Below are 72,089 nucleotides of genomic sequence, written 5' to 3'. Positions count from 1 at the left end.
TTGGCCTTCCTCTCCACTTTTTTTTTTTTAAATCTATTTGGATCCCAGTGACAAAGTTCATGGCATCATGTTAGTAAAATACAGTACTTTCAGGTTAGCTATTCTGTTTTGGTCCTAGACACTACTTTGGTTACACTAATATAGCACAATAAAGAGAAGCTGGTGCTAATATTAATCCAGAACTGATGTTATTTGTAAATGGATAATCTGAATATCTCAAACAGTTGCATTTCCTAAGCTCCTCAATCTATCATAGTTTTTATACAAACAAAATATAAATAGGGGTAAAATTTATTGCCAAAAATCCCAAGAATGTAATATTTTTTTAAAGAACCCAAAACTTTTTCTAGAAGAAGTGGAATGTTTTTTTCCAAAAAAAAAAAAAAAAAGAAATGTTTATGATATGAAAGGATGTACTCCATATACACATAATCATACAAAAAGACATACGCTAATATATTTATAATAAACATAGACTCTATAGATAGATCTATACTCTTATTTTTAAAAGTTATTTTGTATTATCTCTCTAAAAAGCATACATGGCCTAAAAACTCAAGTTGGTGATCTAAGGTTGTGATGGTGGTCTTCTTCATCCAAAAGGTGCTATTGCTTGCTTTCTCTGTAAAGTACCTTGCTATGTTTCATTGATCTGGGATGAGCCTTGACTACATGTCAGTCACATGGGCTTTTTCTCTGTTAATGCTATTTCTTAGTCTTTTCTAGATTTTGTAAAAAACCACCACAGATTGGGTGGTTTATAAACAACAGAAATTTATTTTTACAATTCTGGAGGCTGGACGTCCAAGATCAAGGCACCACCATCTTTGTGTTCTGGTGAGAATCTATTCTCCAGTTTGTAGCATGTGCCTTCTTGCTGTATCCTCACATAGTGGAAGGGGTGAGGGAGGTTTCTGGGGTCTGTTTCAAAAAGGCACTCATTCCATTCATGTGGGCTACACCTTCATGACCAAAGCATTTCCCAAAGACCCCACCCTCCTAATACCATCACACTGGGCATTAGGGTTTCAATAACTTTGCAGGGACACAGACCTTCAGAATGTAGCACCTGATAACAGATTTCTTCATGAAAATGTGGAGATGGGAGAGAGAAAGGCTGTCAGAGGCCTTGGTTTAAAAACCTCTCTCACTGATGCCTCGGATTCCTTCACATTCTATTTCTATATCCTTATTAGCATAGATAGTAGAGCATTGTAGGTAAGAATACAGCACTGGACCCAGCTGGCCTAGATCTGAGAGAAGTCCTTGGGCCAACTTGGCCAAGTGATCCAACTTTCAGTGCTTCAGTGTTTTTATCTGCAACATGTAAATAATATTAATAGTTAATAATAATTTATAATATATATCATATATTAATATGTAATATATATAATTTTATTATTCCTGCCTCAATAGTGGTTGAGAATCATATGAATACATATTTTTATATATGTATATAAATTATATATATGTGTGTGATACATATTATATACGCTTACAGTAAAATATATATGTACATGTGTACATTTGTATATATACTCTTTAAGATATATACATATATCTTAAAGAGTGTCTTGCACATATACATGTAAGTACTAAGTAAGTGTCTGCTATTATTATTAGTTCACTATCCCTCACTGTCAATGAGCTCATGATACAAATAGAGATAGGGAACATATTGCATAGTGATGTATAGATTCTGAAATAAAATTGCCTTGGGCAATTTATTTAACCTTTACAAGACTTTTGTACCTCACCTGTGAAACTGAGAAAATACTATTTTCAAGGCCATGACAAAGATTAAGTGATCTAATACTTATAAATTATCTGACATAATACTTGGCATATACCAAGAGCTCAATAACTATGTTTATTTTATCATTATTAATGTTATTATTAAACCAATTTCAGTAAGTATTTGACCTGTTATTAGTAGTACTAGTCTTTTTTTTTTTAATGTTTATTTTTGAGAGAGAGACAGAGACAGAGAGCGAGTGGGGGAGGGTCAGGGAGAGAGGGAGAAACAGAATCTGAAGCAGGCTCCTGGCTCTGAGCTGTCTGCACAGAGCTGGGATGTGGGGCTCAAACCCATAAACCACAAGATCATGACCTGAGCCAAAGTCAGATGCTTAACCCACTGAGCCACCCAGGCACCCCAGTGTTAGTCTTAGTTGTAGTATTAAATCAAACACACATGGAACTTTTTCTGATACAGGGTATATGTGCCTATATTGCATATTGTGTGTGGCTTAAAGCTGCCATTGCAGTTTGAAGCATGGCCACTAAACACCCTGATAATAAGAATTTAGACATTTCCCTACAAAATTCCTCTTTAATTATTTTCTGCAATGTTTTTGTTTTTCTTTGGAAATCCTAGGCTTCTGCCTTGCACTGTGCCTCTTCTGGACTTGGGCACACGTTATTAGTACAATCAAGTTTCTGTGTAGTAACAGAAGATAGCAGTTCTCTAGAAGAGGACTTCAAATTAATTTCCAAGCAGCAAGGCTGCTACTGCACAGTCCATCATTGTCAGACACTCCATTCATCCTACGTGACCAGGAATAGCAACGGATGTTTCAAGCAGGAACACTGCCTGCCAAGTCCCATATCTTTAAAAATGGACTCTAAACAGACACCTCATAATGAGCCTGGCCTCATCTCTGATCTCATGAAATAATCTATTAGTCGGCCATCAGGTTGTTCATTAACTTGTTCCTTCCTCACACCTTTGTTGGATTTAATAAGAAATTTGCTTTCTTTAATTCCCTGTTAAAAATAAATCAGTTACATTTCTCGGAGTTGTTCTTTTAAAGGACTCTGATCTCATCTCTGTCAACTTTTGTCCGGTCCAGTGATCCAGTAGTGGAGTGATGCTAAACCTTCCTAACATACAGTAGGATACGTGACCCGTGCCTATACTTTGATTTCACACAGGAGGAATATGTTGCATGTGGCTCATTTTTCCAAACAGTAACACTTCAAAGACCATTTGGTCTGTAGCTTTTTATTGTTTTTTAATTGAAAAACACTGTATGAACTTGCCCAGAAAGAATGTGTGGTACTCATCTTCCACACTCAGTGTGGTCTGATTCTTGCTATTTTATCATATAGTCTATCATTCCCCCTCACCATTTTGAATATATATATCATCTAAAAACTAGTTCACTAGAGCAGAACAGGGTGGGAGACTATTAAATTCACATTTCACTTAAAATTGAGCCCCACCTTCACTTTGCTCATTAACCTTCCAAAGCCTCAATTTTCACATCAGTAAAAAATAATATTACCTACCCCACAGAGTTGCTGTTATGATATAGTAAACAATCCCTGTTAAGTACGTTGCAGAGTTCCACACATACCGGAGGGGCCCAGGACACATTTTCTATCAGGTTTGTTATTATTATCTTAGAAATGTGAAGTGAGATCCCTACACAAAGGATTGTGATGGTTCTTCAGAGAATGAGAGCCAGAAAAGTAAACACAACATTGTTTCCCCAGGAAGTATGTTTAACATAGGGTTATAAGTTAATAAACACACACAGGCTTTTGAACTTGCTCCACAGACCCAGGATAGACTTTTAGGCCTGGGGTTGTGCTGACCATAGTAGGAATAATAAATATTGGGTATCCTTAGTGGGGAATCACAGTTGAAATTAATATACATCGATGCATTGACAAGAGTCAGGAGCATAAGAGAAGAGATTTATGGATGGCATGTGCTGATTGCTAGAAGGAAAAGAATGACCCCTGACTAACTGTGTTTAACTCAGAATATTCTACATAGTAAATGATCAACGGTCTGAGAAATAAACAATCTTAGCCTTTTCTTCAAAATGTCTAAATAATAGAGAGTATAGAATGCAAATATCTACATGGCCATATAAACAAATACCAAACACTAGATTAAGACATATCTGATGTGTATCATCAGATACGCAGTTATATTTAGCTGAATTGTAATGTATACCAGATGGCAAGCAGGCACCTCTAGGTTGATTTCAGGCAATAGACATGTTTTCCTAGGCCTGCATAGTGTTGGATGAGATTGTAGCCTAAACACTTTGGCTTATTTTTGAACACTGGAGAAAATAGGATATTTTATATAAAAGTCAGTTACTTATATAAGTGACATTAAAAATATATAAGAAAAATAAAGGGATAGTGCAAGGGAGAGCCCCATGGTAATGGACCAATTCTTCATCTTGCATGTGGTGGTGTTTATACAAATCTACACATATGATAAAATGGTATAAAATTTAAAAATTGTATAACAATTGTATACCCACACTCAAGTAAGAGGTTGTAAAACTGGTGAAAGCTGAATAAGCTCTGTGGATTATCCCGATGTTTTCCTGGTTTTGATAGTGTGCTAAAGTAATGCAAGTAGTATAATATAGTGTAATAGTGTATATACTATGTATACATAATATACCATGTATATGATACTATGTATAGCAATACAATAGTACTACAGTAATAATACTATAGTGCTGCAAGTAGTATAGTATAGTGTACTTGGTATATCTACTATGTACCTACAGTATAGCATGTATATGATACTATGTACAGTAACATAATAGTACTATAGTAATAGTAGTATAGTAATGCAAGTAGTACAGCATAGTGCACTATGTATATATACTATGTATATGTAATATACTATGTATAGCAATGCAATGGCACTAAATAGTGCTGTAGCAATGCAAGTAGCGTAGTATATAACAAGATATGTATATATAGTATGCTGTGTATATGATACTATGTATAGTAATGCAATAGTACTATAGCAATAGTACTGTAGCCATATAAATACTTTAGTATAGTATACAATACTATGTATAGTAATGCAAGAAGTTACTATTAGGGGAGGCTGGGTAAAGGGAGCACAAGACTTCCCTGTACATTTTTGCACCTTCCCTGGAGTGTATAATAATTTCTGAAATTCTAAATTTTATGGACATACATAAACATACATAAAGAGTATTTGACAAAAATCCCACAATGAGAAATTTTTACAAATACCCTGTCAGAGGAGGAGATTTTGTTTTTGTTTGTTTGCACCTGTTTCTGTAAGTGATAAATTAAGCAGATAAATATGAGGAAAGAGACTATTTGAACAACCTAATTAGTAAGCTTGGTTTAAAAGACACATATAAACAATGGAATATTACTCAGCAATCAAAAGGAAAGAAATCTTGCCATTTTTCAACTACGTGGATAGAACTAGAGGGTATTATGCTAAATGAAGTGTTTCAGTCAGAGAAAGACAAATATCATATGACTTCACTCATATGAGGACTTTAAGACACAGAACAGATGAACACAAGGGAAAGGAAGCAACAATAACATAAAAACAGAGAGGGGGACAAAACATAAGAGACTCTTAAATATGGAGAACAAAGAGAGGGTTACTGGAGGGGTTGTGGGAGGGGATGGGATCAATGAGTAAGGGGCATTAAGGAATCTACTCCTGAAATCATTGTTGCACCATATGCTAACTAACTTGAATGTAAATTAAGAAAATTAAATAAATAAATAAACAAACAAACAAACAAACAAATAACACATATAAAATCTATATCCGGTAATTGAAGGGTACACCATAAATATGCACATGGAACATTTGAGAAAACTTACTATGTATTAGACTATAAAGTCTCAACAAATGTCAAATAATTGATTGCTAAACAATTGGCAAGAGAATACACACACAATACCACTCCAGGTACATAGATTTGAAAATATGAACAACTATATATTAAAGATACATAATTATGTAATAAATACAGAAATGCAAGAAACTGGTAACGACCAAAATTGATATAATGAATGTTTCTGGGGGTCAGTGGATGAGGAGGGATAGGTGGATAAGAAGGGAAGCTTCGATACTCAGGAGGCTCCAAAAGCATGTGTAATGTTCTATTTCTAAAACCAAAAAATGGATATACAAGTATTTACCTTAGTATTGCTTACTCCCTCTAGTATATCCACATTATTTCACAATTAATTTTAAAGCAACGGCACACACAAGGCTTTAACTCTGATTCACCACAAAACCACTGTTCCCCACTTTGACAGTGAGTTGAATGAGAAAACATAGATTGTTGCTTTTCCCTAACATAATACTAAGGAGAGAATAAAATATTTATTTTTAAAAGCTAGTTTATATTTTAATAGCAACCCCAAGCACTCCCTTTACCTGATAGCACCCTGTAGGTATTTGAATTTATGGACGCTAACGCTTGTACAGAGGAGACATTACACAGACATTATTATTACTGTTCTTGCTAACACCAGACGGTATCCTGCATCTCGGCTTAGAAATTTGTCTCATGATTAAAAAAGGCCAATATAAATATGGAAGAATGAATAAAGAGATCTATAAAACAAAAGATCAGACATGCAGTTTATAATGGTTCTAAACTGCTTTGAATTCCTTTGTAAGGAGAGTAGAAATGAGGTTGCACAAAAATGTATAATTATTTTTGCTTTTAATTAACATCGCTTTACTCATAATTGTTATACTTCAAATCTATCCTCTCTGGCCTGGCAAATCAGAGTCAGTGTTGAATAAATTAAGAAAATACTAAAAGAAACCAGGTTTAAAGCAAGGAAAACCTTTGGTGAACTGATATTATCGTGCTTATTATAGAATGTGTTCCTTACAAAGGGGCTTCATCTCTTGTGTGACACCAGAGAATAAGTTTTGATCACTAAATGGCTTTTCAACCTGGGAAGTATGCACATTGAGCAGCTACTGGAATGAATGTTTGGGAGAAAGTTACTATCAAATTAAAGATGAAGAGGATGTGATCTACGTACTTATGGATTCAACTCTTGAGCACGGTGAGATATATACAAAAATGTGTGCACATTTTAACAGTGCCACAACTTATGTTTATTGTTGACAAAAAGATGAGTGGATTTTAAGCAGGAAATTGGAAAGTTTGTTATCCATGCATCATGGGAATGCTAGCCCTTACCGACTGCACCCTTGGCAAATGTATATTATTAAGGCTGTGTGTTGGCTGTATACTGTTGAATGAGGCTAAGGGTATACATTTATGCCACTTTTCACTTCAAATTTCAGGAAAAGACAGTGAAGTTGCATAAAAGGAAACAAATTCATAAATGCTTTTTATAATGAGAAGGGTTTCATCATTGGATTAGAGACTTTGGAATATGTATGGAAATTTAGACTATACAGAATAGTAGAGGAATCTAGTAGCAATCCAGAAACATGGATAGGAGGAGACTGTAGCAGAGAGAAAACATACTCCAACTGAACCTTAGGGAGTCCTTAAACATATAGAACAGGAGTAGGCTATAGACCAGAGAAAGGAATTTATGTCAAGAGTAAATGACCACATCTTCCCACAGTGCATATTTAGAGAGATTAGCACCAAGACCTGCTTTCTAAAGAAAATGAACAATGTACTTATGGGAGACAAGACCTTAAAGTAAACATCTTATTTTGGCATAAGACAGGTGATTTGATGGTCACAGGATGCCTGCATGCTCTGTACTCATTCAGGACAAACAGAAGTGTGTCACTTGACATGTCCCCATCCATGAAATAGAACTCCTAGTCATGTCTTCTATATAGGGGAACAGAGACCTACATAGTGCTATAGGAAATTGGGGTCAATAGCTAATATTAACACACATTTTTTTAATTCATGGATATGAATTGAGGAAAAAATATGATCAGAAATTTTCAGGAAGCCAAGAGCAAAAATAGAGAAGCACCATGATGAACAAATAGGAAAAAAATAATGCCAAAAGAAAAAGAATTCAAGGATCAGAAAAATGCCTTTTAAAATCTATAGTGAAATCCTTAAATTCCAGAAGCTTCTGCATTCAAAAAAAATCAAGATTTCACTAAAAACAAAAACTTATCAGAGAATAAGAAAGTATTTCTGGAGAGAAAAATCATTTAGAAACAATTAGAAAATAAAACAAAAGTTATAAATCAAAAGACAGAACAAAAAGTCAAAAAAGGATGAAATTCTGAGAACGACATCAGAGATATGGAGGCTCAAATTCCATCATCCAACTAATAAGTGTTTTAGAAAGAGTTAACAGGAAAAAAGGAGACAAGACACTAGTCAAAGAACTAACTGAGATTATATCACAGTATTTCAGACCAAAAAATATCAGATTAAGAAGACCCACAGACTTCCCGGAATGGTAGATGGATAAAGTTCTCCCATTAAGATACATTTCATGAAATTTCAGAATAGCAAAGATGAAAAGATGGTCTTAACAGTAATTATGGAAACATTCCAGTTCATAGACAAATAAATGAACAGAAATCAGATTTGCATTAGAAAACTGGAAGCTGTAAGAGAAAATTGTACTTTCTTGCCAACTATTCATAATGTGTGAAGACAAAATAGAGTTGTTTCTTTCTTTCAGATTTGTAAGGTACACTGAAAAAAAAAAAAGAAATGAGATAAAAACCAAGGGGAAAAAACTGCACAGTATTTTAAAATTGCATTTAATTCAGAATTCCAGAATGAGAGCTATTCTGCATAATTGTGTAGAGACCAACTAACCCTAACTGAAAACAAGAAGTCAGAGCCTTCATTTTAACAATGTTATGATGAAGAACTTGTATGATTGTAGAGTCAGGCTAAAGGTATATGCTTCTTTTATAGGTGAGCAAAAGGAAATTCACATCTCCAGGAAGACCAAAAAGAAAAAAAAAAAAAAAAAAAAAAAGGAAAAGAAAAAAGAAAGTTAAGAATCATAATATAAATTTAAGACAAACTTAACTAATTCACAATTTCAACTTCAAATAATTGGTGTTATTTGAGAAAAAGATAAGCAATTTAACTCTGATATTGTTCTTCAAGGGAATGGAGAGAAAAGTTATTTTAATTTAGTATAGTTCCATGCTATTTTATTTTTTTGTACTGTGTATATAATTTAACTAGTAGAGGTAATATAATAATAACTACAATGAAGTTATGCACTGGTATTTTATGAGCCAAGAGTCAGGACAGGTAGCCCAGACTAGAAATATTCAACTAAGTCTTCTGAGAGGAGATACATAAATGGTAAATAAAATGAGTTTAGAAGTAAGTAATTCAGCAACAAATTGGAAAGATGGTGGGAAAGAAGGAAGAGAGGGTAGGAAGAAGAAATTCCAACAAGAATAGTGTGAACAAACAGGGGACTGCATCAATATTTATCTGTTTACTTATGTTAGATCTTTCTGTATAGTAGCCACTGGAAATAAAAGTTAGTTAAGAAATAACCACTTCATAAACAATTTAAAATCAAATGGTGGAGACAGATCAGCAAGATTGAGTTGTAATAAAGTGCCACAATTTAGTATTTTGGGTGGTGGGATTTGCAATTGAAAATGGGAGAGTACGTGGTGGGTTGTGTGAAAACATGAGGAAACCTGTTAATATTTGGACAGTCATTGAGGGGCAGAAGAGAAAGATCAACAAAAATACATTAAGTGATTGTCTAGTTTAAGGGCTTTTCTAGCACTGAATTGTCACCCTATCAGAAGATAATACTCTTCTCTCCAGAGACACTTAGCATCCATTTTGAAGGAGTTGAAAATATGTATTATCCAACTACATTGTGTGACAGAAATGCAGAAATTTGAGTGGGATTGAAGGGACTGATGAAGAAGTAAATCAAGTAATTAATAAGGCATCCAGAACCAAGATGTAAGTGATGATGGCGAAGTATGATACAAAGACAGAAAAATGAAGGGACTGAGGTCCTAAATGTTTCTTAAGGATTAAAGGATCAGTAAACAGGATACAGCAGAGAGTGCTAAGGGTGGGAAGGGTCTTTAGAATAATAACCATGTCCTTTCCTATTTGCATATAATGTGCCTTCCAGCAATCCTTGACAATGAAGTGAACACTCTGACATTCCAAATCCCCTCTTAAAATTACTGAACAGATTACTGTAGTGTGATATCATAGAAAAACATGGCAGGGGGAATACCATTTACCATGACTAGGATTTGGTAGAAAGCACAGACATGGAGGCCCACGAGATCTCCATGGAAATCTGAAAAACACACTTGACCTTTCTGAGACTCATTTTCCTCTCTCTCTAAAAATTTTGAATTATCTGTAGTATTATCTATTCCTAGAATCATTGTACAGAGGCTACTTGGAAGAATATAAAATGAGCTTTTAACAAATCATTCCATATGTCAATATAAAACACTACCTAACAGGTATTAGGGTTACTTTTTATTACTTTCCTCTTTTGCCTCATTGTTGCAATTACCACTGAAATAGAATTAATCCCAAAGACAGAATTTGCTTAGTCAGACAAATGATCTACAAATGACCTAGTTTGTATGATGTCTATAATCAATAGACTTCAATCATACAAAGACATTAATTTTGTTAGTTTTCCTTTGTTTTCCTTTATTTTGTTTATTTTACTTTATTTGATGAGTGGGATAAAATTCTGGTGGAGTGCTAGATTTCAGATAACACAAAACAGATCAAACTCTTAATGGTCTATAACAGATGGACTCAGTCATCATGCAAATGTCTGTTTTTCCTCTAATATTTTCCTGAAAACAAAATGGACTCATATCCTTTATAGAAATAAATGGGGGGGGTGTACCCTGTGCACATTCTATTTTCCTAAAGGTGCAAGAGAATTATTTAAATGCAAAATTTGAGCTTTGAATTTTCATTCTGATAAATGCTGAACATTCTACTTCCAGGGTCTTTGTTAAATCTCTTCATTCTGTATGACTGAAGGCTTCCTCCATCTTTCTCTCCCTCCTTCTTTTGCTCTCCTTCTTTCCCTCTCCTCTCTTTAATTTTCTCAACACTGTTGGAAAAAGCCACCTGTTTGTGTATTTGTTTATTTTAGCTTTACTTCAAGAACCTAGAGATAAGATACTACCTTTATGATTGGTTGTTAAACACTGACTTCTGGCCTTATCTTAATATTAGTTTTTCTTGGTTATGATGTTCATATATTGCTGTTGGATATTCTGGAAAAATGAATGAAAATGTTCTAGTCTATGTACATCTTACTTGGACCCAGAGAGAATTGTCACATATTTCTCTACACAATATTGCATTCAATATAACATATTATGATATACTGGTATTTGGCTATGAGCACTTTGTGATAGTTTCAAAGAACAGAAAAAGACTGTGGAATAAAGCAATATACATTTTTTCTGGACTGTATGAAAAATCCATGTATAATCTACTACTCAACAAAAATAATCTGTTTCTTATGCTGCTAAGGATTTATTTGCATCACTTCACTAATTAGCGATTTACATCGTATCAAGTGGCCTTAACTCCTCTAATAGATTCCAAATGGGCCATTAGGTTATTTAATTCTAGTTAGTTTTATACTTTTTCATGAGAAGAAAATGCAATAAAAAGATTTCCTAAAGGAAAAGACTTGTTTGGAATTCAGTGTTTAAACAATAAAAATGAAAGAAAAAGTGATAGACATTGGTAACTGTGACATATGTATAAATTGTTTTCCCCGAGGAGTAACATCCTTAAGAGTTCAGTTCTTGTCACTCTTTGTTGTCTTTCATAATTCGTTCACACAGAGCAAGGATGAAGCTGATTGGCCTGCTTAGGATACCACTTGTTAAAAATTGGGATCTGAATAAGTGCTTCTTGAGGCAGTGATTAGGGAAAGAAAAAGAGAGAAAATTGCTGTACTCCCAAGGTCTGACTTTGTGCAGTTTGTTCCTTTTGCTTTTTAAAATATACCCTTCTCTACTTCATCTCCCAATTTCCATGTCAAAATTCCCAGGCCACACCCAAATCTCTCACAACCCGTTATCTGTAGGAATGACTTTCTTCTCTGTAGTAGGCTTGAGTATTGGGAACCAAAACTGTCTATCCCTATATAATGCTTAAAAGCTGAAATTGAAACTACCTCTCCATCCACCCAACTTACTCTCTCCATTAGGGGTTGGCAAACATTTTCTGAGAAGGGCCAGATAGTATATATTGTAGGATTTTCAGGCCACATCTCATCTTTGTTACATTTTTCTTCTTTCAATCTTTTAAAAATGTGAAGCATTTTTTCAGCTTTGTTTATAGGGCTGGATACCTAGAAACAGTATGAAGATCCCTGGTCTACATTAACATAACTTGACTATGCTATTGTCTTCAGTAGCATGATTTCGCTATTCCAGGAATGGACCTTCCAAAAGAACCAAGAATTCTTCAGTGGAAATCAATAGCTTACACCCTAAGATTCTATGAATGCTTTGTCTCTAAATTCCTTACTTTGCTTTTTGTACCAATCCTAAATGGTTATGTTATGATCCTTACCCAATTCTAATCAAGCTCCCATCCCCTGACCCCCCGCTCCCGGTGAAAGTCCTCCTTTAAACAGAACTTTCAATTCTCAGTAAATTCCAGCCTTGTCTTCCCCTCTTAAAGACAGGACTAAAACTCCATGGAGGAAGTATTCTCACCTGCACTAAACTCAGCTTTGTATCATCAATAGGTTGTTTTGGTAGATGCTGTTTTGGCAGATATTTGGGGATCCAGCATTCAACATTCAGTAGAATGGTTTTGATTCTATTATAGTGTCTTTCATACGTTTGCTTTTTATTATGGTTATATGCGTATATGCCTGTCTCCCTAGTTGACTTTAATATCCAGGCTATTACAAATCATATCGTGAGTATATTCTATTATGGATTTTGCACATAGTAGGTGACAAGTATCCTTTGCCATACAGCAACATAATCAATGACCTTAACTGAACCACAGTTATTCAATTCAGTCCTGTCTGTCTCTCACGTTGGGTTTGCTGTGTGAAAGCATCTTTCACTTCCATTCATGTACGACACAAAATGAAAAAGAAAGTTGTTCCAAGAGCCGTAATTAAGCCTTCTTAAAATGTCCCCAGGAATAATCAATGCTGTTGCTCCACAGGATATATTCTGTGAAAGTAGCAGTATTTTGTGTCTGGATTTCTTTGTATCTTCAACTATTCCCATGACTGCGGATCAGGGCATCCCCACAGTGCAGATCCAATCAAGGAAACACTGTGTTTCTTCAATTTGACAAGATGCAGAGCAAGAAAAGAAACAAAGAATAAGTCTCACTAAAAAGGAACAAGGTCTTCCTGATGTGTTCTGATGCAGTCAAGGGCAAGCAGGACAGCCCTGTTCCATTACCTAGGATTTAGTAATTAATACCTAACTGCCCAGGTGTGCACTTCCACGGCACCAGAGATTGCTGGACAAACAATAGGTATTTTGTCAGTGAAATGGAAAAAATAGTCTCTTTTTTTTAAGTAGAAAACCTTGTCAGAAAGCACCACGTGAACTGTTGATCTCTTGGGGAACACTGAATGGGTGTGCTGTTATATGTCTGTCAATATTTTCTTACTTTTTTTCTTAGGTTGTAAGCCAGTAACTATGCTATGTAAGTTAAAGACTATGAAGATAAAACTAAATGCACATGATCAGAGAAATGGCTGGAAGTTGAAGAGGACCAAAAATATGCTGATTTATATTAAGTCAATATGCATACTACTTAGTGTATGGTAGTTAATAAGGCATGAATAGTATATCATTCACATGAGTAAATGCAATTACTCTGCTTATCCAAAGCACCATTTCTGGACTACCTAAAGGAAAGTTGTTACAGGGAAGTAAAGGAGAATATGTTTCAGAAGCCCTTCTAGCTTTAAAAGGAATAACTCTCTTCTGCTATCAGACCATATATTTAGGAAAGATCATGGCTCTGTGTTATATCTCACTAGAATATAATTCCCAGGTTACCCTACAGCTCTTCAGGCACACAGTTGTTGGCTTCTCTTATGTGATTCTTGTGAAGAGAAAAAACAAAGAAAACACATACACAGCTGCCTCAGAGCAAATGCCATTTGATTCCATGGAAGGTATAGGTGACAGATTACACTTCTGATAAATAGGCATATCTTCTGAAATTTCTCCAGGCTCAGAGTCAGGAGATTTGCCATTTTGTTGCTAGATTCTTTCCCCTGACCTTTGCTTTGCTTGACCTGGCACATCTAGATGGGGTGGCAGGACCAGGGTAGGTGGGAAGTGGGGAGGGTGGAGGAGGGATGAGGCAGAACCAAGATGCATCAGACTCAAGCTATCATCAAGATGGAATCTTTTATGCTCTGCCCTGCCACCATCACGTAGGGCTTTGCTCTGTTGATCCTCTTAAGGGCTCTCCCAATGAAACAAATCAGGTTATTGAAATAAATGTTGGATTCCTACAGTGATTGTCTTTTGGCTAATGATACCTAACAGGACTTAAAAAGGGAGGGTGTCCCCTCTGTTGAAGCTATTTTTGTTTATCAGTTTTGCTAGATTATACACCTTTTGTTCTACAACATCGCCTGACTCATTCAGTCCCACCCAACTCTTATTTTAAAGAAATTAATTATACAGATAGTGGTCTTATGCTATTCACTTGATAATTTCATAAAATATGTAAGTTTGTTCTGAAACCATATTCATAGACATCCTCCTTATTTTGAAGTATGAAATTCTGATGCACACCTAATTTATTTCTCTACATAATTTTTGTAAAAGTTTTGTTTAGAAAGTAAGATAAGGAGACTCTTTTGCCTGACAAAAATGATGTAAAGCAGTTTATGCATCTGAAGAATGACCTGTACTGGGTAGATCAATGCATATTTGACTAAATTTTAAAGTAATATGGAGAAAAAACCAAAGTCTCCATCAACAGATGAGTGAATAGACAGATCATGGTATTCTAGTATAATGGAGTATTTTCTCAGCAATAAAACATGAACTACTGATAATGCAATGGCATGGATGAATCTTAGTAATTTTGCTGAAAAAAAGAAGCCAGACCCCTTCATCACCAAAGAAGAATACACACTGCAAGATTATATTTTATAACATTCTAGAAAAAAAAAATCTGTAACTACAGAAAAAGCGGATCAGTGATTGGCTGGTAGCAGGGAGTAGAGTGGACAGAAAGGAGGCATTAAAAAGGGGCCACAAGCAAAATTTGGGCAGTAATGGGTAAGTTAATGTGTATAGATTGCTGTGATGGTTTCATAGACATTATATAGAAAGATCAAACCTTATCAGACTGTTAAATATGTGCTGAGTCATTAATTGTATTTCAATTGTATCTTAAGTCTGTAAAAACATATCTGAAATAATGTCAAATCCTTAATAGGATTAAATAAAGCAGGTGAGATAGAATGTCTGTTTGAAAGTTGTATAGTTTTTGAACTTTTGACCTATAGGAGGTAAGAAGAATCCTTACACAATTCCTTACACATGCCTGTGGGAATCTTCACACGATGCCTGTGGGTAAGAAGTAGGAAAGCCAGCATGTTCCTTATCAGTAACAGTACAATACCTCAAACAAACATGGGCCGTTGTAGGTAACAAGCAATTTAGGTTCAAGAGACATCTAATGGCCCAAAATATGATGTTTACAAAAAGAATAAACACAGATAAATTCTTTTCGATAAATAAAGCATACTTCTTGTTTTACGTTATTCTAGAACATAAACACAGAAGAAAACAGGGGGAAGCTAAAAAACAATAGGAGATACAGAAAAAGAAATGAAAAAGTGAATATAGTCCATTCATCTCAATGATAATATAAGGTAGATACACAAAGATAAATAAAAATGCAGCAAATAGAATTTCATGAAATATTTCCATCTTTTCAACGCTGAGAACACTTTCCTAACAAGATGTACAGGGCCCTCTTTCATTAAAAAGTCACATCAGCAACTGAGTAAAATTAGAGAAAGGTTAGATCTGGCTCTTGCGCTCTGTCTCTCCCCAGGTCTGTAACTCTGAGTTCGAAAGAAGAATGAAAAAAAATTAAATGTTGTTACCTAGGAGTCTGTGCAGACTCCATTCAGACTGTCATTTAATGGGATGGCATTTAAAAATCCTCCGTGATTTATCAATAAAAATGAGTTGAGAAAGGGCAATGAACTAAAAAGCAAGGGTAGGAAATTACTAACAGCAATTTGTAGCATTAGCAAAGGAAGTATTTTCAGGCTGAAGTTTTCTCCATTCCTGATGAAATACACCAGTGAGGCCTCTGTGTTAGGCCAACTGTGTTGTGAGAATAGCCAATTGAACATTACTTCTAGGCAATTTAAAAACAAAATACCCCCACCATCAGATGCATAACTAATGAGAAAATTTTTAGGAATAGCTCAACAATTTGTGACCATCTCATTTTTTTTTTCCCTACCATTGACATTTAAGAAGAAATCAGGAGAATCTGACTTATTTTCACTACTGTCCTCTGCAATCCTTTTCAGGAATCAACCAATGGCTTAATGTACATCTAGTCTTTATAGTCTCCATTGACTAATGAGTTATAAACTGTTCTGCTTATTTTTCTTCTTCAGCGAATTGTGAAGAGATCCTTCAGGTTTGTGCTTTAGCAGAACATTTTTGCTAATGAAGCCACATAAATAGACTTAAAAGATTTACAATTTTTTCTGTTATTCAGGAGTTGTTTTCCATTATGTTCACTTCAACTTCCAATAGCTTATATATTATTTAGTTTAAAAAAAATGCTTATTTATTTTTGAGAGAGAGAGAGAGAGAGAGAGAGAAAGAGAGAGAGAGAGAGAGAGAGAGAGTGAGTGGGGAAGGAGCAGAAAGAGGAGGAGAGAGAATCCCAAGCAGGCTCCATGCTCACTGCAGAACCCAATGCAGGGCTCGATCCCACAACGTGAGATCATGACCTGAGCCAAAATCAAGACTTGGATGCTTAACCAAACTGAGTCACCCAGATGCCTCTCGACCTTCCTTTTAAAAGTCAGCATGTAAAGTTTCACTAGGTAAAACTCTAACCTTGGATCTCTTATTTTTGTAAGTAACCTCTACCTCCAATGTGGGGTTCAAACTCATGACCCCAAGATCAAGAGCTGCATCCTCAGCCAGGTGCCCCTAAAACCCTTGGAACTTTTCTGGTAGATGTGGTGGGAGAAAACACAGATGGAGAGTTTGGTGAAATCCTTAGTACATATCAGTTGTCATTGCAATATACTGTAGAACTGATATTCAAGAGTGGGCAAGCAGAGACGTGTGCACAATAAATGAGATACTTAGCATAACACTCTCCAGTTCCATCCATGTTGCTACAAAAGGCCATATTTCATTCTTTCTCATTGCCAAGCAGTATTCCATTGTATATATAAACCACAATTTCTTTATCCATTCATCAGTTGATGGACATTTAGGCTTTTTCCATAATTTGACTATTGTTGAAAGTGCTGCTATAAACATTGGGGTACAAGTGCCCCTATACATCAGCACTCCTGTGTCCCTTGGGTAAATTCCTAGCAGTGCTATTGCTGGGTCATAGGGAAAAAAATGTTAGAGAGGGAGAGGCAAACCATAAGAGACTCTTAAAAACTGAGAATAAACTAAGGGTTGATGGGGGGTGGGAGGGAAGGGAAAGTGGGTGATGGGCATTGAGGAGGGCACCTGTTGGGATGAGCACTAGATATTGTATAGAAACCAATGTGACAATAAATTTCATATTAAAATTAAAAAAAATAAATAAATAAAAATGGGGGCGCCTGGGTGGCTCAGTTGGTTGAGCGGCTGACTTCGGCTCAGGTCACGATCTCACAGTCTGTGAGTTCGAGCCCCATGTCGGGCTCTGTGCTGACAGCTCGGAGCCTGGAGCCTGTTTCGGATTCTGTGTCTCCCTCTCTCTGACCCTCCCCTGTTCATGCTCTGTCTCTCTCTGTCTCAAAAATAAATAAACGTTAAAAAAAATTAAAAAAAAATAAAGTTTTAAAAAATAAACTACAGGAGAATCCCCCCTAAAGGAAATGAGATACTAAGCTTTTTGAAGCAATGATAATATATGAATCTCTATATTTATAATTTCCATGTGGAAGCCACTCAACAAATATCTAAAACAAAAGAAGGCGGTATTTCATGGTAAGGAATTATATCCCAGTCTCTGCCAAGATGAGAAATTCTTTTCTCATGGGCCATTACCAGGCTAGGCCCTTCAAGGCTCAGGTAGCTTTGGGCTGGGTGGCAGTGACTCTAATCCCCACATGGATTTTCCACTCACTGGAATCCCAGAACACAAGGGAGGAAGGATGAAGGCAGGAAGCCCAGCAACAATGGCCTTAGCATAGTATGACTGTCTCTTTTGTGTGGCCAGGAAAAAAGGAAATTTATAGGAATACCCATGGCAAGATTTGCTGCAGGTAAGAAACTGTCATCAGGAGAACGAGACATTAAATGAGAAAAGGCATGATTCAGTATTTCCGAAAATTTGCTGATGAGCATCGACAGGCTATGTCAAATGATCAGTTTAGCCTCTTCTGCTGCCAGGGCCCTTCGGGCAGTGATGCCTTCTCTTCAGGCTGGTATATGACTTACCCTGGCAGTCACAACTAACTGGCTGCTTCAGAAAATACAGACCCGTCTTTTTAAAAATAATAATAAAAATTTATCCCAGTGTATTCTTATCAGGGAGGTGGAAGATATGATTTTTAAACTATTTTTATGATACCTGCGGAAAAATTTTAAAAACTGTATTATAAAAAGAGAAAAATTGTTTCCAAGTAAAGTCCAAGAGATGAAAATTAGTTCCTAACAAAAATATACGTTAGGTAGACTGAAACAATGAATGAAGACGACGTTGATGAGATGGTCTGAGAAAACCAGGGTGTCTAGTTCATATATATAAGTTTATATGTTTATGCATATGCATACACAAAACACTCTTTAGTGTGCTTGAGGAGGACTTTTTTTTTTAAAGTAATTTTTTTTAAATGGGTGATGGGCACTGAGGAAGGCACTTGTTGAGATGAGCACTGGGTGTTGTGTGTAAGTGATGAATCATGGGAATCTACCCCCAAAACCAAGAGCACACTGTATACACTGTATGTCAGCCAATTGGACAATAAATAATATTAAAAAAATAAAATGAATAAAATATACGAAAAAATTTTAAAAAGTAATTTTTGTGTTCTCTGCTTTTAAATGAGGTAGTTTTCAAAGGCCTTTTTTTTCCCAAATGCCTCCAATGGTCATATCATGATGCCCTAATACCATGTGGTTAAAATGCAGTTGAGTGCGATGTAATTGAAGCTTCTTTTTATAAGTGGATTAATTCCCTATCCTCATGACCTACTCTAACCTTAATTATTTCCCAAAAGTGCCATCTCCAAATAGCAGCATATTGGGGATTAGGGCTTCCACGTATGGATCACAGGTGGGAGGGGAACAGAAAACTTCAGAAGGCTTAAGTTCTAAGCTTAAGATAATTCATCTGGTTATTAATGTAGTAAAAAGCTGGGTTCTAAGAGAAGGGAGGATGAACAGATACTGTTGAGGGTATAGGAGTCAGAGAGTAAAGCTCTCTAGAAAACAGGCAGTTACATTAAGGGAACCACAAGGGGACTGGAAAGGCAGTAGGAATGTCATGATTCTGGAAGTCTGGAGAAAAAGAAAGGGAGAAATGAATGGGAAAGGGAGGGGTCACCGATTACAGAATGTTTCTTTTGCTACTAGCTTTGCTTAGGGAAAAGTACCGTCACAGGCAGATTTTAGACTTTTCAAAAGCTATTTCTTTCTCTGAAGCCAGGCTGCCTGAGGTATTATTTAGAATCTTGATGTTTGTCCCAGTCACCACGGATGTAAGGATACTAAGTGTTCTGGCTCTAGATAATGAAGCCAGACTTGTGAAGATGTCTGTGAAGTCATATCCTGTGTTTTCAAATGTCTAAAGGGCTAGGTTCAAACAAAGCCCAGAATGAATAAGTGAATACTAGCTACATTAATTAATTTCTGAAGACACAAACAATGAATTCAATTCCAAAAATATTTTAGAGCACAGTCTGTAAAGACAGTTTGAAATTGGTTAGCAGAAGTTATTTTAGCTTAAAAGTCTTATGTTTTATTTCAGAAATGAAAGTGAGAAGCTTCAGAGACAACAGCTGTTACTTTTGAACATAAAGTGTTAGAAGGGAAGTTAGAAAATTATCTAAAGTTCACAGATGTCTCCAGTCATCAACAATAGATGTCACTAATCATTTCCTGGTATTTGAATAGATATGACTCATCCACCAGTTGGCTGAATTGGTTGGAGGTGTGGGGAATTGACCTATAAACAGACAAATAAGTAAATCTGCACTGCAACCGGAAGAGAATTATCATATTTCTTAAAAATTAAAGAATTATTACCACAAACTCTGTTTACTTGGTTAAAATTCATCTAATGTATTTCTTATGCAAGTTAATATTTTGACAGGCTTCAATTAACTTAGACTTTTCAAACTATTTCTGTTAAACCTTCAGCCCATTTGAATGTGGTAGAAATGGTGATAGTAGGGTAAAGCAATTTTTGTTTGCTCTAAATGATAGGAAAGAGGCTTCTTTTCTTTTTTTACCTAAAAGTTCCCACTTAATATATCAATATCAAAACTTTTTTACCAGAGTAACTAACACCATTTCTGGTGTTTGGGCCTACAACTGAAAGAGAGAATGAAGATACTCACTCTTCCCTTAAAAGAGAGTTAAAGCAGAATTTCTCATAGCTATAACTCTATGTTGAATTGTGTAGGAAATTCTTTAAAGACTGTCTATTCAGAAACCTCTTTGCGTTAATTCCAGTGTTTACACAGTTGGTAAAATGCTCACTTGCCTTTGATGGTGGTTTACAACTAACTGACCTTCATTTACATTGACGTGTGGCAGGGTGGGCTCCATGGGTATACAACCTGTGCAGCTGCACTGGGCCCAGTGCTCTGAAAAGCCCCATGTTTGATTTAATCCTTTATTGCCACCACTTTGAGATTCTTAGTAATTGTTCAAAAAGGGACCCTGTGTTTTCATTTTGCACCGGGTCCCACAAATGGCATGGCTGGTTCTAGCATTATAAGATATAGAGTAAGTTCTCAAGGTTCTGGATGATCTCCAAAGACACTAGGGTCTCTCGCACTTGCGCACATGTGACTATTTTGACAAGGCAGTTAGGACTGATAGAACCAGGCTTCTTCAGAGCAATGTGCCATCAAGTCACCTCACTGAATGTAGAGTGGTGGGAGTTATCTTCGGTAGAAATGTATAGTTTTCTGTGATACCAAGAGTAAGGACTGTTAGAATATGTGCATTAAATGATACTAAACTTTGTCTTATGTTTTGCTAGGACAGGGTGATGAAGGAAGAGAAGCTGGGTATTAGATATAGCCATTATGCCGCAGGCACGTCCGATCCACACAGAAAAACTCCAGCCCACATACACTGAGGGCAATGATGATAGAGTAGCCTGAAAATACTACTACTACTTATATTGCATGATACTTATAGATTCTCTCACAATAAAGATCCTAACTGAGGTCTAGTAAATTCAACATTAGATTCAAGAAGCTAAATGCATTGTAAAAGGTCATAGTAAGTTAAGGTAAATACCGAACATGAATCTTGTAAATTTGTGCCATTTTTGGCTGTTGGCTTCACTTGTTAAAAATCTTTGAGCCTCTAAGTAGAAGACAGGCCCCCATAATGGGGGTTTTACTGAAGTAGATAAAGTAATCTTTGAGCTACCAGTGAGGATCTTATCTATAAAGAATCCGGGCCCAGAGCAATTATTTAGGTGGTGGGAAGGAAACCTGGCACCAGAAATGCTGCAGAAAAGAAGGCAAAGAGAAAGACATGGAAAGGAAAATACCGAATCTGAGTGTTGAAAGAAAACCTTGTGATCAACTTGTCCGTCTCTACTTCTGTCCCAGTCCAACCTGATGGAAGGCTCTCTCAAGAGCTGCTGGAAAGATGAATTTTCACTTGAGAAACAGTTACAAACGATCACTTTATCTCAAAATACCACATTTCATTCCATTGAAGAACTCTAATTGCTTCCAAGTTCTGGCTTAAGTTAAAATGAAATTTGACTTTCTGTAAATTTGAATAAAATGTGGTCTCTGCTCTCAACCCTGCAGAGGAATACAACCATACACACATGAGACCAGTACACATGTGAACAAATCATAGCGGAGGAGTCCAGAAAACCTGTTTAGAGAGGCATATTGCTAGAATTGTAGGATAGGGTTTCAGAGGACAAGCTCATTGGCAAGGACTGTAAATAATGGAAAATTATGAAAGGGGGAACACAGACATTTTCTACTAATCCTAACGACTTATTTTCCTTAATCCACATGACTTCTTTTAGTGTGTAAAAATTTTCTTGACCTTCTTCTTTTTAGACAAAATAACAAACTCAAATAATTACTTAAATATTGTGTGTGGCATCCATTTTTGATTTAACAAATACCAATATCTACCTTTTTACCCTATCTGTGACTATTCTCTAGTTCTTCAGCGTTCCTATTAATGTGAACCACCACATATAAACCCACTCCATCAGATTTGCTGTGTTCGTTGCAGCAAGACTTTGTTCCCTGGGTCAGAGTATTTATTCTCTCACATGTTAGGCTAGCATTAGAGTTAGTGCCAGCAGCATCATTATTTTGTTGGCTTATGCTGAACCTGTATTTTGATCAGTGACGTATAAGGCAGGTGTCCTGCACTAGTATATGCTTGGAGATCTACGAGAAGGTTTTCCTGATCTTTTCTCATTTTCTCTCTTGAGTATTGACCAAATGAATGAGATCTTGACATTTGCAACAACATGGATGGACCTAGAAGGTATTATGCTAACTGAAATAATTCAGACAAAGACAGATACCATAAGATTTCATTTATATGTGGAATTTAAAAAATAAACAAAACCCAGAAATGGACCCATAAATACAGAGAACTAACAGTTGCCAGAGGTGAAGGGGATGGGGAAAGGGGCAAAAGAGTGGGAGGTATTAGCTTCCAGTTATGGAATGAATAAGTTATGGGATTAAAGGGTACAGCACAGAGAATATAATCAATGATGCTGTAATGTTGTAGGGTGACAGGTGGGAGCTACATTTGTCCTGAGCACAGCATAACGGATAGACTTGCCAAATCATTGTTGTACACCTGAAGCTAATGTAACAGTGTGTGTTAACTGTACTTCAATTAAGAAAATTTGATAACTGTCTTCATTATTTTTATTTTTTAAAAAGTTTGTTTGAGATGGGGGAGGGGCAGAGAGAGAGGGAGAGAGAGAATCTCAAGCAGGCTCCTTGCTGTCAGCACAGAGCCCAATGCGGGGCTCAATGCCACAAACCCGTGAGTGGGATCATGACCTGAGCTGAAATCAAGAGTCAGATGCTCAACCAACTGAGCCACCCAGGTGCCCCATCAGTATTTTAAAATTGGGAAAAAATTCACAAAGCAAGGAAACCAAACAAAAGCCCAAAGCACCTTTACAAAGGCTGAAAAAGAGCCACATGACATTCCAACAGCAGCTTCCTCAGGTTTCAACGGAACTTCTCACCATTAAAGTAGGCTTCTTAAAATCACCCATTCTGGTTTTTACAAAATAAGTTCCCATTATTTCCATGTGTCTTAATGTTAACACAGTGGATTTGCCACTACCTGAGAGCCTTCTAACAGATTCATCTAAAATGTGACTAAGACAGTCTTGTTATTATGTGTATTGCTGATGAGCCCAGCTGGATCATGGGGATTTTCATATACTTTAAAAATAATCCATTCAGTCGCTCTTTGATTATTTAAAATTTTGTTGGAATAATTTCTACTCCCCCCACCCCCAGATTGTAGTTTTCTCAAATAACCTTTTTTTCTCCTTTTGAAACTTAGAACACTTGCTTAATCCCCCATTTTCTGAGTGTACTCTTTCCTTGTTTTCATCATTGTTCAGATTATCACACTACACTTGCAGTCTCTTTAGTATCTGGTTATGTGCCAATTCTTCAGTTGCTAAGTAGAAATCTTAGATTATTTTATCACTTGTTTGGGACCTCCAATATATTTCTATTATAAAGATTATTTTCCTGACTCTAGAAGACTGAACTAAAATTGGATCTGAGTAGGAGTGCCTTCTCTCTTGAGCTGCTAGCATTTGATCATTTTCCTTAAGCACTGGGATTCTGACTTTCTATTTCTCTTCCACATCATGGAAAATATATATATTTGTTAGCACCTTTCTTGAGACTTCAGCTCATTCTGGCATACTTTTCCTGAACGAGTTCTTCTGAATCATGCCACTTTTTTAGGACTCACTTGTGATTTTGTGTTTTTCTTTCCATCTTACAAAGATTTTGAAAATATGAGATTTTGTCCACTGTAGTGGGCACATTCTATGATTCTATAATTTCTAGCATTAATTGCATATTTAGCATTTTCTGTTTTGCATTCCTAGTATGTAAATTTTTGTGCATTATTGAAATCAATTTACCAATACAATGTATCTAAGCTTTTGACTCTGTGAGGTTGACTTATATTTCTTTTGTGTACTGTCCTTGTCTATTTTTGGCACTTTAGTTAGATAAATATCATAAAATAAATTGGATTACTTTCCCTCTATTGTATTCTCTGGAAAAGTTTGTGAAGGTCAGGGATAAACCATTTGGGAAGGTTTCCTAATGTTTCCTATAATAGCATCTAGACTTGGTATCATTGGAGAGTGGAGAACAGGAGGTAATTTTGACTACCTGTTGCCCACTGACCCATTCAGGGTTACAAATTCTTAAAATGAGTTAGTCACATGCTTATTTATTTTTAACAAATTTCTATTGTATAGACATTTTATAATTTATAGGTATTAAATCGTTCATTGTATTCATAATTTCAAAAATACTATTCTATGATATATGTAAAAATGTATGCACACATTCACATACATGCACACATATATACCCTATAGTACATATATATGTGTATAGGCATAGTACATATATAATCCATAAATGTGTACATCTTGTGTGTGGGGGAGACAAGTTTCTCTCTTTGAGAAGATTTGCTTGAATTTTATCTATTTCATTCATTTTTGGAATATAGCAGATATTTCACTTCTACATAAAATTTGATGCCAGACCTCAAAATCAATTTTCAACGTGTTCTAGAAAATTATAATCCATGTCTTTCCTCTACTTATGTGTCTAGAAATGTACTTGTATAATAATGCCACTTGTCTATTCATTTCTTCTCAAAAGCCCACACTGTGCTTCTACTCCACTCCTTTTGGAAATACTCCCTGAGTCTTGACCAGACCTAGCTAGGAACTCCATCCACTATGCTCTCATTACTTCCTGCCTTTGACTCCATTCCAACAGGTAATGTGTCTACTCATCTTGCTTTATCTAAATGCACGTTTCCTTAGCATATTGTAATCTTCTTGGGAACAAATGCAGTGGCTTTTGTTTGTGGCCCCCAAATGCCCTCAATGTTTTCAGTATAGAGTTGGCACTGAAAAACTTAGTTTGAATTTTTAATATTACTCCTGTTAATTTTTCCCATGTGAAGCACAAGAAAAATTAGTAGTTTGAATACATTTTGACAAATCAGGAAAATACTCACTTATTCTTTAAGAAGATTGCACACTCACTAATATGGTATGTCAGAACTATTTGATTTATAATTTATCTTTTTCTAACAAGAATTTCAACAGGTATATCGCACTTACATATTTCTACTTCCACAGCTTTAGAAGAAGTTTCTCAAACATTATCATCAATTTCCTTCTGTGGTTGTGACAGCATTCCTGCTTTTACGTGTGAATACACAGATCATACTATATCATCTGAAGCATGAAATAAGGGCTTCATTGTTCATTGTTTAGGCTCATCATCTCAAGGAAGAGGCTATGCCCTTCAGAATCCATCAAATTAAAATCTCTTATTCATTGTCTCTCATTAAGTCCTGTTCTCTTGCTTATACAATGTTTATAAATTTGATTTATTTTAACCATATTAACACTTTATTTTTTCTCCTGATGAGTTTTCATTCTGCTAACAAAAGATGTACAATTGGAAAAGTCTTGTCTTTCAGGCTTTTGTTGCAACTGTGGGAATTTGCAAATTCTCCCTGTGGGCTTGCCAGAAATATAAGTAACAAGGTTAATTTAAATTATTTTAATAAGATATTTAGGATGCTTAATTAAGTTCACTGATTTCAACAAGAATATATGATTTTGAAAAGAAAAAAAAATGACTACACCATGTGGTAGAGGACGCCATCTAAACCATGACAATGTAGATCATTATTTTTTTTTCCAATGTCTATTCTGATTTATTTTTTAGTCCCTCAATATATTTATTAAATGTGAGTAAATCAGTTTTGAGCATCCTCTTATCTTCCCCAAATATACACCATATTCAAGGCTTATTTTCCAGTTGTGATATCTTGGGATGTAATGACCGAGTCGATCTGTATCCTCGTTGTAACTTTCATAAATGTATCAGATTTTGAGCATAGCCTCTCCACATTTGAAAGACAGAAACATTCTAAATTAGAAGAGAGAGAGAGAGAGAGAGACATATTCTAAGTCACATTTTCTCCTCACTTTGGATTCTCCCAATTTTGGATTCTTATTGGACCTACATCAACTCTGAGGTTACTCAGTTATTTTTAATGATTCCTTTCACTTTTTGCTTCATTTTTTCTTTTATTCTCTTTGTGCCTTGCTCCATTTCCCTAAATAACACTGTAACACAAGTGAGCATAGGAGTATGTGAAAATATTAATTTTTTTTTTTTTTTTTTTTTTTTTTTGCTTGCTTGCTCTGTGTGATAAAGTAGTTGAGAAAGAACAGCTAAATTCTGTTAGGTTCTCTTTGCCCACAAGTTGTAAGAGAAAGTGGTCAGCCATAGACTCATTCTTGGAATGCTCTTTCAGGTATATGAAAAGTAGTGCCAGGAAATTTCATGTATTCCAGGAGCTCCTGAGATCAAACAGCAATATTTTGTTTTGTTTTGTTTCATGTTTATTTTTGAAACAGAGAGAGAAAGAGAGAGCGAGCAAGCAGAGGGAGGGAGGGACAGACATAATCTGAAGCAGGCTCCAGGCTTGGAGCTGTCAGCACAGAGCCCAATGAGGGGCTCCAACTCATGAGCCGTGAGATCATGACCTGAGCTGAATTCTGACGCTTAACCCACCCAGGTGCCCCCAACCAGCAGTTTTAAAAAAGATATTCTATGGTAATTTACATCAAATGTTTTCTGAAGGCATGAGAGAACCAAGAATAGTGGATATGGAGAGAGCTGAAGGGCATGTTTTATATGTGTTTCTGTGTGAAGTGATAAACATCACAGCTTCTGAACCTGGGTTTCCTGCTTGAGTGAACGGGGAAAGGTCAGATGGTAGTCAGCAAGGTCGGCTACAGACATTTAGTACAAGAGAGTACATACATGCTCACAGAGAGAACCACACTTATACACACATACACACACTATTCACATCTGCTGTTCTGATCCTAGGGAGGAGCATATAAAAAGGGACCCAGCTCTGGTTATTAATAAGTCCAAATATAAGTTTATAAGAAAATCTGAGAAAAATATATAAAGCAAGGATTTTTGATCTCTATATGTGCTAGAGTGTCTTTTATTCTTAATCCTCTGCTCCCTACGTCCACTTGTGAAGACAACCATTTACAAATGGTGGCTGCAAATTCCATACTTTCTTTGTTTAGAATTCAAGCGATAGCTTACTTTGCTTCTTTATTGTTAGAACTTGGACCACTGAGTAACTGGCCTTGAGGAACACCTTGAATAACAGCCTCTAAACAGCCTCTAAAGCCTGTACAACGGCCCCAGACCAAGACACCAGGGGAGTAGCAGGTCAGAGATATCAGACTGCATACAACCATATCACAGAACGCCAACAACCTCTCCAGCCCACTTCTTGGACTCAGTCTTTAGATCAAGGTCTGTTTGATAATTCCGCAACAAAATAAGAAGAAGATGGATTGGAACTCTGCCACCAGAAACTTGAGGCAATGGTCTAGCTGCAATCTCAAAATTGAGGTATGAAAAGAAGACATATTTCTAAACTAAAAGAAAAAAAAAAAAACCCATGATGCCTTTTTCAAAGACCATGTGAAAGGTCATTGAATGATCTGAGCCATTGTGATCTGTTTTTTCGCATTGTGATGTATACTAAAAATGGGATGAATGGAGAAAACAATAGGATGTATAATTTTAAAGGAGTATGTGGAGATGAAGAGCATGGGGAAGGAGAAGATGCAAGTGAGAAACCAGATGTTTGGTAGTAAAGGTTGACTGAGGGTTTGCTGAGAAACCTTTAGCAGTTTGATGGGTAAATGAACAAGGCTGGGGAGAAGACATATCCCAACACAGGAAAAACAGACTTTGATTCCTTATGCAGCCAAACAGAAGGAATGGATGACTTCTTTCTATTTCATTGGTGTTCGTTTTGCTTGTTTTTCATGGCTTTAGATCCTCCAGTTATGGGATAGGGAAAGAAATACTATCCTGTTATCAAGCCTCAGCTTTTGCTGGCCCACCCTGCCCACTTGAAGGAGACAACCTGGGCCAGCTCCTTATTCTAGGCATGGAGGGCTCTGGTGCCAGGAGAATGACAAAGGAATACAACCTCTCTAATTAGATCAGAGCAGTCGTTGCCTGAATTATCTTACCTCTTTTCCGGAAGCTTCCCCTCCAAGTAAAGATAACTGCTTGTCCTGAAAGTTAAGACCAATTAAAGACACATTGCTTGAGTTACTTACTATAGTTACTTTCTCCCTGTTCCTCATAGGATTCTGAGAGGGTATTTAGGAACTTTCCTGTTGAACCATTGCAGTGAACTATTTCTGGCAGCTCATCTGTATAAGGTGAAAGAGGAAAACTGGTGGGTGCTAAAAAACCATTGGATTCAAGGCAGCACTGTTTCTGTTTCTGAATATCCTTGAAGGTTGGAAAGTGAACTAGGCAAGATGATTCCTCTGCATGCAGTTAGTTTCCAGTATTTAGCGAGAAGGCCATAGGGAATTTTAGGCCTACACCCTTCTCCACAGACATAAAGGGCTTCTGTTCATGTTAAATCAGTGAAGACAGCTCTGCTAGGAATCACCACCAAGAGCACAAAGAGGATCAAAATGACCAGCAGTCACTCACTGCTCATTTCCTTTGCTTCAACAGCCCCATAAGATTTCTCTTAAAGATGCTGGAAAATGCATCTTCAGAGGTGAGTGGTCATCACATCTTGATTTCTATCTCTCTTGGCACACGGTTTTTCAGATTGCTGTACCTTCTTCTAGTATGAACCAGAATGCATAGTGAGGCTTTACCTTGAACACTTAGAGGCTAAAACCTGGGACCCCCACCAAGAGGGTACATTTTAGAGACAGTTGTTTAGACCTACCTCCATGTCTTCTAATACATCTCTCTTTTTGTGAGTGTACATTACATGGCCTTTCTTCTCTGAACTATCAAACTCCTGTCTCAGGGTCTCACACAGGGACCTTCTCTAATACACTGTTCATTGGACCCCCTACTCACCCTTCAGGTATGTCTTCCCACAAACATGTAAGTCCATGACATAAGGACTGTGGATTTCTTCTAGCTCAGGCACTACGCCCGATGTCGGAATCATCCTAGGCAATCAGTAATGCTGGAGACAGCACATCTCGTCTTAGAGAGAGACCCTGAGAGAGACCTCTAGTCTAGAGTGATTCCCAGAAATACAGGGAGTCAATTTCACTGGGCCCATTACTGTCGATGGGTAGTGGGGTGACAGGTGGGTACATTTCAGTGCTATCTATAAGTTCTAGCCCAGGGCCAACAAAGTTCCTCTTAAAAAGGCCAGATACCAAATAGCAAATATTTTAGGCTTTGGAGACCTTTTACTCTCTGTTGCCTTTGTAGTATGGAAACAGCTGTAGATAAAACACAAAATGAACAAGTGAGGCTATATTCTAATGAAGCTATTTACAAAAGCAGACACTGGGACAGATCTGATCAGTGAGCCACAGTTTGCCAGAGCCTGTTCTAGACAGTAATTTCTTCATTAAATATTTTAAAATCTGACAGAGACTACAGTTTTAACTGTTCCATTCGATCCCTCTTCTCTGCTATAACAGCATCTCCCAGCTATATTATTTGCAAAGAATACAGACATTTGTTTGTGTGGAAAGAATACAGTGATGACCCTCCATCAACTTTATTTATACTAACTATTTGTTTTAGAGAGTCCCGTAACTTCAAAACAATTTAGCACACATTGCTACAAACCAGCCTTGAGGAGTTTTCATTAAAGCTTGATATCTTTTTTTGTTATGTTACTTTTCATAGTAAATCTTGTGCTATTCATTGCTTTCCCATAAAGATCATCTGTTGTTGCTTATTCTAAGTATTAGGTAGTTCATAGGACTGAGAGGAAATAATTTTGACAGATAAGGGAGCAAATAGAGTCATTTAAACCATTCACTTCTTTCCCTATAAATCAGAGCTGGGTGACAACTATTAAAGAACTGTTCCCATCTCCATTAACCAGCACTGTCTCCTACTCAGTCAGCTGTGTACATTGTGGCTGTTTTGAGCCAAGCTCTAACATCACTTACAGGGCTGATGTATCAGACTAATATGAACACTCAACACTTGCACTCACAACATGCCCATAACACATGCATTATCCGGGGGAATTAATTGTTAGCAATGAATTCAACATTCAGCCTTTAACATTTTTTATTCTGCCAGTGAAGCCAGAGAATGAATCTGTTCTTTCAAGCAAGCTATTATTAATCTCTGGCTTCCACAAATGGCAAAGAGCCACTGAATCCAGCTGACAGGACATATTTATTTAAAGACTAATAAGAAGTATTATCCACATTAGTTAAAATGTATTCGTCATCATGTTTAAATCTTTTCAGACCTATTGCTGGAGTTGGATTGGAGTACACAAGACCAACTAACTTGTTTTAATAATTATCTAAAGTTGAGGCATTGAGAAAATTTCCAAAATACATTCTGGAAATCATTTTAGCTTCATTTTGGTTAGAACATAATCTTGCAACAGATGTTATTTAACTTTTTTTGCTAAGGAAATAAATTTGAAAAGCCTTCAGTGTTTGGTGGGACCAGATTTGGAGATGTCTCTTTACTCAGCGTTTAAATTAGGATTTTGACTGTAATGGGCTCAAATACAGGAGGTAAGGATAGAAATGGGAAACAGAGCTTCACAAAGTAAAATTTGAGAACACGAGGGAGGAGTGATTCTAGAGGCTTATCCTCTACTCTCCAGATTCATTACCCAAGAAAAATGTTTTCCTTGCTGTCCCTTTTTAATCATGCCAAGAATATTGTCAGCATCTCTCAAATTACTATGCAGATTTAAAAGAATCTATTTTATCGTGTAATTTTTGAGTCTCTTAAAAGACTCTTAAAAACTGAGAATAAACTGAGGGTTGATGGGGGTTGGGAGGGAGGAGAAAGTGGGTGATGGGCATTGAGGAGGGCACCTGTTGGGATGAGCACTAGGTGTTGTATGGAAATCAATCTGACAATAAATTTCATATTAAAAAACAAAAGAGAAAAAGGGTATTAAACCAAAGGCACAGTATCTCAAATTTTGTACCTACTGAACATCTACAAATCCCTCTTAAGAATCCCATTATATTTTTAGAGGTTTTTTTTTTTTTTAATTTTTTTTTCAACGTTTTTTATTTATTTTTGGGACAGAGAGAGACAGAGCATGAACGGGGGAGGGGCAGAGAGAGAGGGAGACACAGAATCTGAAACAGGCTCCAGGCTCTGAGCCATCAGCCCAGAGCCTGACGCGGGGCTCGAACTCACGGACCGCGAGATCGTGACCTGGCTGAAGTCGGATGCTTAACCGACTGCGCCACCCAGGCGCCCCGAGTTTTTTTTTTTTTTTAATTGGTAGATGCTTTTTAATATTTCTATGGTTCATTTGCAAAAATTATCATTGCTTCATGGTAGTGACATCTGATTTACCTCATGCCCAGTCTAGCATCTTCTGAGTTCTAACTTTCCTTTCACAGCATTATGGGAAAGTCTTTGAAGAGTAGAGGCCTCAGGGACAATTTTGAAATTGACTTCACCCTTATGATGTCTGTGAAGCAGAGGCTACGATTGAAATGTACCTGCAATTTGCCACCAGGAGGCATATTTGGCCATTTCTAAGATGCAAACAGCTAAAAAATGCATTCACAAGGACTAAGATCTGAATGAAGTTCAATTATTTCTGCATTTCTGTGCTCCTATTGGATGCAGCAGTTGCATAGTGCTGCAAAAAAGACTTATCTTTCTCTTAATGGGAATGAAATAACAGCAGAAAGAGCTATGAAATGAGATTTTCCATCTGACATTGTTTTTCAAAGATCCCTCTAATAGTTCGGTATGGCTTTTTAAATATTACTGTACTCCCCTGAGCTTTAACTTCTGTATTTAATTGAAATTTTATCACTCGTTTAATAAATTCATTACTAATGCCTACAGAGACTGTCTGATATTTATGTGTATACAAACAGAAAATGCAATACTCCACAATAAAAATCCTGGACTATATTAAGAGAAAGGTAAAAGAATGTGCTTAAAAAACATTAGAATATTCAATTAGTATTCAGTTAAAGCTTCAGTGTTGACATTTATTCAAATTCTCACTTTTTGCTCAGGGCAAAAAAATAGCTAAAAAGATTAGTATGTCAGAGAGTAGATCAGCCTTGAATATTATTGGGTGGGTCTGTCTCTTCTACACGTTTCCATGGTCATCGTGCTTTATGTGGCCCCAGCACTCTTGCTCACCCAAACTAACTTTCCTGGAGTTTACCCAAGCACTGCATCTTATCTCATAACTCCAAGAGTGTGGAGGGGCTGATTTCTGACAATAGTCTGCTTTCCTGCTTCTCTCCTATTTGTCTCTAAAACTCAGATTCAAGGTCTCTTCCTATTGGCAGTGATCCTTGCCTGCTGTAGCTGAGGTAGGGGCCCCTTCCTTGTGCATCATTAAGTCCTATGCTTGTCCTTTCCACAGTACCTAATTTACCAAATTGAAACACTTTTTCTTGGTATACTCTACACTTAACTGTGACTTCCTTGAGGAGATCTACTGTGTTGCTGTCCATTTCCAGACACCCAATGAGTAGATACACAGTAAACATTTATTGTATAGAAGGGCTTATGGAGTTTACCAGAGGGCTGTTCAGTTGTAGAGAGATAAGTGCCCAGAGAAATAAATCTTTTTCAGGGCACCTGGGTGGCCCAGTCAGTTGGTCATCTGACTTCAGCTCAAGTCATGATCTTGCAGTTCATGAGTTGGTCACTGCTTCATTGCAGAGCCAGGTTTGGATCCTCTGTCCCTGTCTCTATCTCTCCCCTCCCCTGCTTGTGCTCTCTCTCTCTCACTCTCTCTCTCTCAAAAATAAACATTAAAGAAAAAAAAGAATAAATCTTTGTCCTGACTGTGAAAACCTGTGGGGTGCTTTTGTTCTAGAGAGATGATGAATATTTCTTTTGGGTCTGTATTATGAGATCAAGCTCTGGAAAAGTGTGGGTCCTTCACATAAGACTCAGATCTATCCCAGGGCTTCTCATGTTGGGGTCCTGTGTGATAAAAGATTAACTCAGAACAGCTGTGTTGTTCACAGTCTGTGCATTCCAAAGAAAGGTATAGACCCTGCTCTGCTTCTCAGAGGTAACTTCTAAGCCCTTGAGATAAGCTCCCTGATAAGAGTGTTTTGAAGCCTGGGCCCTGGGCCGTACCCCAGTCTATGTCAACATTGTGATTTATGGTGGAGCCCTTGCGGCCTCGGCCCTTGGAGGAGCTGGACACCAAGGTTAGCCACACAGATGGTCAGCCATGCCAACGTGATGGTACACACCAAGGCTGAAGTGAACTTTCCTGGTTGGCAGGGCTCTGTGTTGGTGCTGGGAGAAAGAAGTGTTACACATGTGACCCCACTATGAGAAAGAAACTGGAAGCTCGTGTCTGGGGTCTCCTGGAACCTGCCCTAAGCACCTTTTCCTTTTTGGTGTAATAAACTTGATCTCTGAGATAATAACTTTCCTGAGCTCTGTGAGTCCCTCTAGCAAATCACTGAACCTGAGTGAGGTCTTTTGACATTCAAATGCAGAATCTGAGCATCAAAAGGACAGTATAGAGAAACTTCTGATCTGTCCTTATCTTAAAACACCTTATTTCCCCTGCAGGAGGAGGCCATGGTTTGCAAACTGCATTGCGTGGCTTCAGTTTAACAGTCCCTTCTGCTGACCTGCTGTGGAATTTTCTGGACCTTTGATGATAACTTATGTGAGCTTGACACTAACCTCTACTTTTAGGTTAAATGTTGATTCTTAATGTATATTAAATCAGACTAAAATCTGTTGTTTTCTTTGGGACAGATTAGAACTGAACTAACATATTTCTGAGACTTCATCATGTTCTTCATGGCCTTACAGGTCAAAATATCTTCTGAAATCTACTTTGGTGTAAATAACTTCTCACATAGATCTTAATTAGGGATGCGCTTACAATGTATAAAGATGCAGTTTGTCTTGGAGTAAGTACAATGAGAGGGAGAATGTTATAGAGCTACTAATAAGAAAAAAAAGTCTGTTTACTATGGAAGTTAATCTGATTTTAATATGAATGAGCTTGTTTTAAGATGCCAAATGTAATTCCTAGGGTAACCACTAGGAAACAATCCAAAAATAAAAACTTAAGGAAACAACAATAACAACAAGGAAATCAATAGGATAGTGGAAAATATCTACTTAAAACAAAAGAGGGGGGGTCACCTGGATGGCTCAGTCGGTTGAGGGTCTGACTTGGCTCAGGTCGCGATCCCACGGTTCATGAGTTTAAGCCCACACTTCAGGCTCTGTGCTGACAACTCAGAGCCTGGAGCCTGCTTCAGATTCCGTGTCTCCCTCTTTCTCTGCCCCTCCCCTGCTTGTGCGTGCGCTCGCGCGCTCTCTCTCTCTCTCTCTCTCTCAAAAATAAATAAGTAAACATTAAAAAAAAGAAGGGAGTATTGGAGGAATAAGGAAACAAAAAAAAAAGGCAAAATATACAAAAAACAATGAGCAACTTCGGACACATAAATACTACCTTATTAGAAAGGATAGGTGAATGTACTAAACACTGTAATCAAAGACAGAGATTGAAAGAACAGATAAGAAGCATATGGTCCAACTATATGCTGTATACATAAGGTGGGAAGATCAAAGTTCTGGATAAGTTACCAGTGGCAGACAAAATAGTGTTTCTCAAAAGTTCTCTGTATTTCCCTTTACTTCTTAGATTCCTTGTAATAAGAGGGTTTCATTGTTGCAGCCAAAGGAATGTGAATGGAAAGGATTGTGCTATTTCTAGGACCATAATTTTTAAAAGCATATATACATCCTTTGCAGCTCTCACTTTTTCTTCCTTGGTGTCTCCACAAGTTATTTCTGACATGGTTGGAACCTAAACCTCTGGGCCACTGCCTGGTGCGGTCACTCGACTTCATAAGTAAGAAATAAACTTGTTACACTAAAACAGCTTTATAATTTATTACCAGGACCTATTTTAACCCAATACGGGAACAAATACATCAACAAATGAGGTAACAATTTAATCTACAAAATGTAATGCCTTACATAGTATAGACAGAATATTATTGTCTTTTCTTTTTTAATATGTATTTACTTTTGAAAGAAAGAGAGTCAGAGCACTAGTGGAGAAGGGGCAGAGAGGGGGAGACATAGAATCTGAAGCAGGCTTCAGGCTCTGAGCTGTCAGCACAGAGCCCGACATGGGGCTGGAATCCACGGACCTCAAGATCGTGACCTGAGTGGAAGTTGGATGCTTTACTGACTGTCACCCAGGCAATGCCAATATAGAGGTTATTGTAAAATGGGTTTTTGATCTGATCGAGGATGAGTTCCTTTTATTAACATTGTCTTATTTGACTTCTATAATACTTCAGCATAGTAATGAATATTCCTTAAATAGTATTCTTGGAACATGATTGAGGCCATCTTCCTTCAATTTCCACAGAGTCTTATGGACCGATTGTGTCAGTCACCGATTAGAAGACTCTTCATTCATAAAATTGTTGGGAATCCAGTATTTAGAAGATATATGATTATGTATTATCAACCAACAAGCCCCCAAATATGAAAAAGACAGAAAGAACAAAGGAAAGAGAAAAGAACATACTTCCAGTTGTTCATGTAAAAACCTGGGAGTCATCCATTACTCCTTTCTGTCTCTCACACTCCATATCCAATCCCGCAGATAGTCCTGCCTAGTCAGCCTTCAAATTATATGCAGAATTTAACCACTTCTTCAATTTCTTTTAACATTTATTTATTTTTGAGAGACAGAGAGAGAGACAGAGCATGAGCAGGGGAAGGGTAGAGAGAGAGGGAGACACAGAATCCAAAGCAGGTTCCAGGCTCTGAGCTGTCAGCATAGAGTCTGATGTAGGGCTCAAACCCATGAACCATGAGGTCATGACCTGAGCGGAAGTCAGACGCTTAACCAACTGAGACACCCATTTGTTCTTTCATCTCCTTAGAATGATTGTCTTTGGGTATCCACATGGCTCACTTTCTCACTTTACTGCAGTGTTGCCTTTTCATTAGACTCTCTTGACCCATCAGGTCATCCTATTATTCCAAATGCAACCCTTCCCATCCCTCTTTTCTACATTATTTTTCTCCTTCTTTTTCACTACCTGATGTACTCCACACTTCATTGATGTGTCTTCTTTATTCTTAGTTTCTCCCACATAAAGTATGCGTCATGGGGCAAGGATTTTTGTCTATGTGCCAAGGGCGGTGCTTGGCACTTAACAGTGTTCAATAAATATACTTCTAAAATGGTGCTGGGAGAACTGGACAGCAACATGCAGAAGAATGAAATTAGACCACTTTCTTACACCATGCACAAAAATAAACTCAAGATGGATGAAGAACCTGAATGGGAGACAGGAAACCATCAAAACCCTAGAGGGGAAAGCAGGAAAAAACCCCTCTGACCTCAGCCACAGCAATTTCTTACTTGACACATCTCCAAAGGCAAGGGGATTAAAAGCAAAAATGAACTATTGGGACCTCATTAACATAAAAAGCTTTTGCACCGCAAAGGAAACAATCAACAAAACTAAAAGGCAACCTATGGAATGGGAAAAGATATTTGCAAATGACCTATCAGACAAAGGACTAGTATCCAAAATCCACGAAGAACTCACCAAACTCCACACCCGAAAAACAAATAATCCAGTGAAGAATTGGGCCGAAGACGTGAATAGACACTTCTCTAAAGAAGACATCCCAATGACTAACAGGCACATGAAAAGATGCTCAACGTCACTCCTCATCAGGGAAATACAAATCAAAACCACACTGAGATATCACCTCATGCCAGTTAGAGTGGCTAAAATGAACAAATCAGGAGACCATAGATGCTGGAGTGGATATGGAGAAACGGGAACCCTCTTGCACTGTTGGTGGGAATGCAAACTGGTGCAGCCACTCTGGAAAATAGTGTGGAGGTTCCTCAGAAAATTAAAAATAGACCTACCCTATGACCCAGCAATAGCACTGCTAGGAATTTACTCAAGGGATGCAGGAGTGCTGATACATAGGGGTACTTGTATCCCAATGTTTTATAGCAGCATTTTCAACAATAGCCAAATTATGGAAAGAGCCTAAATGTCCATCAATTGATGAATGGATCAAGAAATTGTGGTTTATATACACAATGGAACACTATGTAGCAATGAGAAAGAATGAAATATGGTCTTTTGTTGCAACGTGGATGGAACTGGACAGTGTTATGCTAAGTGAAATAAGTCATATAGAGAAAGACAGATACCATATGTTTTCACTCTTATGTAGATCGTGAGAAACTTAACAGAAGACCATGGGGGAGGGGAAGAAAAAAAAGAGAGGGAGGCAAACCATAAGAGACTCTTAAAAGCTGAGACTAAACTGAGGGCTGATGGGAGGTGGGAGGCAGGGGAAAGTGGGTGATGGGTATTGAGGAGGGCACCTGTTGGGATGAGCACTGGGTGTTGTATGGAAACCAATTTGACAGTAAATTTCATATTAAAATAAAAAAATATATATACTTTTAGAAGTACTTCTGAGTAGTAGATGCAGAGTTGGACATTTTATACATTTCACTTAATCTTCATAATACTCCTATTATGCAGATACTTCTGTCTCCTTTTTAAAAGATGAAGACATTGAAACTGAGAGAGGTTAAAATATGTGAATCTAGGTTTTCCTGACTTCAAAGCCATTGTTCTTTATTATATCTCAGCTACTTTTTCTCAGGAAAATAAGTGTTATGTGACAGGTCCTTAGGTCTTTATTTCCTTTTTATCTGGGACTCTATTCAGTCTTCCTTTCGCTCTCTGACTTTTCATGTTAACACTGCAAAGACGACCCATTGTGAAGCCTGGCTTAGCCACACTGTCACCATCACCTCTAAAATCTCAGTAGTTGGAGTAGAGCTGTCAGACTTTTGTGAACATGGCAAGCATCTCAGTGAAATAAAAGGCCAATGACACGGTGTACCTTGTAAAAGCTATCATAGTGGAAAAGAACATGCAGCGATGTTCACATCATGAAGAGAAATGTCACCAGATGCATATAATTTTGAAATTCTTACCTATATTTTTTATATATGCTACCTGGGTTAACAGTTCTGAGACAATAAAAGAAAGACACAATCATTTTGTTCAGCTCAACTGCTCAAAATGAGGGAAAAAAAACGTTCTCTATAAAAGTGAATATCAGGTGAGCAATCTGAAATATCGCCTATTGATCTAATCAAAAGAGACCATTCAAAATGAATATGGTCCAGGTTTATGCAATATTTGGAATAAGTCAACTGCTTGGTACTTTTGAGGTAAAAGTTTTATGGCAGCTGAATACTAATGGCAGAAAAGTCAAGGGCAGAAAAGATAAATTTGGAATCAAAAGTGAAACCAAGTGGAATGGCTAGAAGTTGAGTCATGAAGAATGAAGGAAAATCAGAATAGAGAGAACAAAACAGTGTAGTGATGAAACAGGAAGTTTTGCTTACACTGCCGTCCAAGATTTATGTGAACGGGGATATTTGAGAATTCATAGTGGAAAGATCAATAAGGTGAAAGCAGCTTTTCATCCTTAGCTTGTTGAATTCAGATTTTTAAATTTCTTACAATGAACAATAATACATGCCATAAAAAGAGTATTTGTTGAAGAAAGTTATCAAAACATGTATTTATGTTTTGGTGTGTGCGTGCGTGTGTGTGTGTGTGTGTATAAAGGACACACATATATTCCCAAACAGCTTATTTCTGTGATTCCATATGTCAGAGAAAATTTGCTTGGAGTTTTTTCCCTCTAAAGATGCTAGGGTAACACAGAACACTGAACGTTTTTACAGATAAAAGCAGATAAAACCTCACATGTCATGACTTGCACTCTGCAAGTTCATTTCTTACTCATGTAACCGACCAAAGCAGGTGCTGATAGCCCGACCGTTCTCCTTCATGGCAGAAATTTAAAGGTCTACATGACCCTGGGATCATCTCCATTCTAGGCTACTGGAAGAGAAACAAACATACCAGGAAGATGACGCCTGAAGAGCTTTTCAGGGGCCAGGCCCCGAAGGGCACATTTCTCTTTTGCTCATAATCCATTAGCTAGATCTCCATTGCATGGCTAGACTCACCTGCCCAGCTATGTACACAGGTAGGAGAGGAACACAACTTTGAGAAGAGGCAGGACGTCTTACCCAACATGCATGCTGACCTTCTATGTGCATAAGCAAAGCATTATTTTAGACACTGACACATATACATTTGAATATTGTGTTTTTTGAGGATCCCAAAACAGAATATTAATTGTATGACTTTTGATAATAATAAACTGCTCCAGGGGCGCCTGGGTGGCTCAGTCGGTTGAGCGTCTGACTTTGGCTCAGGTCATGATCTCGCGGTTTGTGAGTTCGAGTCCCATGTCGGGCTCTGTGCTGACAGCTCGGAGCCTGGAGCCTGCTTCAGATTCTGTGTCTCTCCATCTCTCGGCCCCTCCCCTGTTCACGCTCTGTGTCTCTCTGTCTCTCAATAACAAATAAACGTTAATTTTTTTTTAAATAACTTCTCCATTTGGGTTTATGTCATATGTCTTATTAGCATGTACTTTTTGGTTTATATCAAATGACAGAAAACATAGAATTTTAGAGTTTCATAATAGTTTGAATTTTTTTTTTAAAGTTTTAATGTTTATTTATTTTACAGAGAAAGAGAGACAGAGCACAAGCGGGGAGGGGCAGAGAAGGGGACACAGAATCCGAAGCAGGCTCCAGGCTCTGAGCTGTCAGCACAGAGCCCAACGCGGGGCTTGAACTCACAGAATGCAAGATCATGACCTGAGCCGAAGTTGGACGCTAAACCCACTGAGCCACCCAGGCGCCCCAATAGTTTGAATTTCAAAAGCTATTCGCTATAGATTATTTGGGGCGTTAATGGAGCCGTGTAATTGAAATGCTGACAATGTAAATTAATTGGCTTGTAAATGAGACAGGTATAACAAGTAAATGAGGTCCTGGGGGTCTGTTTTCATTCAACTACTGAGTTGCAGGAGAAAGTGAGAATGTTTACAGAGGTTAATGGAATAATTATACAGGATTTATCAATTCTATTAAAATTACATTTAAAATATAAGGCTGTATTGTACACCTTAAATTATGGGCTTTCTCAGAATTCAAATGTTCAGCATTCAAGAGCCATTTTGCATAGTCATGGGAAGGTAGCTGTCTTTTTAAAATTAGGAATTTATATACAACTTTCTCTTTCTATTCAGTTTCTAGTCTTTTATGCAAGAGTCATCTATCTTCAAGGTAAGTTCCTTTAAGTCCTAGAGGAGAGAGATGCCAAGTGCAGAATACAAAGAATGCCATGGCCATAATCTTTTTCCAGTACCATCACTTAGAAAACCGTATCTCCAGATAGAGACTATTTCAAATATTAACATGTATAAGCTCCTATTTCTCTCTCTTCCTTCTTCTTTTCTTTTTTTTCACAATTTTATCATCTCCAGATTGCTTCTTCCAGTGAGTTCTTAATTTACTGGCTGAAATAATGGGAGTGGAAGCCAAGAGCATGCTTTCACCTAAGTAAGAATCTTGGCCTCCAAGAATTAGTGATGCCTCCACAAAGCTGCTAAAACCACCACCTTCATTCCTCCATTTCTGGGGTGAATTCCCCCATACACCCAAGAGGAGTTAAGCTTGAACCACTTTAAGTCACCTAAACTACTGTTGTCCATGTTTTTTTTTCAAGTGCCTTTTTGAACTTCAATGGATCAATAATTTTTGATTTAAGAAACATTATTCAAATTCATTAATATTTTAGATTTCCTTAAATAAAAATAAAATGTCATCTAAAAACTGAAAGTATGAGAAGTAAATATAATTGTTATCTGAATGTTTATAATCTAAAATAAAAACAATTGTTTTAATTTTTTTATAAATTTTTTTAATGTTTATTTATTTTTGACAGAGAGAGAGAGAGCATGAGTTGGGGAGGTGCAGAGAGAGGGAGACACAGAATCTGAAGCAGGCTCCAGGCTCTGAGCTGTCAGCACAGAGCCCGATGCGAGGTTCGAACCCATGGAACGGGAAGATCATGACCTAAAGTCACATGCTCAACTGACTGAGCCACCCAGGTGCCCCGATTGTTTTTTTTTTGTTTGTTTGTTTTGTTTTTTTTTTAACAAAAGACATGTAACAGGTTTTCACCTGGGCACTGACATTTTGGATAGATAATTCTTTGGTGTGGGAAGCTGTTCTTATATTGTAGGATATTTAGCAGGATTCCTGGCCTCTCCCTAGGAGATGCCACCCAGCTGGGGCAATCTCAATTGTCTCCATATCCTGTGAAATGTAATGCTGGGGGAAGGCAAGTTGCTTCAGTTGAAGACCACTGGGCATTATGGTTAACTTTATTTTAATTGCACATATGGCAAATATTCACACATATGCGCTTAACTGTTGATGAAATACCACACTCCTCCTCCTGGCAACAATTCACCATCCAGAGGCAGAAATGTTTACATGTTTATACAGCTGTTAATCAATATGGGACTTTAGGCAAGTCTATAGTGAATGAGAGTCTGTGGGCTAATTCATTGGTTTTAGCCTTCATAATGCAGGAGAAACGATAAGGTTTTTTGTGTGGCTTAGCCTTTTTAAATGCTGAAGTGTCAACAAATTATGATAGTACACATTGAGTCAGTGAATTTCTTAGTGTTTTGCTATTAGAATGGGTGGGCTGGGGACAAACAACTAAATACTAAATTTAAGAGTCATATACCTTAGTTATATCTGAATGCTAGAATATTTAAGATTATTCTTTAGATATTTCAATTTTGTTTTTATTCAGTATTGAAAAATGAACATTTATCTGATGAATTTCAGTCATTCAGAAATTCTTGACAATAAATTTGGGCTAAAAAAAGCATTACACAGTCTGTATAGATCTCAGGTTTAGGTTTGTGAGGTTTTTGAGAAATACCTAAATTCCAAAACTCCTACAGCCTGGGTCCCAGCTAGCCTGGAGGCTACTTCACTACTTGGAAACTTCTACAATTTTGAATTAAAACATCTTAGCCACTTAAGGCTATTCATAATAATGACTCCAGTTAGGTAGCCAGAAGCTAATTCTCCTACAGGCATTCACACTGGGACATTCACCAGCAATTGAGAAGAACTTAACTGGAAGGTGGAAAAGAGATGAATAACATCTGTATTTCTAATTGTGAGCAACTTCGGCTTCTACCCTTCCTTAACTAGTCAGCCCACAGTTCTCTAAGTGGGGATATTTCATATATGTGGGTTATAGTTTCAAGTTATAGTTGCCATGTTATGTAAGTTATCTTGGTATTTTAAATATCCACAATTGGGCAGCTTATTGTTCTAATAGGACTGGTTCAACTGCATATGTGCTTTCAGGTCCCCTAAGTGTCTCCTGAGCCCAAATGTCTCCTAAGTGAAGATGTGAAGAAATACACCTTGTTTATCTCTTTGCATATACTCTACAGATTTTACCACAGAACCCGTATGGAGGGATTCTTATGCCACACTTTCTAGTCTGCATATATGAACAGAGTGCAGAGAATGGGGAAACATTTTTATAACTACCTTTGTCAGGCTTACACTACAGTACTAAAGCAAATTACCATGAAAGTACAAAATTTGTACATGAATTAAAACACACATTTCCTGGAAATAAATGCTTTGTAACACATCTCAGATACTACCTCTGCTACAAAGTATTTCCTGACTCCAAAATGGGTACGTTTCCTTTCTCAGCCTAACAACCCTCATGACCATTGTGCTTTTATGATTACACATTTAAAAAATAATATTCTGTCTTATAGAAATTCATGTGCTTCTGCTAGGAATTTACCCACTGATGCATAGGGGCACTTGTACCCCAATGTTTATAGCAGCACTTTCAACAATAGCCAAATTATGGAAAGAGCCTAAATGTCCATCAACTGATGAATGGATAAAGAAATTGTGGTTTATATACACAATGGAGTACTACGTGGCAATGAGAAAGAATGAAATATGGCCCTTTGTAGCAACATGGATGGAACTGGAGAGTGTGATGCTAAGTGAAATAAGCCATACAGAGAAAGACAGATACCATATGGTTTCACTCTTATGTGGATCCTGAGAAACTTAACAGAAACCCATGGGGGAGGGGAAGGAAAAAAAAAAGAGGTTAGAGTGGAAGAGAGCCAAAGCATAAGAGACTCTTAAAAACTGAGAACAAACTGAGGGTTGATGGGGGGTGGGAGGGAGGGCAGGGTGGGTGATGGATATTGAGGAGGGCACCTTTTGGGATGAGCACTGGGTGTTGTATGGAAACGAGTTTGACAATAAACTTCATATATTGAAGAAATTCATGTGCTTATCTTATATTGACCTCTTAATGTTTAAGCTCTTTCAGGAGATATTTCAGAGTCTCATTTTAGAATTACGTTGCCTCACATAGTCATATTGATCATTCTAGTTACTATAGCCAGATTTTTTTTTAAATCACCCAAAATATTTATTATACTCAGCAATCTGTAGTTTGGGCAGGACTCAATGGGGATAGCTCATTCTTGTTCTTCTAGATGTCAGCTGGAGTGGCTCTGATATCACCCAAAGACTTGCTCACTCACTTATTTGATGGGTGCTAATGGCTGTTAGCCAAGACCTTTGCTGAAACCGTTGACCAGAATATCTACCACTGGCTTCTGTGTCTCCTAATATGGTGGCTGGGTTCCCAGAGTGACAAATGGACGTGATGGGATATAAACGATTATAGGCATCCTCTGATGCAAAGCAAAGTTCATTCCTTTGGGCAAAAAGGGTCAAGTGGCATAAAAAGCTCACTTTATGCGTCTCTGTATTACATGGGCTATTCTTTGAGAGGTCCCTACCACTTAGGAAAGAAGTCCAGGGCCAAGGAATTTGTCACTGCAGTGAAAATTTCCCAGATCTCTTTCCCCAACACCACCCTCCTCTCTACTCTGCCATCAGCACCCATTCATCTCTTCAGGAACTTTTCTACATAGCTCAGTTTTAACTCCTATCATTTTGTTTGGAAAGTATTTACTTGTTTGCTTCCCCTTCATCCTTATTAGGAGCATGACATACTACTTAAAATATCAGAGATCAAGGCTTTGTTATACTAATGGAGGGAAATAAATCTTGGATCTTGTGTCAGTGAATGTGTGTTTATCGCAAGTGCAGAAAGCAGCATAAATTTACTGTGGCCTTCTCCAGGTGGAAACAAAATGCCTTAGGAGCCGACCTTGGGTGGAAGAGAAAACCCGGGACTTGAATGAATGAATGAATGAATGAGTAGAAAATGACCCTAATCACTAACTTGGCTACAATATCTAAATAAATTCTGATAAAATTTCTCACTACCCTTGAAAGGCTTAACAGTACTTGCCTGGAAAGTCCTTAAAACTCTAGTTAATACTTCTTTTTTTAATGTTTATTTTTTTAATGTTTATTTTTGAGAGAGAGAGAGAGAGTACGAGCGGGGTAAGGGCAGAATGAGAGAGGGAGACACAGAATCTGAAGCAGGCTCCAGGCCTTCAGGTGTCAGCACAGAGCCTGACGTAGGGCTTGAACTCAAGAACCGTGAGATCATGAGCTGAGCTGAAACCAAGAGTCAGACGCTTAACCAACTGAGCCACCCAGGCACCCCTCTAGTTAATACTTCTAATAAGACAGTTGAGACATAGTTGACATATTTTTGCTCTATCTACCACTAGACAATGAGCTCTTTGAGAGCAGTATCCAATTACTTGGTTGTGATAGTTTCTTTATATATGATGACTGAGAAGATGGATTAATCAAGATAGATTTTTGATTAAATATAAACATTTTTTTATGTTATTGGTAAACATAATTTTCGGTAAACAAAGTGTGCCTGACTTTGATTATGAATGTGGAGAAAGTCATCTTTTATTGTCTACTATAGTCACCTTTCCCCTATTGTTATAACCATTCAAATCTCTATCAAGGCAGAATATTAGCTATTATAAAGTTTATCATTTTATGTTAAGGTATAATGATAAGTAAAGTTTTCTGAACTATAAGAAAAAAGTCAAAAGAAGAAAGAGAGAGAAAGAGGATATAATGAGATCATAAGTATCCAGGAAATATTGTCTGTCTGTTATGATTTATGTAATGAAATTAAAAAGTTGAAAGCCAATTTTAAAGCATTTCAAAGTAATATCAGAGAAATTAATTTGAAGGATACATTTAATGTTTTGAATCAGAATCTGTCAAGCCTGTCATGAATTTTAACTGAGTAAAAAAAGTATTCTGATGCATATTGTATGGATGTTGGAGTTTCAAATACCACAAAACTACCCAAGAGATGATGATACAATAGAACTCAATTACCTGGGAGTAATAAAGTACTTCAGTTGAAATCATGATGAATGTCAAAGGAAATATTTTGATGTATTTAAATAATGAACTCTACTGTTTGTAAAAGCTAGCTGTGCCAGATACCCTATAGAATAAGATCTTTGATTTTAACTCTAATTTTTCTTAACCTTTTATTACTGTGTGTACACACATACATATATCATAAGTATACGTAGCATAAGTATAAGGCTCACTAAACGTTCACAAACTTAACACCCCTGTATAACCAATAACTACATCAAAAAACAAAACATTGTCAACATACCAAAAGCCCTTGTTATGCCCTCTTCCTCTCTCTACCTGCCTCCCCAAGTAATTACTATTCTGAGTGCTGACAACATTGATTATTTGGGAAAAAAAAGATACTATGTATTTTTGTGTGTGTGACTGGCTTCTTGTGTTCAACACTGTTGACCTTAAAAGTAGAATGACCAATTATTTTTACCAGCAAAATGGATTATTCAGGAATAGAATAGGGATCGAAATTTGAGACATACAAGCTACGGCAAACTGTAGGCAAGTCCAGAGATCAAAGGAGAGGAACGTTACTTTATAGAGAAAAGAAGGAAGTTGGAAGGGGCTGCTTTGAATGCAAGTCCATCAGAGGAGAGTGAGAGTTCAGGGTGGTGACGGTTTCTCATTGGCTGAATTGTGATATTTTTCTTATTGGCTGAGCTTGTTGCTGGGCAAGGAGAAATTCTTCCTGCCTCCTGTTGGAGTAGTAAAGTAGGCTTCTTCTGTTGGGAGTGCAAAGTATGTCTTTTGGTGTTGGGGTCTGCAACTGACAATGAGTGATAGGGTATGTGAGCTCCTCCTCCCAGCCCCCTAACTCCATTTTAAATGAGGTTTCAAACCATGTTTGTGGGAATAGTTCATATTGTTGCTAATAGTTGTATATTGTTAATTTTTATTGCTGCAGGGTATTATATTAGACAAATATTCTACAATGTATTTATCTATTCTAGTCTTAATAACAATTTGGGTAACTTCAGTTTGGTGCTATTATAAATAAGACTGCTGTGAAAATTCAAATACATGTCTTTTAGTGAATATATTTTAACACCAACTACTCTTAGCATGTGCTGTGTAAATTATCATGTAAAATTACACAATTAATGTTAACTATATCTATTTTTCAGGTGTCAGTATAAAATACATTTCTTTAAGCTACTATCTATTAAAGCAAGATACTTATAATTAAATATAATTTAATTATATTTAATTCTTTCTTTAAAGAGAGTCTAGTACATTCCAAATATAAAACTAGATACCTTATCTAGTTATTACTGATAAATACCCTGTAAAATGAATATTACTATACAATTTTGGTAGATAATTTTATTAAAATTTATCACTATTAAGTTGCAAAAATAAATTATGTTCTAACATAAACTTTGTTTGCAAAATGAAGGAGGGGAAAATGGGAAGAAGAAAAGAGAAGGGAAAGACACTACAAAGAGATGTTTCCAAATGAAATTTAGAACTTCTGTTTGACGAAAACCCGTCTGTATTAGATTTTCTAAGGGACAGACCTGGAGACAAAGATTCAATCAAGCAAGTTGCCACTGCAGACAACTAGAAGTCTAGAACCACTGCAGATTATAGGGCTCAGAGACATCTCCTTTTGGGACCATGGGAGCTGGGGTATTTTTAAATTAATTCTTGGAGTTAATGGTACAGGACTGATCCTAGAAGTGTTATTTTTCTGTCACTATCTGACTGCTGTGAACATGAGCAGAGAAGGTTCCAGAGAAAACTTTAGGCAAAGACATAATGCTTACAGTTGGAAATCACTTAGTATGAACTTAAATGACAAGACTCCAAGGAACATGGATGGAGCACCAAAGTCATCTGTAATTCTTTACTTGCCCTTGACACATCCCCCTATGTCCCATGTTAAGTTCACTGGAGATCTCAATATTATCAATGTTTTTCATGGTGGCCAGTCACAGTTTCATTGAAAAAATATAATAAAAGGAGAAGTGGGAGAAATACATTCCCTCCCCCTCACCAACTATGATTTTCTATATTGCCTTCACTCTCAGCCAGCCTCTTCACTGGTCTTGCCCCATAAGTAAACATAGTCCTTCATCCCATAGGGATCTGTGTCCCTGGATAACATGACCTTGTGAGGCATCCTTGTTGTAATTATCCATTAATGAATATCACTCATCATAAAAGCACCTGAAGACTGCCCAGGGAATATCTTGAATTCTAGTCATAATTCTCCTGCCTCCATCCTGTAGCAGCAATCCCATCTCCTCATGATATTTAGATTCTATTATTCCTGCTAACATAGTAACATTTTGCTCATTATGCTTTCTAGTCTTCAGTTAGGAGAAACCCCAAATGATCAGGTAGCAGTTGGGCATTTAGGTTTTCTGTAACTTTTACTGTGTTACCTATTTGAAGAGTCCTCCCAGGGAACCAGGACCTCTGGTCCAGCAGAGCTTAAAGTAATAGGCAGAGGAAGTACAAAGTCCTAATGCGAGCACAGGACACATGCTCCTGTGTGGTGAGAAGAACCAGTTTCTATCTTCTGTTGCTCAGATGTATTTATTCTATGAGAGCTGTAACACCATATAATGTCATTGGTTCAACTACATCCCACACCTTGAAGGGCAGCACTCAACTCAATCATGAATGGCATCATCCCCAACCTGGTGTCTCAGCTCTGCATTTAAAGAGGCCATGCTAACATTTCTATTAGGCTTAGAGCTTCTAAGTGATGAGGTATATCCGGGACTAGAGAATTACATACTCACATGTTCATTGTTCATTTCATTTTCTGAAAATGGGTTCTTTAGATCCAAGGTGATATTATATGAGATGCACTGCTTATTCACTCTGTGAGCCCTGACCAAGACAGGTTTAATGTTCCCCTCAGTTTGACTAATCCTTTGACAGGATTCTTCCTGACTATGGGCCATGACCTTACTTTTCTTAATTACTTTAGAAAACTCCTAATTATTAATTCTTTAATATGATATTGATATGGAGAGCCAACTATACAGTCTATTTAATGGTTAAAAGATCTAGACTCCTTCCAATGATATTCGGGTAAAATTAGTAGAGTTAATGCTATTTTGGGGCAAGACCATTAGTGTATATTGATGTCTATTCCAGCTGAATGTAAAATGCTTCTAATCCTCTTTCCTGATTAGTATTGGAGGTAAAAAGCACATTTGCCAGATCGATAACTGTATATCAAATGCTCAAGGCTGTATTGATCTGTTCTAGTAAAGTTCCACATCTGGCACCACAGCTGTGATTGGAAATAACACCTGGTTAAGTGTGTGCTACTTGCTATCATTCGCCGTGCTCTTTTTTTTTTTAAGGGAGACAACATGTAGACCCATCAATTAAATAGAATTAAAATAAAAACTGCCACCATTACATCCTTTAGGCTTTTGCCATTGCCATTTTCTTCTACCTGGGATATAGCATTGCCGTTACTTTACTAACCTGCTTGGAAGGCTTTCATTTGAACTTTCCTACCATTATTGCCTTCCTTTACAGGTCAGGTTGCAGATATAGGAACCCTGTGAACCAAGTAAATGCATTCTGATTATGCATTCATGGACTGAGAAATGTCAGAGCTGAGGGCTCTGTGGAATCACTGGATCCACAATGATATGACTAAAGGCCAGTATTCCATCTATCATCCGACCTCCACATGCTTGCATCCTAACTAGGGGTCTGTGATGACATTTTGGACTCCCTAGCATATTGTTAGCCCAGAGTTTATAACATGTTTCAAACTATAAAAGTGGGCCCTTTAGGTCCCTTTGAGGAAAGATTATGAAATTTGGTATTAGGTACACTTGTTTTGTTTTATAGAGTATTCCTTGAGAGGATGCAGCCTCTTCTGGAACAGACTCCCTGAAATTGGTTTTATGGTTATGATGTTGCATTGTGGTAGCTGAAATCAGCCTTTTGATCACATGTTTTTAAGGTTTTTGTGTTGTATGTGTGTGTTGTTGTTTTTATTGTACAAGGCAGGCAGTATCATGGTCCAGCAGCCTGCGGGATCTGAATGCTACCCATAATACATGAGCTTGGAAGAAGCTGCTTCCCCAGTTAGGCCTCAGGTGATACCAAAGCCCGGGCTGACATTTTGATAGCAGCTGTGTGAGAGACCAAATGTGATCTAACTAAGCTATGTCTAGACTGACTCACAGAAACTATGTTATTATATGTTATTTTAAGCCACTAAGTTTGTAGGAATTTGTTATGCAGCAATAGCTACCTGATGTGCCAGTTCCAGTACTCCTCCAGCTGGGGCCTGCTGAGCTGTAATCACAATTACTGGTGTAGAAACAATGAGGGAAATTAGGAGCGGCTCTGACTGTACAAGGTCTGCCTCAGCTGAAGTCTTTGCATGGTCTCCAGAGGAAGGGACGCTGTTATTGTCTGGTAAGAAGAGTGTGCCATTTCTGCTAGCCCAGGGGGTTCTAGGAAATGTCGGTCAGAGTTCTCAAACATTTTACCTAGATATCTCATTTAGGGTCTTAAAGTCCCCTCCTTCCCTTATCATGGCTCTGACTTGAATATAGAAGACTTGCCGGGATGTGAATTTCACTTTCTTTATACCTTTGTTTTGGGGCCTGATATTGAGCTCGGTGTGCTCACTAGATACAGTGTGGGTGAGTCTTTAATGCTGCTAAAGCTTGTGGCTTGCCTCTTCATACCAGATGACACGACCTTCAGGGTATTTTTTTTAATTACTTAATGATCAAAAAATTCGACCACTCCTGCAATAATTATCGTCTCCTATCTCAAGAGATACTACACAAGCCAGTGCCTTTTATTTCATTTGTATCCCAATTCACCACAGCTAAATGGCTTGGTTATTATAATGCTATAGCATCTCTGGAATTTTCATTACCATACTTACTACTAGTAATGGGGTCCTAGAAACATCTACTCACTGAGTGACAAAATTTCAAAATTTTATCTTGAAGATCTGCTTCCTAAAACCACTTCTAGTACGAAGTGCCTTAATCTGGGTTCCCCAGAAACTGACACTGAGAGAATGATGCACGTGTCAGTAGTTTGTTTGTGAGATATTTCAGAAAATACAAGCAATTAAGTGGACATTGAGATAGAGAAGGGGATAAGTTAATGAAGGATGCATTACCAAACAAGTTACCATCATAGGCAACTGGAGCCTAAACTACATGAGGAAATCTCAAAGTCATGGTCCCTATTGGGTGAGGGAGTTGGGGTATTTATGTACCAACTGAGATCAATTTTTGGTAGATATTGTTTTGATGAGCCATGACTTCTCTGTGACACCAGGTCTACAGTACGGCAATTTAAGCTTCCACAGAGATTCGCCTTGAGGCAAAGAGATTCAGATACTGGTTATTGAAAGTGTGTAGAAATCTACCGAAATGACAAGGTGGAGAGGATACAGACTGAGAACCAGCAGCATCTGCCACACTATACTATTGCCTTTCTCCACAAATAATATTATATTAAGGAAATCTTTCAGGGAAAATTAAAAACTATACCCTCAACAGTACACTGGGATACATGGTATTATTTCTGGAAGTTTCCTAGTATCGGCATAGTGGAAAGCTATAGGTTAATAACCAAATTCTTACCAAAGTTTTTTTTTTGTTTTTCTTTTTCTTTAACTGAGAGCACTTTAAAAACATTTTCTGTATGACCAGATAAGAATATTTTCTTATTATACTCTTTAAAGTTATAATTATTTTATTTACTTTTAAGTATTTTGGGATTTTATTATTTACCTTGCAACTTCTAACAGGATACTGAACATTCATACGAAACATGAAAATTAAGGTCATTTTTTGGATATGTGACAGCTAATAAACAAAGCTCACAGTATCCTGCTAAGTGACAAAAAGTAGATCTAATCCTGGCTTTCACAATAATTTGTGTACTGTTAATTTACTCTTGCATATAGCTATCTCATGCTTTAAGTAAATAGTCCATTCCTAACATTCAAAAATTTTATACTAAATATAGCTAAAACATATTAAAATGTTTATATAAAAGTAAAACCTATTATATTTGTATGTTAAATGCTTTCTAAAATCACATCATAATCCCCAATTAAAGTACAAATTTATATAAGAATGCAATAAGCCAAAGTTTATAATGTAATTTCTAGGATAACAATAAAAAAACATACAGAAAATGAGTAACTGGCAAGCACAGAATGGAAAAATAGGGTAATGAAATTTAATCAACATAAGAGAAGAAAAGAAAGAAAAAGAAACATCGTTCAGGCGAATTATAAAATGGTAGATTTAAATGCACTACAATGGTAGTTTTACCAAATTCAAATGAGCTAATCAATTCAAGATAAAAGGGATTTAAATTTCAACAAAATCTAACTACATTGTGCATGTAAAAGATACACTTAGAAAGATACCAAAGTTACATAACACAATAAGTTAATATGTGCCACTAAACAAAAGAAAGCTGGTTTAGCTCCGTTAATATATTTATATCAGTTTAAGTAGATTTTATTCAAAAGATATTAGTATTAATAAGAGAGATATTTTATAATAATAAATGGTTAAATTCACTAGGGAATTGTAATTCTAAATTTGTACAGACCTAATAACACAGTCTCAAAGAAAAAAAAGGACAGAATCCCAAGAAGAAATTGACAATAATTGGAGTAGGAAGGTTAATATACCTCCCTCAGCAACTGCTCAAACAAGTAGAAAAAGATGAAAACAGTAAAAAATATAGAAAATTTGAGAAATAATACTGACAAACTTGACCTAATGGAAATATTAAAACACTGCTTGATACAATTATGTAAACATTCAAGAGCACATGGATTATTTAACAAAGTTGACCATGTTTTGAGTAAATCTCATCTTTAAAACATTAAAATCAAAGAGGGTAGATCCTCTTAACACAATAAAATTAAACTAGAAATCAGTAACAAAAAAAATGACCAGAAAATTCCTATGTATTTGGAAATTTGGAACTGTATTCCAAAATAATCCATAGGTCAAAAAAGAAATCATATGGATATTAGACAATAAACTGAATGATTATGAAGATAAGCTCTTTATGCAAAAGGCCAGTGTTCTTGTCTATACACTGAAGCCTGATCATTGAACATGTACCCTTTGGCATATGGTAGATGCTGGGTAAATACTTCTCAGTAAATGAATCCGACAGTAACTGAATGTAACCCTTTTGATGATAGCACCTCCTGGGTATGAAAGATTTAAACCTGTGCCAAAAACCTCAAGAACAGGTAAAGATTCTTCAAAAAGAGATTACAAGCAGAGCTCAGCATTCAGGTTTCCTATTTTGCAGCACGGGTAGGAGGAGGAGGAGGAGAAAAACTGGAGGGGGCAGCTGAAGAAATAGGTACTGTTTTTCATAATTAAAACTGAGACTCCTACCTGCATTGTTTACAGTGTTCAAAGAGTGACGCCAGACACAGTAAGTGTAGGGGAAGCCTGGCTTATTTTCATTAACTGCCAAGTATTTACCCAGCATCTACCATATGCCAAACGGTACCTGTTTGATGATCAGGCTTCAGTGTATAGACAAGTACACTGGCCTTTCGCATGAAGAGCTTATCTTCATAATCATTCAGTTTATTGTCTAATATCCATGACTTCTTTTTTGACCTATGGATTATTTTGGAATAATAAGCCTAGCTTATTTTATCTAGGTAGGCTGTCAGTACCAGCATTATATGAATCAGCTTGTTACTTACTAGAATATGGACTATTTCTTTTGTCTTAAATTTATATATGCTGATCTAGAAGTTCTCCAGAATCATAAAATGACTGTTACTAATTATAGAATCATTTCCAGAATCTGTAGCTCCTCATTCCAGAAAAGAAATTCTATTAAACATTACCAATTAAAGATTCAGTTGTCATTATTGACCTAAATTCATCAGTTGTAGTGATATTAGCGTGAAGGTTTTCAACATTTTTATGAAATATTAATAATCTGTGACTGTGTAAAGGTGGGGCTGGAAGTAAAATGCCCATATTCTTTCCATTTCACTTGTGAAACCGCTTTACAAGGTTTCAATTAGATCCTTGCTTTTACCCCTGAGAGAAGCTAACGGACGTATTGCATTAATTATGGTTCTTAGAGACAGGCTCAGGGAAGCCAACATCATAAAATTATAATTATTGCAGTTTTTCAGGCTCTACTTTTTCTCTCACCCCACGTGCTTACAGAGTTGAAATGTGGCTTTACAAACAATAGCTTTGCAGGAAGTGTGAGTGCAAGACTGCGTAACCAAATATATGAATCGATGTGGCTTATGATATTTCAGATGTAAAATTCTTTTAACCGTGAATACCATTTAATGTGTATTTGTGAATCTATTAAATTCAGTTTTATTTACATATATGCATATGCACTTATATACACACATGCATAAAGTGGGAAAGATATATATATATACACATATATATATATGTGTGTGCGTGTATATATATATATATATATATGTATATATATATATTCACTGCTATGTATATATATTCACTGACTGAATATATACATACACACACACACACACAAAGTTGCATTTGTGTTTGTACCTGTGTATTTGTGTATGTTTGTTTGTGTGGGTATGGCATGAGGGAAAGGGATGAGAACTTTTTACTATCAGTACAGAGAGCTGTCCCAAATCACAGTGCAGGTATTTGAAAATAGAACGGATCGGTGTGGTCACTAGTGATTTCCTTTAATTTTTTTAAAACCAGAAAGGAATTGAATGGCTCCCCTGAAAAATGTATCATGTCAATAAAGCATGTTTGACTAAGGCAATCGCCTATGTAGACCCTCACATTGTTTTAAAAGCTACAGTCTCTAAAAGAGAAAAGCCAGGGATAAGAATCTTATTTCTCTTTATAAGGGTAGTGTTTTGAAGAGAGCTGTCACAACATTTTCTTAATTTAAAGAACAAAATTTGCTAGAGGTTCCTATATGTCAGAGTATTATCTAAAAGCATGATTAAATTTAAAAACAGAATTTATTAAGTGATCCAGATTCATTTAGGTTACTGAGGTTATAAATCAAAAAGCACTTACATGCAGAGGTAACAGGCACTGGGCTGACTTTATATGTTCAAAAGGAAAGATTTTATTTTTGGTGAAATAAAATTTAAAAAAATAATGGGCAGTTAATTAAAAGTCATAAAATGCAGGAGACAGGTCAGGTAGTATTAAATTTAATTTAATAATTCAAGGCAATGCTTTCTAAATACTAAAGTTGTAGCATAAATCATATTTATGGCCTGAATAAATTAAGAAATAAGTGGCTGAAATAGTAGGTTAATTAAAATTAGTGCATTTTTAAAACTGGCAAACCAGATAGCGTGGTGGGCTAATATATAAGAGGTTGGCAGTTATTTCAGCCAAAATAGTGAAAGCAGATGGGCACCTAGACATGACCTCAACAGACTTTAGTTTTTTGTAGCCTTATACTGGATCGCATAAATTATCACATTATCTTTTTTTTTTTTGAAACAGTATTATCACATGATGAATATGTCTTTAGACTAAATAATTGTACGACTTTTTAACTATGAGAGTCTGGCATGTTATCTCGTTTTCCTTACTTATGAAATATGGATAATAATAAGATCTCCTAGGATTTTTCAAAGGTTAAACTAATATACAAAATAGAACCCTGTTACTTTCACTTATTGAAAGCTAGTGCATTTTTATAAATTACTTTTGCTTTGACACTTACAGTATAACCCACATTAAGGACATTTTAGATGCAGAGCATAGTTTAAGTCACAGAATTCTGCAAATTGTAGGTTCATTTTATGGTGTTTAGGTTTATAACAGCTTTGCAAGCAGTTAAATAGATTACAACTAAGGAGACCATACCAACCTAATTGAAGAGGCAACCAAACTAGGGTTCTATTTTTATCTCCTTTAGCCATTTTATCTGTATGAAAATTATCTTCTTCAGGATCTCCCAGAAAAGCTTTCACACTGTTGGAACACTTTTAATAAATGGGATTTGGTCTAGGGAAGAAAATTAACAAGAGACCTCAAAGAAAATTTATTTCAGAAAGAATATAGCCTTTTAGATGATATAGCACCTTACAGGGAGTTTGGATATGGTAGAGAATTGGTCAGGAAATAAAAAAAGTTTTTTTTTTTTTTTTTTATGATTCAAAGACTAAAAATGAGATCTGTAATTGGAAAAGGTCTACAAGATCATGGTGCCTTTTGAATTGCAAACACCAGGTTAAGAACTTAGGAGAAAGATATTTTGGAAAGTGCTCAGAGAGCAAATGATCTAATGCCTTCTATTTATTCCCATCTATCAGAGGTCCCATTGCACACTGCTCATCTTATCTGACAGAAGATTTTCGATTCATTGGCCTTACTGCTGACCTTTTATTCTCTTAAAACCCAAGAATCCCACATACTGATATAGCAAAATGGGAAAACTTCCTTTAGAATTAGGTCTGATTTCACTTACCCCATGTCACACTTTGTGTTTTAATTTTTTTGGTGTCGGGGAGGGGAACAAGTAGGAGGAAGATTTTAGAACACTGCACAAGGATCAAGGATGTTGGGTCATAGACAACCAGGTTCAATTCTTGCCAGAGATATATGATGTACCACTTTTAGGGACCTTCAATGGAAAGAACAGTTATTAATTTTGTTATTTAATCTATAGCACAGTTCATATAAAACAAATACATTAAAAATGCTTATTGAAAAAGTGGGTTGTAAAGCAAGTGGTTTTTTTTTATATGTACTATTCTGTAACATGGGAGTTGTACTTTTTATGCTTGTGAGAATTAAGTTAAGACAATGGACATTAAAGGAACGTTCCTCAATGGTAGCTCTGATGATTTGTATTAAAAATATTCACTTGCGTAACAAGATTTTGTTGTTCTTTTTGATGCATACAGAGGTATTACTACTTTAAACATTAAGCCTGCCAAGAATTCATACCTCTTGAGTATTTTCTTCACATACAAATTTGAGTCAATTTTTTGATATCTATTGGAAATAAATATTTTTCACAACTAGGTAATTATAATAGAGTTTTAGGTGAGCATTTATACAGGTTAAATAGATCTGGAACAGTTCTGATCTATGTTAATTGTGAAAACTTACAATAAGAGAGAAATAAATTTTATGCCAGGAAAAACCTTTGTTTCATTTTCCTGATTTTTTCTTCCTCAAAAAATGTAGGGTTTTAAGAAGGAACTGTTAAATGCTGTTCCACATTTAATGGCAAAATTGCTTGTTTTTTAAAGCTTTCTTTTCTTCTTCCTATCAGTACAGTTTGTTTTTTCCCCTAGATTACCATGCATAGGAAGTCATCTGAACTGTCCAGTCTTTATAATATTATCATACTGATTTAACTGAAATACTCACTAGATCTAATAAAATTTAATGTGAAACTACAATTAAGCATTGGATTGCTTCCCAGTCTATGTTTTCAATTGTCAATATAGCCTCTAAGTGTTTTTGAGTACTAAATTAGGAAAAGCCAGGCAACTCTAAAGTCTCCTTGTAAGGATTTTCTTTACGTATTGTATAAAGTGCAATTTGTAACTAAGCTGTCCTGTGTTTCTTTCACCTACAGTACTTTCAAGCCAGCAAAACACTGTAAGACCATAACTTGACCTAATACCCATTGATTACCCAGTATTGGATGATGCTTTTAACCCCATATCAGCACCAGCTCCCTGCTGACTCTAATTTCAACAATAGCACTATTCCTTTAAAGACAAAAAAGGAACACCTGAGACCTTCTACATTTATTCGTATACATTAGATCATCCTGAATTTGTTCATAAGCCTTTGGTGGAGGCAAAATCCAGCGATGGAGTTTTTACTTCTATTGAACTAGAAATACATTCAGATGTACCCCTGCTGGTTTACTGGAAAAGGATACAATCATTAAAACTTCTTTTCATTAATAATTTTGGATACCAGTAGAGGAATGACATGCTTCTATTCTCTGGAAGTAGAAGTCTAGATAAGCATCCTTGGCCAAGAGAACTGCTCCTAGGGAGTAAAGTCTTTTCCACTGTGCATGTTGGCATGATTTCTTTTGCTATCTACACATACCTAATCTATCCACATGACCTCTAACAGCTTTCGACTTACAGATCTTATATCTTCTTAACTTCAGTTATCCAAGAGACTGCCTCAGATCTTTTAAAAGTCTGAGCCTACAAATCCTAGAGAAAGGAATTATTACTCTAAGGGAAAGGTTGGATCTGATGCCCTCCATTGAATTCATCAATTTTGCCTAAAGTAACCTGATTATATAAAAGTGTGACACCTCCCATAGGAACAATATGGACGCAAGGGAGGAAGGAGAAGATGCTAGAACAGTGGAGGAGGTGAACAAAAGGACTTTTTGCAGATTGTCAGGTCTCATATATTGTCTTACTTTCGTATCCACTCCAGTAAATTAGAATTTTCCATATCCATATATAACGGTAAACCAGTGTACTTTGGACTGCCAGGAAAGTACCATCTGTTTTTATCACACCTCAACTTGACCTTTTTTGTTAACGTCCCTTGTTGAGGGCAAGAAAGTGATGTCAGAGTCCTTAATCATTTAAATTTCTCTGCTGTATATTAAATTATAGATCCTATAAGCCATCCAGCCGGTTCTATAATATTGATATAATGACTGTCTGGTATTGATTCTCTGCACTCTGTTTCTCTGGATCTCATTTAAGGATACAATTGATCTTTAACTGACAATGTGATACATTGTAGCTTTTTGTTTTCTTCACGTAATCTCTGTTGATCTCACTTTTCCCATTCTTTTGTAACCAGGTGGGAAAAATCAGTGTCAACCATTCCAGTGAACTATAAAAAAATACACATGCAGGAAATGTTAAAGACAAAATATACCAGAAAGCTTCTGCTAAAAAATAATCAGATGCGCTCTGACCCAAGATTTGACTAAAAAACTAGCATGTACATTGTAAACACTAAATTAAAGGTGATCATGTATTTTAAGTTACTGGGATTTACCAGTAACTTCAGATAAGTTTATTAGACTTCAGATCTCAACACAAGTCAGTACAGATTCTCATTATCTCCAATAGGCCTTTCCTAAAATATCAGGGTAATGAAAACAGAACTCAATTAGATAAAAAAAAAAAAAAAACAAAACAGTACATTCTTTTCTTTCTGATCACAGATAACATGAACATCACCTACTAGTAATTATTCAATTAATTCAACCAATACAGTGAATGTTGTTTTTTGAGGTTCAAAAATAAATAGAAACAAACAATGCCAGTAACAAAATTTTTTCCCTGATAGCAGAACAGTTTTTCTTTAGCTTGTTAAAAACATACTAAAGATGATAAACTACTTTAGTCAGTTGATGAAATCTGATTTTTGGTGACTCATTTATATTATATTTTTTTAACTTTTGCCTTATTTTCTACTCTTCTATGCCTAAAAGTCAAAATTTACAATGTAAGTTTAACTCAATGGTAAAAAGATAAAAATCTAATTGTTTTATCTCCTCTGTTCATTACTCATTAGGGACTATTATTTGAAGCTTATTTAAAACAACAAAGTGCTACCTCTATTTCTAGATAATATACAGTCTCAGAGGATCTGGATGTTTATTACTCACAAAAATCACTTTGATACAGGTTTTGTTATTAGTTGACCCAATGTATAACAGCACTGTATTTAACAAAAATATCCATTAACGTTTTCTGACTTACTGAATCTTATGGAATTTAAATTAACTCATTTATAGAAAACTTGTTTCCTTGATTCATAACTCTTCTGAAAATCAGAATCCCATGGTGACACTACATTAGGCTATGGTCAGAAAAGGCAGAATGAATAGTCAAGAAAAAAAAAACACCTAAATTATAATAGATTCTGTAATGGAATACTACTTTAAGTCAATAGGTACTCAATAATCTAAGTTAGTCAATGGACTCTTTACCCAGTGTTCCATCATGTGTGCTTATTTCATGATTTCCTTGTATACAAGCTTATTAAAAATATGGTTAATTTTTGAAAAAAAAACCCTCCCTGAATCTTGCTAGGTATAAATAATAAAATCCAGGGTTTCCTGAACTATTTAAACAAACATTTAAAAAATATATATATATTTTTCATTTTCCCTCTCAGCTTTAGTGAGGCATGATGGACAAGTAAAAATTGTATACATTTAGGTTGTACAATGTGATGTTTTTGTCTTAAAGTGTACAATGTTATGATTTAATATACACATGAATTGTGACATGATTGCCACAGTCAAGCTAATTAACACCTTCATCACTTCTTACAGGTACCTTTTTTCTTGGGGTGAGAACACTTAAGATATACTCTCTTAGCAAGTTTCAAGGATACAACGCACTATGGTTAACTATAATCACCATACTGTACATTAAATCCCCCAAAGCTATTCATTTTATAAGTGAAAGTTTGCACCCTTTGACCAACATCTCCCCATCAGGTACAAGTTCAAGCGACAATATCCATTAATGAAAGACCCCAAGTGACAAAACCGCATGAGGACTGGGATTTTAGTTTGATGCATTCAATGTTGTGTGCCTGCAAACCCAAACACAACTTGCAGGCATCATTGCTCAACTCTCATTTAAAAAAGAAAATGCTTCTAACATTCCTCAGTAAACATTATGTTTGCTATGGGTTTTTGAAAGCTTCTCTTTGCTTATCTTTATGTTAACACGCATGTCTTCTTTTTTAATACATTAAATCTCTCTTTCATTTATACACCTTCTCCCACTGTGTCATCCATCTATTCATTTTGTTTCTTATGTCCTCCCCTGAAGAACTATCCTTACTTTTGATGTAATGACATTCATCAAAGTTTTGTCCTATGATTTCTGACTCTGAAGTTTTGTTTTTAAAGTACTTTCCTGCCTACAGATCATAAAGATACCCAGTTTTGTTTTCTTCTATTGTCTTATAGTTTATCTTTCACATGTAGACCATTAATCTATTCAGTCACTTTTGAATGTACTGTTAAGTACACATCCATTTTCATTTTTCCTCCTTGAAGGAGTTTATTTAAACCCTTCTGCTAATTTGTCCTATTCTTTTTTTTTTATTTTTTTTAACGTTTTATTTATTTTTGAGACAGAGAGAGACAGAGCATGAACGGGGGAGGGGCAGAGAGAGAGGGAGACACAGAATCGGAAGCAGGCTCCAGGCTCTGAGCCATCAGCCCAGAGCCCGACGCGGGGCTCGAACTCACGGACCGCGAGATCGTGACCTGAACCGAAGTCGGACGCCCAACCGACTGAGCCACCCAGGCGCCCCTAATTTGTCCTATTCTTACTACTTTTGATAGTTCCATGGTCATATATAAATTCCGATATACACTAACAAATTTTAAAACTTTGAAAAGTGCATAAATTATGGAAAAATACATGCTGTCAAAATGTCCTGTTCCAAAACATAACAATAAATTTTAAACAAAATTAAAATAGCCAAGATTGCCCCTAGACATAAACAAAACAAAAAGCCAGTCTCAGAAGGCTTTGAAGTGAATTCATACAAACTTTCAAATAATATTAAATTCCTACATTATACAAATTGTTTCACAAACTAGAATAAGAGGTAAAGATGCCCACAGTTCATTTTATGAAGCTAGTGTACTCCTGATTACCATAAGGGTAATGACAAAATAATGCAGGCCCATTTCACTTAGGAATATAGATTTTAAAATAATGCATAAGCTTACCAAATCCTACAGTTTTATTTAATCACATGATTGCTTATGAATATAAGAATGGTTCAGTATCAGAAAAATCTATCGACAATGTTCAGTCTATTAATAGAAAAACGTTCTTTTGGAATTAATATTACCAAACATAGCATCTATTAATTTAAAAAATTCAATAAATGAAGGCTGGAAGAAAACTTCCTTAACTTAATAAAAATGGTACAAGAAACCCAATAACAAACATTATATCTGACAGAGAAATTTTAGACACCTGTAGATTTTTTTTTTAAGATCAGTGACAAAGCCACATTTAATAGACCCCTGGAAGTTCTGCCTAATGTTAAAAGAGGGAAAATGAATGAAGAGTTGCAAAGGACTAGAAAAGAAAGCATACAATTGTCGGTATATATAGATGTTTAATCATCTACCTAAGGGAAAGCAAACAACAGAATCAGCATACAAACTATAGGAACAAATGAGAGTCTTGTAAGTTGCCTGGACACACAATCAACCTTTGAGAACCAGTAATATTTGTGTACTGCAGAAATAACCAAATAAACAGAGGCGCCTCTCTATGGCTCTCTCATCTATATTGTGGGCAAAGGCAAGGCTGCCTTTGTTCTAGGCTATCTTTTCAAGGATATTTGTACTTAGAATAGGACAGACTTGTTTATTTTCCATTATAAAAGGTGTGCGTTCTCTGTCCTCAAAGTTCCTTCCTCTGGTCCTCTTCTCATTTCCCCATGGTAATTGGAGCTCAGAGAACCGGGGCAAAAAACTAATATTCTGGCTAATGTTATTGCTGTGAGTAATAAATTACCCTTGGTCTCTGAACCAAGAGTCAGGTTTTTCCTGCGGGCATCCATTAAAGTGTGGTAGGCTAACTTGTTAGCTTGTATACTGGGTAAAAATCTTAGACCCTTCATATTCTTTGCACCAACTAGAAAATTCAAAATAGGACACCATCACACTCACAACAAAAACTTCAATTTCTATGGTAATTTATCTAGTGTACAATATGGAAAAAAAACTGTAGAAATAATTAAGGAAGTAAAAGAAGATCTTAATTTTTCCAGAAACATTCCCTGTTTTTAGAAGAAATGGCTAACCATTATAAATCAGTCAGTTATCCTGGATGACTCATTGTCCTCCAGTGACATTTACAATTTGAGATATAAACCTAACATAATGTATCTACAACTTATATGGAAGAATAATTTATTAATAGCTAAGTCAACCTTACATAAGTAAGGGTAAAGCAGAGGTATTTGCTCTAAGAGAATTAATATTACAAAACATACATATTATGGGATATTGGCTTAGTAACATTAGCTCACATACATGTACTTATACTTTTAAAAATGTTAATAAATTTTTTAATTAATTTTATGTATTATTTAGAATGAATTTGACAATGTAAACTGATACTATTAAGCAGTCTTTTAGTGTTATTTAGTGTGCAAAACATATATGTTATCCAATGCAACTTTAGTGAGGGAAAACAATGCTCAGGCTATTCTGACATCATTTCAACAACATGGATCTGCTTCATTACACACGTTGTTGTGTAACTTGCATGTAGAACTATTTTTTGAAGTGAACTGAAGTCTAAGCCTACACTGGCATATATATGTTTTTCACCAGTGATACAAATTCATCAGTAATGGTGATGTCAGGTTACTTTAATAAAATAATATGAATGGAAATAAGCAAATTTCTTTAAAAAAATAAAGGAATATGCAAATTATAATGCAGTGGTTCTGTTTTAAAAGTAGGTCTTCTCATGGGTTTGTATTTCACTTGAATTCACTGTTCTGAAGGACAAACAGCTGATTTACTCCAAAGAGCATCCTTTAACTCTCCAAGGTTAACATGAAACTTAGTAAATTGATAGTGTAGAACCTAGTGAAAGATTAGAATATAAATAGAGGACCTCAAACTTTATTGCTGACTTTGAGATTTAGGAATAATATTTGTCACATTATTAGAAAGCTATTACTTTTCAATGATAAATTGTTTTTCATGAGGGGCTGTGATCATTAGACCACACTTTGGATTGTATTGATTGTTCAAACATGAGATCTAGTCACAATCTTACTATAAAATTTCCCCCCAGCATTCTCTGCTAGATCATACAGTACTTTATATATCTTTATATTGTGGACAACAGCAAGGGAAAAAAATAGCATAGAAGAGTTGCTTTGTTTTAATGTACAAAATGTAATGTTGTAAATTTAATTATATCACCATGGTTCTTTGATTTTATTTTAATGTGCTATTTATTATGACTATGTGCTTTTTATTATATAGTTCATCCATGAGGAAAGGAAAATTAGCCCCTAAAAATTCAGGACTTGCTGGACTCTGACAGGTAGGCCTTGATATTGTTAGGAGCTGACCTGACCAACAGCTAGAGCGCATTACTCTGTGACTGTAATGAAGTGACACAAAAACACGAACAATTCATGATGTGGATTAAAAGAAAAACATCACTGTGCCAACCCTAAAATATCTAACATCACCCTATCCCAGATTTAGCTTTACTCTTTACTCTGGTCTTCTCCCTTTCTAAATGAGATAGGTTTTCACTCAATTATAGAACTATTTACAGTTCCTGAGAGCATCTAATTTAGACCAAAGCCTCACTTGATTGAATGCTCTTGTAAAACACCTACTCAAAGCCCAAATATTGTAATAAGTTCTTTGTAAGATCCTCCATGAGGATAATGAGATGCTCCATTCTTCCTCATGGTGTGCACTTTCCCTTCCTGTATTCATAATGCAACCCAAGTTGTGTTACTACTATGTTTCTGGGTATCTTCTTCTAAAGGACACTGTGACCAGTTCATTGTAACCTTGCCTTATATCCTAAACCAAAAAAACTACAAACAAAAAACCAAACAAACAAAAAAACAAAACAAAAACAAAAAAAAAACAGAGAAACAGCAACCAAATAACAGCATCAATTAAAACCTATCAAATTACTTAACTAACTTCAGAGCTAATACCTGGTTATTAAGTCCTCATCAGTGTTGAGCAAATTGTTTCTAGCATACTTCAACATTCCATATCACTAGGCATCAGGAAATTATAACTGAAAATAAAATAAAATTAATTCTGGCTACTATCTGCAAAGTCATTTCTCCAAAAGTGTTTAAGAAAATCAAAAGGAATCTCAAGATAAAAAGAAAAAATATTAGATTGTTATGTTATTCTGTCTAGAAACTAGCTTATCAGAAACAGTACTTCCTAACCTCTATCTTGTAAAACATTAATGATTCTAAATTAATTGCCAATTAATACTGATTTTTCACAAGCTCTTCCAAAGTAGATAAGGGAGAGGTACATTTTCCAACTTATTTTTATAGCGCCAGTACCACTGCCATATCAAAACTAGACAAGGACACCTTGAAATAACAAAAGTGTGTACTAGTATCTCTTATGGATGTAAAAATCCTCAGGAAAATTAGCAAACCACATCCAGAAGCACACAAAAATAATTATACACCATGACCAAGTGGTACATATCCCAGGAATGCAATTAGTTTTAACATCCAAAAATCAACTGATGTAATACATCATGTCTACAGAAAGAAAAAGCAAAACTCCTGTGATCATCTTAATAGACACAGAAAAAACATTTTATGAAATCCAACATTCTTTCATGAAAAAACACATTAAAAAAAAGAATACAAGACACTTCCCCAACTTTGTAAGTGTTACCTACTCAAATTCCACAGGTAACATCATACTTAATGGTGAATGACTAAAATTAGGAACACTCTTGCCACTTGTATTCAACACTGTACATGAGATTCTAGCCAGGGAAACTAGGCAAGAAAAATAAATAAAAGGTCTCCAGATGGGAAAGGAATAAATAAAAATATTTCTATTTCCAGATGATATGATCTTATATATATAGAAAGGAATTCAATAAATAACTGTTAAAGCTAATAAATCATTTTGGCAATGTTTCAGGATATAAGATCATTATATAAGGCTCAATTATATTTTATATACTTGCAATAAAAATATAAAAATTAAATTTAGAAAACAATACCATTTATGAAGTGTAAAAAAGAATGAAATACTTAGGTATACATTTAACAAAAGAAGTGCAAAGTTTGTACTCTGGAAACTACAAAACTTTGTTCAATAAATCTAGAAAGATCTAAATGAATAGAAAAACATGCTATATTCATGGATTAAAAGGCTTAACATTGTTGAATGGCAAAACTCCCCAAACTGATCTATAGGTTCATTGAGATCTCTATCAAAATTTCACCTGACTTCTTTGTATAAATTAACAGATGATTCTAAGATTTGTATGGAAGTACAAAGGACCCAGAATAGCCAAAATGATCCTGAAAAAGAACAAAGTAAGACAACTTAAACATCCTGATTTCAAAGCATACTTTACAGGAACAAAAACCAAGGCATTACAGTACTTGCTTAAGGATAGACATATAGATCTATGGAATACAGTTGAAAGTCTGTATTTAAATCCATACATCTATGGTCAACTTATTTTTGACAACAGTGACAAAATCATCAAAAGTAGGGAAAGAATAGTATTCTCAACAAATGACATAGAGATGACAAGATAGCCACACGCAAAGGAAGGAAGTTGGACCTTCACTTCACAGGCAAAATTAACTTGAATAAAAAACCTAAATGTAAAAACTAAAACTATAAAACTCTTAGAAGAAAATATGAGGGTAAATCTTTGTAACCTTGGATTTAGCAAAAGAGTACTTAGATATATCACTAAAGCTTGAGTAACAAGAGAAAAAAATAACTTAAAAATGCATAACTTAAAGATCAAAATTAAAAATGTTTTGCTACAAAGGACACCATCAAGAAAGGTAAAAGACAGAAACTGGTGGGTTACCAGAGGGGAGGTGGTGGGGAAGTGATGAAAGAGAATGAAGGGAATTAAGAGTACATTTATTATGATGAGCACTGAGTAATATATAGAAATATTGAATCACTATATTGTACACCTGAAATATAACACTGTATGTTAATTATATTGGAATTTTAAAAAAAGCTAAAAGACAGCCCATAGATTGGTAGATAAGGGACTTGTATCTAGAATATATAAAGAACTCTTATAGTTCAACAACAAAAAGACAAATAACCCAATTAAAAAATTGGCAAATGATCTGAATGGTCATTTATCCAGGGAATTTATGAATTTAAGTTTATACAATGAGTAACACAAATATGATTATATGGACACAAATTTGGACAAAAAACACAGAAAAATACACATGGTATGATCCCATTTTTATAATATATAAAAAAAGACCATCTTGTACTATGGTGATGAAAGTCAGGACAGTGGGTACCATCGTTAAAGCAGAAACAGAAAGGTAGAACAGGAGAGCTTCTCCGGATTCTGGTAATTTCTCTTTTCTTGATGTTGGTGCTGTTAATAGAAATGTTTGTTTTATACAAATTTATTGAGCTGTGAATTTATAAGTGCACTTATCTGCATATGCACTTGCATCCCTGAAAGCACTACAAATGGATGTGGGTAGATGTGCATTAATAGAGCTCTAGGAGTTAAATTAAGCTTGAGAAACACCAACACGTAGAATAGTATATTTTTTCAATACAGTGGTCTTTGATGATGTGTGTTTTCTTATTTTAAATGTATGCTATGCCACATTCTAGAAAGGATTGAAGCTGGTTTAAGAGGATAAACAAAAGTATAGCAAGACACAGGTGAAAAAGAAGAAAAGTAGAGGTAGAAAGTAGAAGCTTATGATCACAATTATGTGTATTTATTTCTAAGTTATTTGCATTTTTTTCCTCAGTCTTTCTTTGCACGTCTCATTTACTTTGTCTTTTGTTCAGCTTGGCATGTAGATAAGTAAAGACAAGTAAAGAAAATATCCATAATCTGTTCACTGTTGTAATTTTATCTATTTCATATATATCCAAGTGAAATCCAAAGAATTCTCTGAGAGGCCCTGCAGGGGACAGTGAGACAGTGTGAGTTCTTAGCAAGGACCAAGTTTCTGAGACGGGGTATCCCCGCCCCAGGGCAGCCCTTGCTGTTGTTCTTTCTCTGAGCTCCCACAGCCCTTGTCTGTACTGTCACTTTTGGTGCTCATTACACACAGTCTTGTTACATTAAAAAAATTGTCTAGCTTTCTTTCGTTTGCTCATTTTGTATACTATCATGAGTCTCAGATACTATGCTGTTAAAGAAAACATCGTCAAAACACTGTTGGTATCTTGGACTGCTAAATATCAATTCCTTTCTTTCCAGGCTAAATGTTCAGTTTCTGCTGCTGTAACTTCAGAGCTGGGACATCTTGAAAAAGATGAAGTATAGGTCTGTCATCTCTGCGCTGGGAGCATCTGTCCCGTCTGCCTAGCTGCAGCTTCCGAACCAGTGGCGTTTCAATAGACATCAACACAGCAGCCAAGTTCATTGGGGCTTTAGGCTGCCACAGTAGGAGTATTGGAATTGGGACTGTGTTTGGGAGCCTCATCATTGGTTATGCCAGGAACCCCTCTCTGAGGCAATAGCTCTTTTTCAGGCTTTGCCCTCTTGGAGGCCATGGGACTCTTTTGCCTGATGGTGGCCTTTCTGAAACTCTTCACCATGTGAAGGAGCCTTCTCCACCTCATATATGGCTTTCTCCCATGTTTCATCTACCCTGTAGCTTTCTTTTCCTAAACCTCAGACAACCTGGAGAAAGTGGTTGGCTCGGGGTCTGACAGAGGGAAGACCAATAAATACTGCATTAATAAGAAAAAAAAAATTACACAGGTGGTCGAGGCTTGTTTTCAGGTGACATCCATTATTCAAATTAAAAAAATGAAAGAATGGTGAATTAAAGTGTTTTCATCATGTGCTACATGGAGGGAGAATTCTGTCATTTTTCATGAAGATGGATCATCACTACATGCAATCTTTATAATTCTGTACATTTCTTTAATCTATCTGTAGATCTCACTACTATAAGACAGTGACTCTATACTATCAAATGAACAAATCCCTTTACCTTTGTTTGTTGTTAATGGTCTTAGGAGCCACATTTCAATTCAGTTCAGCTGTGAGTCTTTTACTGTTTTTATAACTGTGTTCAGTCATATGCTAGGTACCCCGAAAAGATTTTTAAAACTCCTCCCTTTAAATCTTGCATTCTCATTGAGCACACATCGTACGTGTACAAAAACAATGAAATATGACAGGGTCGATTTTTGTCCTGTCCTACCAATGCAGGTAGCAAGGATTGCTTTCTTTGAGAACTGTTCATTAAGACCAGCATGATTTCCTTGACAGCTTGTATTTTCATTGTCTTGATTAAAATGTACCAAGTGATTGGCTCAGGGATTTTGCTAATGGACAAGTGAGCCAAGGTTGCAGGTTCCCTGGCTTTCAAAGTTTTCTTTGGATTTGCTTGGGTTTGATTTTATTTTTTTAATATTTTGTGGTTCCCCTGACCTCTTACTTCAATCTACAGCCGCTGTCAAATACATAAATAAGCAGACATCCTAGTTCTAAGAAGCAAGACAAATGATTCCTCTGATTCGATCGGTTTGAGGACACAGATAGGACTATGCTTGCTACTTTTATTTTTCTTTTTCCAAGATGATTCATTAATTGTATTTCAGTATTTGAGAAGAGGGGGAACATTTTTACAGTTATGTGTATTTAATTGTGACATATATCCAACATTGAGAGGATGGTCTGATAACACTTTCAGTAGATATGTCTTTAAACAGATGAAAAGAATTGAAGACACGTCAAAGTTAACTTTTTAAACTGAAAAAAAAAATTGTAAGTTAGATAAGAGTCCTTTATTTCCTCCTTTGTGGTTCAAAGAACCCTGAACAGAGTTGAGAGGTGTGGCTTCTTCTCCTGCTCCTGAATTATAGAAAACTAGCCATCCAACCCCTTTAGACATTTTTTTTTCATTAATGACTTTGAGTAAGTTATTTGAAAAGTGTAATTTCTGCTCATCTTCTATAATTACCATTTAGTCACTACCTAATATGTAATGAAGTAGGCTTCACTTGTGCCTTCTTACTTGAGCCTGAGGAAACATCTTGTTCAGAGTAACACCATTAGCTGGACAGCGATGGAGTCAGAGATCTAACCATTCTGTGTGACTCCAAAGTCCTTTGTTGGTTCCCTTCCATTAAGTAATCACTTTTATGAGAGGTGGTCCACTTTCCTCTTTAAATGCATGCAGTCCGGAGTCAGAGGCAAAACCCAACTCTGCTGCTGACCTGCTATGCAACCTTTAACAAGTTCTTCTATTCCTCATGTTTCCGTTTAATAGTCTACACAAGGGGATAATAATTGCTCCTTTACAACGGTGGTGTGAGGTTTAAAGTCAGTATACATAAAGCGCTTAGGACAAAGCCTGGTGTAATTAGCACTCCTGTGGTGTTACCCACTGCTGTTCTTTTCCTTGCTCTTGCATCAAGAGGAGAGCCACGGGATTAAAATCAACGGGTGTATAGAGGTGGTGTGAATGCATCAAATATATCTCTGTTCACTTTGCATGACACGATAGTCCAGTTCTTGGTTTAAATTGGAACACTGCAAGTCAAATGGAATTTCAGTCATCCCATAATAGCCTTGCAGATTTGATTTACAAATTAAAATCAAAACCTCTTGATGCTATATATGGATTTACCAGGGCTTCTAACTCCTATCAATTATATGGTAATGTCCATTGTCATGGTGAATCATTTATGAGTAGACATTTAAGTGGATGGCACCACTTGACGAGACCCATTTTAAGTCAGTGTATAGTATGCCCATGTATACATAAGTGGGATTAGATTCAGAACACCGGTGTGCCAGTGCTAACTCTGCTGATCCCTTCTAATAAAATATGTAAAATAAATCTTTTAATCTCTGCAGGGTTAAATAGGTATTATTAAACATAATACCTATTTCTTCACTGGCACTATTTTGAGGATCAAATGAAGTCACATCTGTATATAGAGTTCCATAGAGTAAACTTCTTTTCAAAATTAAAATACATTGTTCATTAGAACTTCATTTAAGAAAACTGCTTTAAATTCAACCCCAAATTCTACTAACAGTTTTTGCAATAGCCTTTAATACTATAGCAGTTTCTGCATCGGGGTGCTTAACATTTCTGTACTTGTCTCCTATAAGAGATCAAATGCTTTAATGTTTCTAGGGTTACAAAGATTATCCTCCCCAATGGTGGTTTACTGCAAGGACCCACAAGAATGAGGGCAAAGGGGAGTCAGATCACAAATTACATCATTCTCTCATCCTAGTTATTCCAGAACATGTAATGTGCTAAGAATAATACAATGAGACACAGTGGCCTACTTTCCTTGCTGACTGAGCATCCAAAAGAGAGTGTTAATGGGATGCCACTCTGTGTGCAACACCTCTATCAGGCAGAATTTACCCCTTAGCAATCTGTGTCCAGCTTGCAGATTGTGACTTCCAGTTTAAGCACTTGCCTACAACCTAACCCTTTGTAGTTAGGATGACAGCATCAGTTTCTCTAGTAGATCCAGCTGTACCATTATTAGCAATTAATGATAAATACCAACTGCTGGGCACTTTCTCTTGAGTATGTATTCAAGGCTTGAAGCTCATGGATGACGTCCTCAAGTTTTTCTGGTATACTCATTTGTCTGAATCATGTTCCTTACTCTTAGCCCCCCAGTTCTAAAAGCCATTTTTTCAGCATTGTACATTAAAACAAACTAGCGATACTGATTAAATGAGTAAAAACGATTTGGCCATACTTTCTTTTTGATGCTGAATTAGTAAGTTAGCAGGAATCATTAAGCTTCATGCCTAGCAGTCAATACCAAACTTACGGAATCAAAGAGATTCCAAGAGAACATGGACCCATATATTTTGTCCCGTCAAGTTAGGCAAGGATTTTGTGAAAAGATAGAATATAACACTGGCCATCGGCCCACCCATCACTTATCAGTGCAGCAGATTTATTCCCCTCTCCTTTTCACTACCTGTGGGCATACAAATCATAGAAATCATTGAGCCCAAAGCCCACACTGGAGGATTTTTTTCCCTCTGAAATAGGTGTAAACCTTTATATAGAATTCAAAGATCATTCAAGGTCAAGGCTTACGTGTTTATGATTAACAACATCTCTCTCTCTCTCCCTCTGCCTGTCTTTCTTAGGTGTATCTAGTCTTGTCTGTTTTATTTGGTCACCTTCTCTCCCTCCCCCGACTTGCATTGATTTTTAGCATTTAATATTAGTGTTTTTTACATGCAATCCTTGGTGAAATTATAAAAGCAGGGCATACTGAGAAGCATAAAATCATCAAATGCTTATGCTGTGAACCAAATATAATTACTCAGCTTGTGATATAGCCAGAGACATTTGCTATTGGAATTTTAATGTCAAGCGGCAAGAGATCTCCATCTATTTTCCTTTGGAAAGTTCATGGGCACGTGTCAATCATTGTATCTGTTTTTGGAAATAATACTACAATGTTTCAGTTTGCTTCTCCAATTAATTCTTATCCATCATATTCTCACCATGATTCTACTGCAAATATGTTCTTTAAAATCTGGATGTAA

The sequence above is a fragment of the Panthera uncia genome (genome assembly GCF_023721935.1).
Source record: "Panthera uncia isolate 11264 chromosome A3 unlocalized genomic scaffold, Puncia_PCG_1.0 HiC_scaffold_12, whole genome shotgun sequence".
In the NCBI taxonomy this organism is placed as follows: domain Eukaryota; kingdom Metazoa; phylum Chordata; class Mammalia; order Carnivora; family Felidae; genus Panthera; species Panthera uncia.
Note: the sequence above shows the minus strand (reverse complement) of the source record.